Source organism: Papaver somniferum, chromosome 7 (assembly GCF_003573695.1).
Source record: "Papaver somniferum cultivar HN1 chromosome 7, ASM357369v1, whole genome shotgun sequence".
Taxonomy (NCBI): Eukaryota; Viridiplantae; Streptophyta; class Magnoliopsida; order Ranunculales; family Papaveraceae; genus Papaver; species Papaver somniferum.
Window position 1 is genome coordinate 210,905,314 of NC_039364.1, and position 72,089 is coordinate 210,977,402.

General features: G+C 36.9%; 2 protein-coding genes and 1 pseudogene across 11 annotated transcripts; 1 reads left to right on the forward strand and 2 right to left on the reverse strand.

Annotated features, from left to right (window-relative positions):
- Positions 1-28,378: 28,378 nt before the first annotated feature.
- Positions 28,379-30,153, reverse strand: LOC113293325 (annotated as a pseudogene).
- A 1,481-nt stretch (positions 30,154-31,634) lies between these two features.
- LOC113295887 lies at positions 31,635-38,785 on the reverse strand. Its single transcript, XM_026544221.1, has 4 exons — positions 38,743-38,785; positions 33,267-33,296; positions 32,651-32,979; positions 31,635-32,540 (listed from the first exon to the last, which is right to left on the reverse strand). Exons 1-4 carry the CDS (start codon positions 38,783-38,785, stop codon positions 31,635-31,637), a joined length of 1,308 nt encoding a protein of 435 aa, XP_026400006.1.
- Positions 38,786-44,891: 6,106 nt separating this feature from the next.
- On the forward strand, positions 44,892-47,368 carry LOC113299486. Of its 10 annotated transcripts, none has more exons than XR_003334982.1 (6): positions 44,900-45,410; positions 45,987-46,047; positions 46,390-46,494; positions 46,598-46,787; positions 46,911-47,027; positions 47,128-47,368. XR_003334982.1 is itself a non-coding variant. In XM_026548509.1 (4 exons), the coding sequence occupies exons 1-4, from the start codon at positions 45,395-45,397 to the stop codon at positions 47,214-47,216; spliced, it is 348 nt and encodes a 115-aa protein (XP_026404294.1). In that variant the 5' UTR covers positions 44,894-45,394; the 3' UTR covers positions 47,217-47,368. The 10 variants fall into 10 exon arrangements, 1 of the variants encoding a protein (XP_026404294.1); XR_003334983.1 differs by having other exon boundaries at positions 46,598-46,723; XR_003334979.1 differs by having other exon boundaries at positions 44,899-45,410; positions 45,960-46,047; positions 46,598-47,027.
- The last annotated feature ends 24,721 nt before the right edge of the window (positions 47,369-72,089 follow it).

Sequence of the window (72,089 nt, forward strand, 5' to 3'; positions counted from 1 at the left end):
TAGTGATTGCAATACAAGAGTTAACACACGAAATTAGTTCGTTTCTTGAAACCTGCAGTAACGAACAAAACTTTATTAACCTTCAAAATTGATTTTCTCATAAAATCATATACATAATTTTCATAACGTGAACACTCACACAACTGAACTATGAAATTTACAATAAGACATGACTTCATCATAAATAAGTTGTCTAGTTTGAAGGTTACCCATGTCTTGATTTTACAAATCAATAATTAGTGCAATTTGTTCATATAAATTTTCAGAATTTATCTAATAAGAACAAATCCATGTGAATAAAATATGTCACGGCTACATGTATAAAAAAAAATTCATTTTCCTTCGTATTAGCGTTTTATTAAAAAACGAAGGTTTATGCTAGTTTTGTGAAAGCTCACACCTATTGTGATTGAATACTAATTCTCATGAAAGCTCATAAATAAAGTTTTATCACTGGACATAAATTTACATACATAAAAATATATATGTCTATTTTCCTCGAATGAGCATTATCCTCTAAAACGGGGTTTATTTCGGTTTTGCGAAAGCTCACATCTATTAAGGTAAAATCTTGGTTCACATGAAAGCTCATACACTAAGTTTTATCAATGGACCTAAGTCCACATATATAAAGAAACCTCTCATAAATCAGGGATTTTATTAGTTTTCAAAACTAACGATCGAACGAACATACGTTTGATAAAACAAGGGTTTTTCTACAAAACTCACATCAACATATACACATGTATAGAATTTTGACATGGTGAAAGCATGAAAAACTCATGAAATCAGCAAACTCTGGAAAAAAAATCGACTCACCTGACGGCACCGACCGGAAACTGGCCGGACGGTGATCGGACGGCGGCGGCGGCAACTCCGGCAGAAAATCTTCTGTTGCTCTTGATGCTCGGACGTGAGGGAGATAAAGGAGGTGGTATACGTGAGAGAAAAAAAAAGGATTAATTCCCTTTTATACCTAATTTTATTTCCAAAACCTAATTCCATAAGGATTTCCTTTTGGGCCCGACCCGTGAATCATAAACCAACCAAGGTTCCACCATCGAATCAGCGGTTCTACATCAATTTATGTTCACTGGATGATGTTCTATTATGTCACAGAAGTTTCCGCTCAAACCATGGTTTGCTCATTCAGTCGAAATCCGGTAATATCTTATCTTATGACTAAGTTCAATTACTTATTCTTGTCTGTACCTGGAAAATCACCATTCAATGATGACTGAGGAACATGACTATTCCTCAATAAGCAGGGGACTTAATATAGATGGTAGATTTTCGACAAAGGGTAGAATTGTAAAACTATACTCCAGATTCGGCAACCGGATGAGTATTGAGGCTCATGTCTCTCATCAAAGCATGAAAGCTCATGCCGTAAAATCTCTGACTGAGAAGGATGTCTCTCAGAGTACATGTAGATGTGTAGTCTCTCAGCTGAGGCCACGACACATCTCATGAATACTGAGCAATTTCAGTAATTACTTCGGATCCGACAATCGGATGAGTATCGAGACTCATGTCTCTATGCATGAAAGCTCATGCCACCTCTGATGGAGAAAGTCTCTCAGAGAAGATGTAGATGTGTAGTCTCTCAGCTGAGGACACGACATATCTCATACTGTATAGAATCGAAAGATTGGACGGCTCCTAGACAGCATGTCTGCTAGTATAGAGCGACAACGTCTTCGGGATGTAACCAAGTTTTCCCCGACTATGCAAGAGGAATATGACACTCCAACAAGTTCATATTGCTCAACCCTCAGATAATTAATGCTCCTAGACAGGAAGCCCTTCTAGTATAGAGCCAACAATTAATTATCTTAAATCGTCTGAATATCCAGCAACATTCTACGAGCGATTGCCTGAATATCCAACAATATTCTACGAGTCGTCAATCAATCTCTTGAATATCCAGCAATATTTTACGCTTCCTCGTTATATTTTGTTACTTCAATCTTTGGTTCTTCCCAGCAGAATTCCACAGGTTAGTAATAAATATTCAACGAAACAGGCATCTGAGCATCGAATAAGCCCTGACAAAAACGGTGCAAGTGTAATTAGCGTATAATGCAAAGACCAGCATTTTGAATGCACGAGCGAGCATTTCAAAAATACGAACGAACGAGGAACCTATGCAAAATAGGAAGGGAAAATAATAATAATAAATTATTAAGCAAAAGCGCCAGGGGACTAGGCTCACCAGCCAGCCAGTCATGCCGTGACTAGTCCCGCGCCTAATATATATTTTATCATATTTTTAATATCTTCACGATCTCATGAAAATCCTCTTGTTCGAGCAAATTTCCTTTATTTCAAAGAAATTATCTAAATCACATGATTTTATCAAAAATAATAAAATTAGGGAAAGGTGTCGCGGGACCGCGCAAAAGCCGGCCATGTCTTGGTCGTGGCCGGTCCCACACCTCACGTCCCATTATTTTATTATTCCTTCTCAAATTATGAAAACTCCTTGATTTTATGAATTATCCCTAAAATCATGAAAATTACCTAATTTCATGTATTTTTATCTAAATCACATGAGTTTATCAAAAATAATAAAATTAGGGAAAGGTGTGGCGGGACCGCCGGCCGACCGGTCATACCTTGGTCGTGGCCGGTCCCACACCTCACCTCCCATTATTTTATTATTCCTTCTCAAATTATGAAAATTCCTTGATTTTATGAATTTTCCCTAAAATTACCTAATTTCATGTATTTTCTCTAAAATCATGGAAAATATTAAAAAATTAGGAAAACTTGTGGGACCGGGCTCTAGCCGGCCGTCCATGCCCTAGTCGGTCCCACACACCCATTATTTTATTATTATTTGGTGTTTTGTTTCTTGATTTCATGTAAACTCCCCGATTTCAACAAAATATCTTGGTTTTCAACAAATCCCTTTGATTTTATGAAAATTATCTAAAATCATCAAAATTACATAAAATTGGGAAGAGTGCCTTGGGACCCGCGCCCATTGGTCGGCCGGCCATGCCACGGCCATTGTCGGTCCCACACTCCCATTCCCTATTTTATATTTTAATTTATGTCTCTCATCTCATGGAAGTTCCCTAATTTCGCCAAACTCTCCAGTTTCATGGAATTTTTCTTAAATCAGAGAAAAATACATAAAATCACATAAAACTGGGAAAACCATGTGGGATCGCGTGTCAGCCGGCCGGCCATGCCCTAGCCGTGGCCGGTCCCACACCTTGTGATTCCTTGTTTATTTATTATTTTCATCATCTCATGTATTTTTCCCATTTTCAGCAAAACCATGGATTTTTCATATTTTCTCCAAATGTTGCTCAAACGTGCACCAGAAAATATCAAAATTCTCAAGACTGAAGCACGGACATCATGGTGACACGGGCACATCCCCTTGACCGACCAAGGGTGACCCTGAGGCTTGCAAACAGCTAGTCCCGCATGTTTTAATGATTTTAACCTAATTTGCTCAGTTGCTCATATTAGGTTCGAACTCTTTCCAAACAATTGGAAGTTCACTCAAACGACCATCTACTGGTCCCACGACCACCAAGATCCGGTCTCATGACCTCTTGGTCGGTCCCTCATATTTTCTACATCAGTTTTTATGATTTGTCGCTCACACGAGCATTATTTCAGTAAATGATTAAATCAACATTTAATCATTCTTTCACCAACTGGTCCTCAAGAGACTTTGGTATTTTTGCTCATTCGAGCATTTGGGCGTTATATGGTGAATCCTTCATTCCATGTAGCCGGTCCTATGTGATTTGCAGTAAATCATCATCTCGGTAAAATTAGGGTTTTGAATCCAGAACTCTGCAGAAACGTAATTCTGAGCAGATTTGAACACTCTTATAATTTTATGTTGATTCCATGATAACATTCGTATTTATTTTGCTCGACTCAGCAGTCAGTAACTTATATTAATATTTTATTTGGTCCAGCTACCAACAATTCATCAAAAGAACAATATTTGTTCTAACTAGCAATATTTACTCGAACTAGCAATATTCGCTCGAACCGGCAATATTTACTCAATTAGCAATATTCGCTCAGACTAGCAATATTTTCTCAAATCAAAGAATATTGGTTCAACTATCAATATTCAACAATTTAGCAACACAATTTTGCTCGTCTTAGGTTATGATGATACCTCGTCTTAGCATACACACTAAATTCATGAGTTTCGAAACATTTGCTAATCATGTTCAACTCAGCAATACATGGACTCATCGTCCCATAAAGTCAGCAACTGACTCCACAATCACGATATTTCAATCGTGTCACATGGGGGGATACTAACTAGGGTTTTGGTTTGGCGTTCTACGACACGTGTGTTCACCCATGATGAGAATGTGAGCAAGTCGTGCAATCAGTTGGAAAAGTCAGCAAAGTAGTGGGTGGAAAGTTAACAAGTCTACGCATGATGAGTAATTGGTTTTAACACGATTTCCCCATTTCCCACTCTCTGATTCCAGAAACTGTCACACTTCATGGGATCATGGTGTTTTCAACTACGGCATTATAAAATGTCTCTGAATCCTGATTGAAAAGACATAAGTTTTCGAACATTCGAACAACATTCGCCAAAACGAGCAATTTCTCATCAAAAGTTCATACAGACAATCTTTCGTCTACACGAACTCACAAAAATTACTCTTAATTGAGCAAAATTCAATCATTCAAAGCATTTTCACGCTGAATTCACAACACACCTACAATCTCAGATCACCATTGATCTCACGCATTTCTCAGCTTCCCTCCTACAGATCAACCCATCCTCTCTTGTGACCGAATTGACTCTGGAACGGCCATTGTTCTTGGTTTAGGCCGGGATCTTACAGATTGATCTCTTGAACTTAAAGCACTCCCTTCTTGCAGTGCATCTGTGTGAGGTTCAACATTTCGCTCGGTTCAAGGAGTCTCCACACGGTCGACTCTTCAATTCCGTAAAAACCAGCAAATCGTTTTTCCCCACTCACACTAAGGTAACTCTGATGTGAGTAATCCAATCGCAACTAAGGTATCTTCCCTAAGCATTAACTGTCTGTTTAAGGCACAACTAATCGAAAGGTCAATACACGTGATGAAGCATGAGCTGCAGTTCTACAACACAGGATTGTTCTAACTACAATGGATGCATGACATACACTGTTAAAGTAAAGTGTTGAAGCCCCTAAGATTGAATTCTATTCTAAATCACTTAAGCACAGCAAGATCATTATCAAGAGCATGAATAACAAACAGTAAGCTAGGGATTCATCTCAACCCTAGCAGATGAATTTAGAACATGATAAACAGGTTGAAAATAACGATATTAAACTAGACAATTGACCCAACTAACTTGGATGCCTTGTTACATAGAAACAAGCCCCTATTTATACACAAAAATTCTCAACTCATCTTCAATTTGGTAATTTAATGAAACCCACTCACCAAAACGCGTTTTCCTTCTTCATTTCGTCTATGAATTTCATTAATTTGATGTTTCCTCTAGTGTAGAGATAACCCTAACTCTATCTCTCTCAAACCTAGATTCTAGGTTTACTGTTCTTGATAAGGAGATAAGGTTGAGAGAGATAGGAATTAGAGGCTTAATTTATGGCGTTAATGAGGGTGGTATAGGTTGGACGATAGAGTTATTGAAGGAGATGAAGGTGGTACTACGACTGTTGAACAAGAGAGGAAAATTGAGATGGGTTTGGTTTGGTTTCTGCTCGATAGGGAAGAAAATAGGAGGAGGCTTGGGGGTTGAGCAGTTGCTTCATATATTGATGTCCTGAATGGATGAGTTGTTGGATACTAAGCAACTAAGTTAAATCTGACGGCTTAGGTTAGGAACGGGTTTGGATCTTGGGTTTAGGTTCTGGGTTCTCTACCAAGTCCATGACTCCGTTTAGGCTTTGCAAACTGATTGCGGAGCGAGTGCAAACATATTGCGGAAGGTGCGCAAGCGGATTGCAGAAGCTCTTTACGCGTTGTTCCTTCGCGCTACACGACCTTCTCGCGGGAGCTTTGCATTGTCTCTCTTTCGTAGTCTCTAGTCACCATTATTATGCTCTTTTAGCTTCTCAATTCATCCAAGCTTTATTTAGTACCTAAAAACACAAAATTAATTAGTACAATTATTTATTCTTGAAAACACATAATTTGGGATAAAAAAAAAAGATTGTTAGAGCACAAAAGATGAGATAAATGCCAATAATAAGATGTAGAAATATGCAATATTTGGCACTCATCAAAAACCAACAGGTCGTTTTTACCCACAAATTGGGAGTTTCCTAAAGTGAAATTTAGAATAATATTACCAATTCCAACTATATTAGAGGCAGATGCATTACCTATGTACAGATTTTTTCCATTCACAACAGGTGTGTAGGAATAAAATAAGTTTTTAGTGCCACAAATATATTTTGTAGCACCTGTGTCATCCACCAATCTGATATATTGCTCACGATATTCACTTCAGTCACAATGGTAGAAAAATTTTCATCTTCGCTGACATGTGCATGACCTCGGATTTCTTCTCGTTGTGTAAAGTGTTTCTCTGACGACAATTTTTCGCAAAATTTCCATGTTTACCACAAACATAACAATCAACATCAGGAGTGACACCTGATATTTTGAATTTAGGATTATAATGTTTATTCATTGAGTGGAGGTTCTTGTTGTGAGGCTTTGGGTTCGTTTTTTTCGCCTCGACAAGGTTTGCCTTGGTTTTCAGTTTTACAAAACTTTCCTTAGTTTTTTGAACTCCTATTAGCTTTTTCGATACGAAGATCACCTAATAATTCTTCAAGACTCATTTCTACTCTCTTATGTTTAAGATTGTTCTTATAATCCTCCAAGAGAGAGGAAGCTGGGTAGAAGTATGAAAACCTTCACAAATTCTGTAACCTTCAACAAGAATTTCACTAACAAGAATTTGAAGCATATCGGCTTGGGCTACGACAGATTTATTATCTTCCATTTTAAAATCTGGAAACTTTGCAATAAGAAAGTTCTTAGAACCAACATCTCTACAACATATTTTTTATCAAGTTGATTTTATGGGTTACTTCTGTGGTAGGTTCAATGGGTTGATCTGTGGGTTTTTCAGTGCATTTATCATTCAAGATAAAGTCAACAAGGTTTAGGATGGTTATATAAAATTTCATCTTTTGTTGTCATCGTTTGAAGTTCTTTCCATAAAACATTATGGGGTTTCCATGAGATGTAGACGAACATTCCATGATATGATGTAGCCATTGAATTTGTCACAGATTAATCACCTTTATATTGTTAGAGAAAATAATAATAAATTAAGCAAACAACTGCAACAATAACATTCAACTACCACAAAACAAAAATCAATCAAGAACAAGATTGCAATAGAGACTTGAATCAACAGTAAATAATAAGCAAGAGGAAACTTATTGAATTAGTCGAGGTTCGTGCTAAGAACGATGTCCTAAAGGTAATTATGCCGCTACAACTACCAGCCTACTTCATATTCACCTCACAGGATTCAACGACCAGCCACCAATGTTGGAAGCTTGAGAACTCTTAGCTTTAATTTTTGTGCTCCAAAGAAGAATAGGAACAGATGAAAATGGAAGAAGTAAATTCTTGTGATTTCTATAAGGAAGTAAATCCCTCTTTAAATAAAATAAGATAACGATAAGAAGCACCAATTCAACACACAAATTATTCCCAAATCTCGCATATACAGGAGGCATTATGTTATAAAGTAACCAATTAAATGGAGAATTGATTTCCATAATTATTAATTGATAGAAATGTGTGGGATTCCAACTCAAAACCAATTGGCAATGAGTGGAGTGGCTCCACACCTTATATTTAGGATCTAGACTAAAGGGTTAAGCAATGTGAGACTATTATCTCCACTACTGACGAATAAAAACGAGTGAAGACTCAAAAGGAAGCTAGGTTTTAGGAGAATTGAAAGAGACCCAATTCTCATTCAACTAGAAAAATTAAGGTGATGGATATAAACAATAAGGACACAAAGTTGTAGCTAATTACAAGAATACCAAAGAACTTTTTCCACACTTCATACACAAATTGTATATATATACGACTTCAAAACTATCAACATATGTGAAGCATCGACACGCCAACATTGGTGTCGTGTCCACGTCAGATGCGCGTCGGATACAGGACGTGCGTAGGACACCGACATGACACGTGTGTAGAAATCTATACTCCATTTTACTAATTGTGTAGTCTAGTATGTTATGAAAATTAGTATAATAATTCATTTTTCTACCGACTGGCTAATCTAACTGCATAACATTAAATTTTTAATTAACATGTATGTAGACGTCTCCGCGTCCTGATGATTTTGAATTTTTCCAATCCCTATGTCCGCATCGTGTGGTGTCTGTGTCCGTGCTTCCCAAATCAACATAAGTGCTAAAAGAAAACTAAATTGTTAAGAACCTTAAGAGCTTACTTACACAATTCCCCATCGCACCTTAAAATGCTACGGGTCACTTTTACAACCGTCATTAAAATAGGGAAAAATAAGGCCTGACTCGTGGGTTACCCATAATATCAATCCCTTAGTTAAAAGAAGTTTAAATCTAGACCCCCAAATATTAAAAGACGTTGATACCCTTATGCATATTGTCAAACCCATAATTAAATAAAATTTAAATTTATGCCCAAAATTATTAAAAAAAAATTGTGTGATGATGTTCCAACCACCTCCGACTACCACAACCACCGCCAACCACCTCCGACCACAACTGCCACCAACCACCTCCGACCACAACCGTCAAACCACCTTCGACCACCACCGCCACCAACCACCACCGTCAAACTACCTCCGACCACCATCGCCAGCCACCTTTGGCCACCACCACCGCCGCCGCCACCGCCAGCCACCTCCCACCACCACCGCCGACCACCACCAACATATGAATGTGTATACAGAAGTTACACATGCATATGGCATGTGTATACAGAAGTTACACATTCATATGACATGTGTAATGCAAAGTTACACTTGTATATAGATGTGTACTCGGTAGTTACACATGTGTACGCAGAAGTTACACTTGCGTATGGTATGTATAATAAAAAAGTTACACATGCATATGTATGTGTACTCATTAGTTATACATCAAAACTACATATATAGAAAATGTCATAGCATAGCTCGGTTGAACTCACCAAGCGTTGGTATGCCAAGTTTAGTTGTCATATTTTAGTATCAAAACTCATCTAGAGTCACTTGATTAAATACTAGAGTCAACTTCGTTTAGGTTAGACTAGAAAGTCTAGGAATGTTGAGACATACAAGTATTACTCCGAGGACCTGAAGAATGTGAAGAAGTAGCGAACTACAACGACGACATCATCCTACCACTTGAGGTTAGTAATACTGACTTGAAATTGTTTCATTCCTAATGTATCTTTCAAGTCGTGTTATATTGAGAACATAACTGTGAAGCTGTATATACTGTACATATTGTATATACTCTAGTGATGTGACATGATCATAATAGTATGATCATAGTATTAGGGAATTAGACTACGAAGTATAACGCTTATCTTTTGAACTTCGTAGATATGACATCGACATAATCTAGTATATATTTTATGATTATGCGAATGGATGGTGAAGATTTCATCATAGGAAACAATGTTTTACATTTTTTTAAAGGAAGTACATTCATGAACTTGTTTTATGAATCGAAAGGGAAATCATTGGGCTTATTGGTCCGGTTATTCATTGCAAATCTTTGGATGACCAATATGTATGACATAGTAGAACCGATATTAACTTATGTTATGTATCCTGGTATAACTAATCATAATGCCTGACTTATGATTTGGTATGACTGGTTTTTATTAATTGGTGTAAGCGATCCTAAGTAATCACTATATGATGGTATGACCGATCCTTGTAATTGGTGTGACCGATCCTAGTAATTGGTGTAACCGATCCTAGTATTTAGTTTGATCGATCATGAGTATGTGTAATCGATCCTTGTAACTGGTGTAACTGGTCCTAGTAACTGGTGTGACCGATCACAAGTAATACCATGTGTATATGGAACCGATCATTGTAACTGGTGTAATCGATCCTGGTGATTGGTGTGACCAATCACAAGTGTTTCCATGATAAGGTATATCCTATCCTAGTGATTGATATAACCGATTAAACTCATGTATGTGATTTGGTATTTGATCAATCACATAGTAGTCTTGGAATACAAGTGAACCAATTCTAAACTTGTTTGGAAGTGTGGTATAACCGATTCTAAGAATGCAAATCCATGTAAATATGAAATAAGGATTTGCAGTGAAAAGATGTCAACATACTTTGAACACAAGTAGTAACTCTTATCATTCCTTATTACACAAGGTGATTGATGCGCGTCGTTTACACAACAAATTAATTAACTTCTTTCCACACTATTAACTGGTAATATAATGGTAAGGAGTTTTTTCCCACGAAGAGCAGTGAGTTTTTAGTTGTTACAAGTAATCGAAAGGGAGGTTTTTAGATTTTAAATCAAAGTAATTGACAAAAGAAAATATAAAAGATTTTTTGTAAATAATAAGAAGAAAAATAACTAGGGAATCTTTCGCCATCACTAAACCGAAACTTAATTAGATACAAGTTTATCTATTGTTGAACTTATATTGTTACCAACCTTAGAATAGCAATAAGCTCTGATATCCCCCGGATTCCTGTTGTCATTGGATACGGAAGCGCTCGACTACCAGTTTCTATCCCACCAACCCACCAAGAATAAGATCTCAAGGTGTAAATTAATCGAACGCTTTACACTTTGTGAATCAGGTTGATCCTAGCATCATACGCATAGGCTCGGCCCGCTTACTAGTGTTATCTTTATACACAATTGCTTAACAAAATCCCTCTGTCAGCTCTTGTGATTTACTACTTGTGTAAAGAGTTGATATGATAATTAAACGTATCACACAACCCTAAACTAGCAGAAGAAATATTTATTGGTTAATTTAATTGATCATTTTAAATAACCCCTCAATATTCTTAAACATTAAAAATCATAAAGATAATCAACAAGAAAATTAAACTCAAAATAAACTTGGTTTAAGAAATTAAAGCTTCATTATTCAGGACTTTGAAATCATCCCTAATCAAAAATAAATTAGCTTGATATAACTAAAAATACTTACAAAAGAATAAAGAAAAAGAAAAAAAACTAAAGTAAAAGTATTTTATGTTTTGTCTTGTAGCTAGAGAAAATAATAGTAGAATAATTTATTTTTTTGCTTTTGGTTTTGGCTGCTATTTATAGCCTTCAAAAACCCTAGGAAATCCAAAATACCGAGAACAAAAGTCGGTGGAGTTTATCCCAAAATAGGTGCAAATAATTGGGTGCATCGCGGTGTATTCTAGTGGCGTCCTTATAGTTTCTGATCCGTTCGATTCTCTGAGAACCCTTTGTAGCTTTATCTGTACCGTCGATCTATCCAGCCTCGACGCTCCGCAGTACGCACAATCATCACCTTCCTCTCTACGCGTCAGAGCTCGGGGAAAAGTACTGCAAACACAACCCTACCACACGTCTTATCGCTCCTTCCTTCTGCTGCACGTGAAAGCAGAAACCAGACGCGTCCCACCAGTGACACCATCCTTTCCTATCAACCATCGTTTGTACTCCATGTTCGTTCAAACTCCAACAACCATGCTCCAATTTTTTTTTTCTAAGTCCAATGGTTTATTAAAGCAAAAAAAAAAACGTAATTACAAGAATTTACAATGAGGGCTCAAGCGCCCCACCCCCATAAACCAGAGGGGTCAAAAAATAATAGCACACAGTTGTAAAAGCTCATAAACACAAATAACTAACAAAAGAAGAAAAATAGGAACTTAAAAACGTTTACGTCATCATGGTGGTCTCCATTAAATTCAGTATACTCATCATCATAAATATCATCATAATCATCTTCATCAGAAGCATAATTACCACCAGGAACAAGCTTAATAGGAGTTTGAGGCTTTTTCTTTGAGACAACCATGCTCCATCACCGGTAGCAACATCATTTCAACCTCCTTCATATTCAAACGAGATGGGATCTCATCATTATCTGTTTTGATCTCCCAAGTTCATCATCACCACTAGTCCATGTTCTCTTCCAACAATGGCAGCAACCCAACTCCATTACCGATCATCTTATGGACCACAACTTCTTCCATCTGCTCGTCTACAACCATCAATCAAAGCCAGGCTCATTACAATCTCTGTCATTCTCGAGTTCTTAACTTCCCTTCCATCACCAGCCTCCATCTCTACCGGTATCAATTACGACCATCATCACGACATCCGTCTCGTATAACAGAAGCACCATCTCTCCATGTTTGTCAGTTGAGCTCATATCCTTCCCTGTGTACCTTGAACTCGAGAAGCACTTATCAAATCATCATCATTCAATCTTCTTCATCACTACCGTTAGCCACCTTTACTGGTTTGTCAAAATCAGATAACAACCCATCTTTTCTACCGCCTCCAATGACCCAATGATGTATTTGAATTCGAGATGCACTTAGATCAATAACGAACATGATCATTCATGATCATCAACGCATGTTCTTCATGTTAGATGACAAAGAGAATGAGGAAGTTCCCTGAGTAAATAGGATGGGTGTCTTCAACAGATTTTTAATTCCTGCCTTCTTCTTTGTAAAAGACCGAACTGCCTTTAGTAGTTTCCTTGAACTTGACTGCCCATTAACAGGAAGGTGCCCTTAACATTCGTTTGGGGTGCCAATAGTGCTTCCTTTAAAATGACTATTTTTCCCTTTTGTCTTCCAAGTTCTTGTTTTTCTCATAACTTCTTCATACGAACTCAAACTGACAACCATCTGGGGCTAGCCCAGTTGGCCAGGAGTCTGATTCTCAAGTAGGAGGTCAGCAGTTCGAGTCTCCGCTTAAAGATTGGAGATCTCGTGTAATTATTACTAACTAATACTAACTAATTGTAGGGAAGGGGGGCGAGTTTTATCAGGGGGAGTAAGCCGGTAGCTACGCTGCCAGGGGGCAGGACGGGCCTATGCCTAGTTTCAAAAAAAAAAAATCAGAATGACTCTGTTTTTTCGCCATTGACTTCGTATTTTAGTCCTCTTCAAGACGATGACAAGAAATCCTAGGTTTGAACGAGTTCCTCTTGGTATTTGACCCTTATCCACTTGTAGCTAACTTCTTTGCTTACACAATTAAGTGCAAATTCACTTCTTTTGGATGACTCACCTAATGAAAGACAAATACAAGAAAACAAGCGTAATATACAATAATTTGCAAAAAATATAAGCAATTACTAGTATGGAATTGACACCAAATATATGTGAAATATGCATTTATCAGTGATCTTGTGCCGAAATAAATTGAGAATCTTTTAATTAAGGTTTTTGGTTTTATATGCTTTAATTACCAGCAATTAAATGCATATCTCTAGAGAATAAAAATTAGTAATGTGCATTTACTAATTGGAGATTTTCTATTGATAGATTTCGGAAATATTGGACAAGCATTTTTTTGGAATTATGAAAACCTAATTTTGCAATTCATTGAAAATCTTGAGAATATTTTCGGTTTTGGAAATTCTTTGTGTCAAAACATCCTTGGTCTATAAATACCTAAGTTTGCATTTATAGAAAACTATCTTAAGAGCCAGGCGAACTTCATTTCTTGTTGTTTCTGGTGGAGCCGTATATTCAGAGAGGAAAGTATCCTAATTAGGTGAAATCTCTTACATATGCTCGTTTAAAAACTTCTATGGGATCAAGAAGCTCTACGAGTACCGTTGGTGGGAAACTAGATAATTGCAGTGTTATTAGTTTTCGATTGATTTGATTGACTAACGGTTGTTGAAATTTTGATTGCACCTAGTTTGTTTATTCTTGAGAATCTTCTCTTCAGATAAAAGATTCACTCAAACTAGATCAAAGTATCGACGGGATCTTTAGAACTGTTTGTATATCTAAAGACATCTTGTGATGATCCATTGTTAACAGACTCAATTCTGTGCGTGATTGATCACAAGAGATTCAAGTGGTGTTGTGCAGATTATTGAAGATTAAAGAAGATTTGAAGACGAAGAAGATTTCTTATTGGTTTTCGTATCTTGTGAAGTGTGTGCATAAACCTTGATCGGCTGGGATCCAACTAGAATCAGATTTATTCGATTGATTAGTTGCGTGAGATAGGCATTCTCGATATATTTCTTTGAGATCTATTTTGATCGAGTGCGAAACTATACTTGACTATTTCGGTAGTTAAAGTTAGACTGATCTAACCAGATAAAGGAGTTTATTAGATTAAACGTAAGATCCTTTGTCAACGACTCATCTATATCTTTAACAAAGATTGATTAGAGTTGTTAGAGCACTGCTCGGTCGAACTCGCAAGCACTGCTATCTCAAGCTTGTTTGTCAATGGTAGTGATCAAAAATATAAGTCTTGATTTCTAGTCTACTTATAGCGATGCCTCGGACTAGAATAGATTGTGTAGTTGAGCATTAGACTTCACGGCATTCATCATTTGAAGACGAAGAAGTACTACGGAGAGCTTGTGGAACTTCATCAACAAAAGGTATGTGGAGACTGAAACTCATCTATCACTTAGAAAGTCTATTTCTACTATATCTCCTATATTGAGACAAAATTCGTATTGCTATGTAGTATTCGATTATGCACATTTGAGATTTTGAGCTGAGTTTAACTCGCTTACATATTTCTCGAAATATGTGTTGGTAAGCTTTCACTTCGACCAAGTTCATCTTATATTCTTGACGAAAGTCAAAAGATGATCATGTGAAAATCGCCGAGTAACATCTTACATGATTTTTGTGATACAATCATTTGGTGTAGACTTGGAATGTTTCGTAATGATTATTTTAATAACTTGAAAATTGCTTTGATGCTAATAGTTCGTGAAAACATCTATTGTCATCCTCTAAGAATGTTTCAATGATTGAAATAGAGTTTAGAACACTTAACCATTATTGGATTATGAGCATAGTATGTGTTCTTGCATATATGTAATCCATGACTGGGAACCATAGTATGCATACCCGTTTGCGTAACTGTTGGTTTGTGAACTAATACATTTATATAATAAGGAATGCAATCTTTTGCAAACCGTGGCTATAATGTTCATGAATTGATTCGAGTGAATCAAACCGATTTTTCTTCAATTGTGTTCTTGTATACTTCTATGAGAGTATAACAATTGAACAACTCTATAACTAGTTTCATTTGAGTCATTTGAACTAGTTGTGGTTAAGATGAATAAGGTTAATATGGAAGTGTTCATATAGCTAACTTCGGTTAACTATTGTTGAGCCAACCTAGTGTCTACGTTTAGGTACGATTAATCAAACCTAAATGAAGGTACATTTCATTTGCGTGTAAAAATCTAAGTTCGGTCTAACAGTTGAAAGATATTAGCTTGAATCTAATCAGGTTTTCATCTAACAGTGAATATTGAATGCTTTGTTACCAAGGTAACTTAGATTACAAACCCTGATTTGAAAACTATATAAGGGAGAACTCTAGCAACTAGGAAACCTAATCCCCACACATTCTGTATGATACTAGTTGCGACTAGAGTCGATTCTCCTTTAACCTTAGGTTTTTCACAAAACCCTTTAGGTTAACGACTTGGAGACTTCATAGGGATTGTGAAGCTAGACCCAACTATTTTCTCTGTAGTTGTGTGTTCTGATCTTACCCTGTTCTATCGTATTGAGTACTATCTTCTCTAAGAATTGCTCGAGATTGATTCTCCGATAGGCAAGATAAAAAGTAGTCACAAACATCTTCGTCTCATCATTTGTGATTCCACAATATATTGTTTCGCTACCATAAGATTAAGATTATTGTGAGGTGCTTGATGTTTCTAGGCTTTTCTTCGGGAATATAAGTCCGGTATATCAATTGGTTCCTGTTCACCTAGATTTATCAAAAGACGGAACAAAACTCATAGGTTTATCTATGGGAGACAGATTTATCTATTCTATAGACTTTTCTGTGTGAGACAGATTTGTTTATCAAGTCTTCGACTTTGGGTCGTAGCAACTCTTAGTTGTGGGTGAGATCAGCTAAGGGAATCAAGTGCTTAGAATCCTGCTAGGGTTCAGAGACGTTAGGAGCACAACTGTACCTTGATCAGTGTGAGATTGATTAGGGATCAACTACATTCCAGTCCGAAGTTCATTGGTAGTAGGCTAGTGTCTGTAGCGGCTTAATACAGTGTGGTGTTCTAAGATGGACTAGATCCCGGGGTTTTTCTGCATTTGTGGTTTCCTCGTTAACAAAATTTTTGGTGTCTGTGTTATTTCTTTTCTGCATTATATTTTGTTATTATATAATAGAAATATCACAGGTTGTGCGTTAAGTTCAATCAGTTCTTGAATCCGGCCTTTGGGTTGTTGATTGAATTGATTGACACTTGGATATTGGTTTGTGATACCGTCCAAGTTATTTCTCTTATTCAATCGGGCTCGCAAATTTCTATTTGTTTGATTGCAGATTGAATTGAGAAATTGAGATATAACTCTTTGATATACTTTTCTATAGATTTAGTCTGACTGTCTAGTTGATTCTCTTGAAAGTATATTGGGGTTTGTCCATTCAGATTGCCGAACGAAATATTGGGTGTGGTTGTTTGACCCCCGCTTTTTCAATTGGTATCAGAGCAGGCAAACACGTTTAAGACCTTATAAGTCTGTGTTTGTAGCGATCTGAATATATATAGAAGTGTTTGTCATATACCTGCATATGACAAGCCTTGAGCTATGGGATGCCCTGATTAACTCAGTGGGTGTAGTTAGTATTAATAAGTGACTAATAGCTTAGTGACGTGTGTCACGCCAGGATTAGTCAGCTAAGCGACATGTGTCGCTCTTGGATTAGCCAAACCCGATTAGGGTTATCTTTCTCTTGTCTACCTTAATAATGTAACAAAATTACCATTTGGATGTTAAGAAGTTAATAAAGAACACCTGAGGCTGCTGTGGTAGATTTTATCGTTTTCCGTTCCATTTTTTCCGATTCAATTCATCATTCCGTTAACTAATCGTACTAGAATAGTACAACTGGTATTCAGAACTGTTCCTTCCTATCCTACGCAACAAATTCGAGCTCAAATATTTTTTTTTCTCTTCTCACCATGGTTGCTCAAACTTGTAAAGAGCTAATAGATACAACCAATAAACAACAGCTTCAGATCGATAAAATTCAACTTCAACTCGATTCAATGCTGACCAAAGATGAATTCGAAAGCAAGCTAAAAGCTAGTCTTGATTCATAGATGCTGAATTTACAGACTATGATACAATCTCAGATGGAGAATCTCTTTTCAATAAGAAATTTCCACCATGGTGACCATAGTGGAGGACCTAACGAAAATGGTGATAATCCATTCCAATCGCACTCCGGAGGCCGAGATTACAATCACCACCATCGTCTACCAAAGATGGATTTCCCACATTTCGATGGCGATAATCCGAAAGGCTGGCTTCATAAATGTGAGTATTACTTCCAGATGCATGATATTGCTGAGTTTAACAAAGACAGAATGGCTGCGATGCACTTTGATGGAAAGGAAGGTAAATGGTTTGAGAATTTTCGATTGAATAGGCCACATATCACATGCCAAGACTTAAGTGATAATGTTTGTCTTCGTTTTGAGAATCCTGCACATAAAAATATTGTGGGTTTGTTTAATAAATTGTCTCAAAATTACAACTGTGGATGCCTATTTTGAGGAATTTAAACATTTGAAAGCCTTACTGCTAAGCAAGCATAACATCTTTACTGAGGAATATTTCATTAGCAGTTTTATTAGTGGGTTAAAGGAAAAATTACGCGAACAGTGCTGATGTTTGGTCCAACCACACTGTTAACTGCTTTCTTTCTAGCTAGAATGCAAGAAAAAACTTTGGCTCTGCAACAAAAATCTGTCAAGCCTACTCCAAGACCCTATACAAATTCTTTTTCAACAACTAAACATTTTGCTCCCCCTACAACTTTTACATCTCCTCCTTCCAACCCCCACCTACTTACACTCCAAACCCACTAGCTAAACCACAACCATCTTTTCCAATTACAAGGCTCACCCCTGAGCAAGTACAAGCTAGAAAGGGCAAAGGACTGTGTTACAATTGTGATGAGGTGTACAGAAATGGCATGTATGTAAGAAGCAACATTTGTGTTTAATGATTGGAGCTGAGACTGATGACAGTTCCTTAGAAAATGAAGAAGCAACTCCTACTGAGGATGAAGACTCACCTGTGGAGAGTGACATGGAAATTTCACTTCATGCCTTGACGGGTAACAATTCTGGAGCAACAATTAGAATTCCTGGTTTTATTAAAAATAAAGCTATATCAGTGCTAATAGATACATGTAGTACACATAGTTTTATTGATAGTGAAGTGGCCAAGCATCTCAACTGCTCCATTGAGCCAACTGCTAGCATGTTAGTCACTGTGGAAAATGGTGATAGAACTGTCAGTATTGGCATCTGCTCCAACTTAACTTGGTTTATGCACAATCACAAATTTTCTGGGAGTTTGAGGCTATTACCACTTGGTGGCTGTGATTTGGTATTGGGAGCTGATTGGCTCAAGCAATTGCGTGATGTGATACTTAATTTCTCAAAATTGAGCATTTCTTTTAAACACAATGGGAGAAGCTTACTCTTACTGGAGCTCAGGACAAGGCTTCCATCAGCATGATGAGTGGTAATGCAGCTAAGAGGTTTTTCAAAAAGCACACTCATGGACTCATTGGCCAACTATTCACCATTTCCACTTCCACCTCACCTCCTAGTCCCCCACCTCCCATCTCAGAACTGCTCCAACAATATTCTGATGTTTTCTCTGAACCAACAACCCTTCCACCTCAGAGAAGCCTAGACCACTCAATTCCACTCAAACCAAATTCCGAACCAATTAATACGGGACCTTACAAATGTCCATACATCCAGAAGTCAGTAGTGGAAAAAATAGTTCAAGATATGCTTCATTCTGGTATTATTCAACACAGTCATAGTACTTTTGCAGCCCCTATACTTCTAGTCAAAAAGAAAGACAACACCTGGAGGTTTTGTGTGGATTACAGGAAGTTTAGCAGCATCACAGTGAAGAAAAAATTTCCCATTCCAATTATAGAAGAATTGCTTGATAAATTACAGGGTAAGAAATTTTTCTCCAAAATTGATTTAAGAGTTGGTTATCATCAAATCAGGGTCACTTCTACTGACATTGATGTGCATGGCCCAAAAAAGAAACCTTCTTCTATTCAAACTCCAAAAGTATTGTGTATATAAAAGGAGTCGCCCATCCTCTTTATTTTTGTATCATTGGCTTTGTTTCCGCGTCTTCGTGTTGGCAGCAAAGCAGAAAGGCATGCGAGCACATTCCAGGTATGTATTCCAACGTTTCTTCCCCCGTTTTTTTTTGTTTGCTCTCTTGTTGCTGTAAACCCTAGCCATAGGCATACCTTCCATAAACTCGTAGAAATACTTTAATATGAATGATTCCTCTTTACTAGTAGTATTGTAGTAATATTATCCACCACATCAATAGAAATGAAGCCAATTATTATGCAAAGTAGACATGCACGGGCGAGTGGCCTCCATTGATCCCTTTTCCATGAAAACCTAACTTTAGGGTTTCTTTTTCCTTTTGTGGCCGTGAGCAAAATTTCCGTGGAACACATTATTTCTTTTGGTCGAGAGCATACTTCCCGCGATGAGAAACAGCTTTGGCCATGGGCATGTTTCCCACGGCAAATATGGCTTGTTGAAGAGAGCATCAGTCCCCACTCCTTTGGCTATGTGTGCTCCCTTTGGCTATGCGTGCTATGACTTGTGGCCAAAATAAAATCTCCCGTAGAAAACTTGTCATTGATTCATGATCGTTGCACTTGATTTTGACAAAATCTTCACGCACGGTTTTTCTTCAAAGTAATAACTTTTCTCCGTTTTGCTCCGTTGTAGTTACTTCGAAAGTAAAAGCAGCATAAGAAAACTTTGTTAAGATGTCGCCTGAAAGCAGTTTTGCCGCCACGTCGAAAAACGTTAGCAACCCCAAACCAAACATGGATGATGAGTTCTTTACAAAGTCTTCCACAATTAAGAAAACCCATCCCAAATATGTGGCAATCCTTCTGACCGGTTCGGAGAATGAAGGAGATGTCCAATCGGTTCGGCCAGGGCGTGTGAACGAAATATTGGGTGTGGTAGTTAGACCCCTTCTTTTTCACAATCGCGTTCCTTACGCCTCTAGAACCACGCCGGATTCTGCGCACTTGATTCCCTTAGATGATCTCACCCACAACTAAGAGTTGCTACGACCCAAAGTCGAAGACTTGATAAACCAATCTTTCTCACACATAAAAGTCTATTGAATAGATAAACCTGTCTCCCACAGATATACCTATGAGTTTTGTTCCATCTTTTGATAAATCAAGGTGAACAGGAACCAATTGATATACCGGACTTATATTCCCGACGAACAACCTAGAAATATTAATCACCTCACAATAATCTTAATCTATGGTAGCGAAACAAGATATTGTGGAATCACAAACGATGAGACGAAGATGTTTGTGACTACTTTTTATCTTGCCTATCGGAGATTAAATCTTGAGCAAATCTTAGAGAAGATAGTACTCAATCACGATAGAAAACAGTAAGATCAGAACACGCAACTACAAAGAAAATAGTTGGGTCTGGCTTCACAATCCCAATGAAGTCTTCAAGTCGTTAACCTACAGGGTTTTGGAAAAAACTTAAGGTTAAAGGAGAATCGACTCTAGTCGAAACTAGTATCACACAAGAGGTGTGGGGATTAGGTTTCCCAGTTGCTAGAGTTCTCCTTTATATAGTCTTCAAATCAGGGTTTGCAATCAATGTTACCTTGGTAACAAAGCATTCAATATTCACCGTTAGATGAAAACCTGAATAGACTCAAGTTAATATCTTTCAACCGTTAGATCGAACTTAGCCTGTTACACACAAATGAAAAGTGACTTCATTTAGATAAGAGTAACCGTACCTAAACGTATACACCTTTGTTTGCTCAACAATAGTTAACCGAAGTTATCCATATGAACACTTTCATATCAACCTTATTCATCTTAATCATAACTAGTTCAAATGACTCAAATGAAACTAGTTCTAGAGTTTTTCAGTTGTTTATATTCTCATAGAAGTATACAAGACACAATTGAAGCAAAATCGATTTTGATTCACTCGAATCAGTTCATGAACATTATAACCACGGTTTGCAAAAGATTGCATTCCTTATTATATAAATGTATTAGTTCATGAACAAACCGATTTTAGAACATAACCCACTCAAGTATGCAAACGGGTACGCATACCTAAGTAGCCGGACTTGGACTGTGTTCGCCATTATGCAAACAGGTACGCCTACTGTCGTACACTTCCAAACTTCAGTTGAATCTAGTACGCGTACATGTACGCATACTTAGTACCCAGACTTCAACTGACATCACCAGTACGCGTACAGGTACGCATACTCTAGGTCCCGGACTTTACCTGACCTCTCCAATACGCATACGAGTATGCATACTACATTCCGGTCTTGGACCAACACATATGCAAGTACGCATATTGTGCTTCAATGCAATTATGGTTAAGTGTTCTAAACTCCCATTTCAATCATTGAAACATTCTTAGAAGACGACAATAGCCATCTCACACAAACTATTAGCTTCAGAGCAATTTTCAAGTGATTGAATGATCAATAAAAAATTTTATGAGTCTACATCAAATGACTGTCTCACACAAATCATTAAGATGTTACAAAGCGATTTTCACATGATCATCTTTTGACTTTCGTCAAGAATATAAGATGAACTTGGTTAAAGCGAAAGATTACCAACACATATTTCGAGAAATATGTAAGCGAGTTAAACTCAACTCGAAATATCAAATGTGTATAATTGAAATCTATATAGCTATACGACTTTTGTCTCAAATAGGAGATAAAGTAGATATACTTTTGAGTGATAGATGAGTTCAAGTATCCACATACCTTTTGTTGATGAAGTTACACAAGCTCCCTTTAGTAGTTCTTCGCTTTTGATCTATGAATGTCGTGAAGTCTAATGCTCAACTACACTTTCTATCCTAATCCGAGACTTAGCTATAAGTAGACTAGAAATCAAGACTTATAGTTTTGGCAACTAAACTTGACAACAAGCTTGAGATAGCAACGCTTGCGAGTTCGACCGAGCAGCGCTCTAACATTATCGAGAAGGATAGTTCCTTAAATATCAGTCTTCAGGACTGGGTCACTAAGTGGATTTCAGATGATAATTTGAAAGAGAAGGCATGGGCTATTTTTCAATTGCCTGGAACATATGGAAAGATAGATGCTCTTGCGTCTTCCAATGAAAAACTTTAAATCATCATGCCACAGCTAGACAAGCACTTAAGCTAGTCAATGACACAGAGTTGTATTTGAGTAATACAGATTCTCAGGAAACTATTAGTTCAATTCTTGTAGAAGAAAATAATCTCTCAACAGTCATAAGCTCATTACCAAATGATTGCTATATTATTTTTAGTGATGCTGCTTTTGATAAGAATTCTAACTTATCGGGAATTTGATTGGTTATGAATGATACTGCAAGTACTTTTCCTTGGATGCAAACTCAAAGCAGGGACTGTGAGGAGTGTAGAGAAAGCTGAAAGTCTCACCTTATTGGAAGCTGTAATGTGGGCTAAGGAAAAAGGAACGGAGAAAGTGTGCTTTGTCAGTGATGCTAAAACAGTCATTGACTCTTTTAATTATAATAATAACCAATTATTTTGGTAAAATAGCTCAGTCTTAGATGACTGTAAAACAATTATTTCTAGATTTTATTTTGGCAAGTTTGAATTCTTACGCAGGAACCATATTGTTCTTGTTGATCAAGCAGAAAAGTTTAGTAGAAGGTTTAGAATCTCAGGAAAATGGATGGGAAATCTCCCTGAATTTCTCAACTCTATAATGTAATCCGGTTTTTTCTCAACAAAAATTCTTTTCTAGAAAAATATATATATATATATATATATACAAAGAGAGAGTAACCTACTAGGCTTTTCATACCCTTTACTCTTCATTTTACTTCATCGCAAATCAAACTAACTGGACTCATTGTAACCATAATCGGTTCACAGTGAAACATAAAATCAACACCCCTGTGGACGTAGGCATAACCGAACCACGTAAATCATATGTGGCATTTAGGTTACGGTTGCACTTAGCACTTACATCTTACATTATCTTGGTTTATATTGCTTATGGATGCAGTGTAAAACTCACTACTTCGATCTTACTACTAATATTAACTTGAGTGATTGCTGGATTTTCAGTAGTCACAAGATTCTTATCGGAGAGCATGTTCGAAAAGAAACAGGTACACAAAAGTACAAATTGAGTAGCCAATACTAGTAGACGATTGGTAAAACAATTACACTGAGCAATTTCATAGGTGCGTCTATATGTTGCCGTGAACCTAGAAAGAAGATCAAGAATACTGAGGGGGAAATGTAGGAACATGCCGATTGGAAAACATTTGGGTAAACTAGGCGCAGGCCCAAAAAAAATAATATTCTTATTGTCAAGCCCACAATTAGTTTTAGGTACCGTGACACCCATAATTATTTCCGTGACACCCATAATTATATGAAATTATTAAAAATATTTGCATGACAGATTATGCATCCGCATGATGGGTTATGCATCAGGGGTATAATTGGCAACGCACCTTGGAGATAACATATCTAAAAATCCGCGTCTTGGAATTTTACAAATTTTATATCGTTGGAAATCCTTTTAAGAGAGTTACGCAACGAGTACAAACAAGAATATCAAATTTTTGTTTTTCACGAAAAAATCGGAGGTGATCATCATTTTAGGCAAAATTTTCGAAAGCTTGATACATAACTATTATGCAACCACCAAAAAAAATGCATAACACATTATGCAGACGCATACCGAATTATGCAACCATTTTCTCCACTGCATAACATATTATGCATTTGGATAACAAAGTTATGCATCTATAACAAGTTATGTAACCATTGTTTTGGTTGATTTTAGTGCGTACATAAAAAAATTGATGCATAATGCAGTATGCATCCATATTTACGGATGCATATCAGGTTATGCATCTATTTTCTCGATGCATAAAAGATTGTGCAACAATTTTCTCGATGCATTATGCAGTCATATTTTCGGATGCATAACAGGTTATGCATCCATTTTCACGACTTCATAACATGTTATGTAGATATTATTGTAGGTGCATGACAAGATATGCAATCTTATTTTTTGTTGGTTTCAATCCTAAGAAAAAAGTAGTTGCATAACGTGTTATGCAACCGTTTTCTGGACTGCATAACAAGTTATGCAAAAAAAAAAACTGCAGAACGTGTTATGCAACCAATTTCGAGAATACATAACAAGTTATGCAACAAATTTTGTAGATGCATAACCTGTTATGCATCACTATGCACACCTCCATTTTCTTTTAAATGCACGTCACACGCACACCAAACCCATTTGCACTTACGTCTCCTTTGCCTTGCCACTGCAGCATCCTTTTCGCTCCATTTTCTTTTAAATGCATAACCCATTGAAACCAACATCAACGCCACCATTGACTAATTTCAGAAGAAGTCATTTTATCGAACAACTGGTGTGTGTCTGGCAAACTGATGATGGTTAGATGTTGATTGTATGCGGTCTCCTGCCAATTATCTCCTTCCCTGCAATTCAAACATAATCCCTGAACCATGGAAGATACAGGTTCACAAACTCTGAGACATTCATCACAAAACCAACAAGCCATTGTCCAAATTATTTCACGGAATGAACCTGTACAACACCAACTTCTGATTCGATTGAGAGTTCAAATTTAGTAAAACCCATTCATGCTAACCCAGTAACAGACTCGAATATCTTCTAACTCTCGGTTTATCATCCATTTCATATCAAAGGAAGCATACCGGTTCTCTTCTGTGTATTCTCGGATTCTAACTAAACCCAAAAACCTTGTCCATCCTCGTAAATCTGGCAGAAACTTTAGAACTGGGCACACGAGCAAATACATTACCAGAAAAGAGTCCATGCGAAGTTGAGTGCTAAACATCGCCGCCTCATCTCTGTGCCATCATCGTTTTCTCGGAAACCTTCCAACTGATCGCACATTCTGATTCTAAGATTTCGAAGATTACAGTTGCTTCCACGTATCAAAGAAAGACCAAACATATTAATTTTACCAGTAGTTCAATCTAGCAGTTGTGCGACATTGTTCACAAGTCTCGTGTAAATATCTACAGCAAATACAAATCCAAGTAGACCCATATAAAAGTTTCTGAGCAAGCTATTTTTCCGGTGAGGTTGAAACAACAAATGCTAGTGGTCAAGCAAATAAAACTCTCGCTATGTTTGTTTGAGAACCAAACATTAGCCTAACTGTCTTACAAATTATGAGCAAAAATCTTCTCTTTAATCTTACCTTTGGAGTAAAAAGAATTTTGTCAGCGGGAATAGGTCCTTGTAATAGGTTCCATCTATGAATATGTATGATGAGGTTTCAGTAAAAGATACAAAAGCTCTGTGTCTCTCATTCACAAATTTTTGTACTGTAGAGATTGAGCTCCAAAGGAGAACAAAATTATTCCCGTCCCTAGAAAAACACCTATTCTCCCTAGATGTAAGAAAAACAAAAATATATACTCGTAACATTCACAGATCATAGTGATGAAATGGTGAGGACGGAGGGATTATATACAAGGAGAGATGGAAAAAAAGACCAAAAAATTGAGAGTGGTGCCGTAGCAATCTTATAGCAGCAAAAAGAGACCAAAACATTGTAATTCACAAGATCAACTGAAAAGTTATACCTGCACCCTTACATACATGACAGTCGATCAAGCTTGTTTCCTTGCATACTGGACAATTGATCAAGCTTGTTTCTTGTTTCAGCTTCCACCGTTACATAGAACCCTAGTTCCCAGAATCATAATCACAGTTTCAAACGAAAAACAAATTCTTACACAATCTATCTATTTTCCTATATCGTCTATTTGTATTGTTCATCGGGATTACTGTTGGGAGGAAGAAGAAAAGGAATCGAAGAAGAAGAAAGATAGTTTGTCGGGAATAGTAGAAGAAGAAAAAGACGGGAACATAATTTTATAAATTCTGGGTTTGTGAGAAATTTTCTCACGAAAAATGGGTGCGCGCCTGAGTTTTTTTGGGCGTGGATTTCACAGTGGAGAAAAACTGAAAAATGGGTCTCCCTGTAGTTTTCACAAAACATTTTCGCACTTAAAACACCACATATTGATCCTAATTTAAACAGGTTTTTCGCATTCTTCTGTCTGGGAAAATTAGCAAGCAACATAAGTTGAACAAAAATAACAGCTTCAGTGAATTGCAATGTTGTTTTAAATAGGAAATCCTCCTAAAAACATCATAACTATGCAATTTTTTGTTCAAGGGAAACAATTCTAAAAGAAAAGATGAAAGACAAAAACATTAAGGTATGCATATCTCACGTAATAAGCTATAATTACATAGTAGTATTATTGGCTCATTGGCACTTGAGAATAGAATTGCAGACCATCAAAGATATGAAAGGACATCAAATTTGTATAGTTCAATTTTGAACATCATTCTACCTCTGTAATAACTTTCAATGTCATCTACATGTAATTGTGGAGCTATTGATACCTATGCAAATTCAGTCTCTCTTTCTCCCGTTTTTCCAAGGATTCAAACTAGTTAAATGAAAATGATTATGCTAATATTTCTATTGTGGAGGTTTTCTTTACGAATTGAAAACCATGAACTATAATTTTGGGCATACCAAAATCTTCCAAGGCATACTGAATGAAGACAAAAAAGGTTGTGAAATAGCAAAATCAGATAACCCCTTAACCCAAAACATTTTTAATGGTAAATCTGCCCTTTACGTATTAGTGTTAATAATCTTGAATAGTGATTAAATATTTTGTTTAGTGATTAAAATAATTTTCAGAATTATAAGAGTTGTTTAGATGAAAAATTTGAGGAAAAAAAAAATCAAAGTTTTGGTTTGGTTAAGAAGGAGAGAAAGAGAAGGAGAAAGTGAGAAAATTCTAATTCTTGATTCAATGGAGGATGAGGAGGGTCATCATTCATCTAAAAACCTAGGAAAATATATATCAACTACAACAATGATCCAGAAATGGCTGATTTCTTAGATTATGAGAATGATTTTACACCCACTCAAACTCAAACACAAACTCAAGATGATGATTTTTATGAGCCAAATCCTGATGATGAAGACATTGATGAGGAACCCAATGCTTCTAATACACAGGTACACTTATATCCTATACTTAATCTCACTTCTATAGCTCTCAATTATCAAAAGTTAGGTTTTTTGAATCATGGTTCGGCGAAACAGGTTGAGGTTCGGCTCATAGAATCTACCAATTGATGAACGGTTCGGCTTACTGAATCTGTTTACTGCATGTGCCGAACTGTTTGCTAGACACTAGTTCGGCTTATATGAAAGTTTCATAGTAAGCCGAACAACATCCTGAATAGCTCGGAAAAAAAATAATTACCGGTTCGGCTTATATTTCGAAAATCGTATGAGCCGAACATCAATTTGTTATTTTTTGGGTTAAAATATTGTTATTGGTTCGACACGTATTGAGAATATCGTAATAGCCGAACCTCGTTAATGTGCTAGGTTCGGCACATATTATGATTATCGAATACGCCGAACCCCTATGCATCTCTATCTGTGACTAGGTTCGGCTTGAAATTTCATGAAATTTCATGCCGAACTGTTCATATACACTTACAGGAAGCTTTTGTGAAGAACAGTTCGGCTAAAAACGCAACTCAATTTTGAGCCGAACCCAACACTGTAACCGTCATTTAATCGATGAAAAACAGCAAATAGGAGATTGGGTTTGTAAAACTTGTTTTCTTATCCTCATTTCCGGAGTTGGAGATGCAGTTGGTTCAATTTCTGGTTCAATTGGTGGTTGATTTTCAGTTTCTACACCTTCATCTTCAATTGGTTCTTCTTCTTCAATTGATGGATTAGAAGACGATTTGGTTTGCCTAGTCCCTGCTTTTCTTTGTACGAGTCATTATGTGGTTGAGTTTAATCGACGATCAAATTTTTACGAATCGACAATTAATCACGATGATGAATTTTTTTTTTCGCAGGAGGGGGAAGAGTTCGGCTAGAGGAGGAGGGGGAAGAAAAGATGGTAAGGGAAACTGATTTTGATTTTTTAGAAAACTGATTTTAGATTTTTGTATTAAGGGTATATAGGTAATTAAATTACCCATAGGGTACCCCTTATAAGGTCACCCAAAATGGGACTATGGTTTTGTATGCCTAGAAAGATTTTGGTATGCCCAAAATCAGGGTTCAAAACCATTTCAGTACTACACATCAGATCCATACCCAGAAGACATAATCTGTCATCGTAGACATCCACGTACCCAAATGCATCTGAGCCTGGTGGACACTCTAGTGCAGCTTCAAGAACCCTATGGTGAATCCCATGTGAATCGATATAGTATCCACCTTTGTGATCGTGACCTGCTAAGCATACCTTCACACACTCATATTTGTGAATAATTTCCATCACTTAATCGTAATTCCAGCAAAGTGCTGTCTTGCTTGATGCACCAGGATCTAAGGGCATATGGCAACATACAACAACCTTCTGTCCATTCTTTGTAGCATCCTGAAGTATCTCGTCAAGCCACTTCAACTGTCCTTCGCTGATACCCCCATTAAACTTCACGAACCTTCTCTCAAGTCCCACTAATCCAGATGGACTGTTTTTATCTGTATTTGGATTCTTCTCTTGCAGAATCTTCAAGGCCTGCAGTGTCTTTGGGTGATCCTGCGGCCAACCAATGGCACTGATGTCATACCCATCTAGAACTACAAATCTGTACTCTGGGGTCGGAGAAAAGTCCTAGTATGCAGAACCATCCAAAGTTGCAATCTTCAATAGAGGAAGATTGTAAAGACAATGATTCCCAATCATGTGGTGGACAGACCCATTGAATTTCTCGAATTCAGAAACAACTTTCTCAACAGCCTTTAGAGAATCCTCTTTGGGGCAATAACCATCAACTATATCTCCTAGATTGACTGCAAATTTGAATTTACCTGGGTTGTTCCAGTTTCTAACTGCCCTTTGCAGAACTAACATGCTGTGCCTGTAATACCTAGGAACACCAAGGTAGGAGCGACCATCAGGAATATCAGCATACTGGACATCGGAGATGACTCCAAAAGAGAAAAGTGGTTGCTTCCCTTGCATTGGTCTATCACAATCGAAAAGGCTACGTGTGTGTGTATAGCTACCGAGTATTTATTCCTATTGAACAACAACACACAACAAACAGTCAAATAAACTAGTATCAAGATTCTTGGCTCCGATGTAAGATTCTGTTTTTTCTTTTAGCTTATGCTTTTCATTTCCTTGAGAAAATATCGTTTTTTTTCCAAAGATAACTCAGCAGAAACTAAAACAACTAAGCTAAACAGAAACCCTCCTATTAAAACCCAAAATAAAATCAAAATCCTACTAAATAAGAGTTTAAACATTACACGTCTAGCAATCCTAATAACTAAAGGTATTTGTTAAGACAGAAGGTCTATGATAATTGTTGAACTGTACAAGGACACCCTACATTCAATCCTCGCTACACATTATTCATACAAAATTCACATTGAAATCAATTTTAGACTAATAAATCTTCCTAATTGATTAGAGCATTATCACAGTTAAGAAAATTGCAAATTAATGGGGGGGAATCTGATAACTTACTTGTTTTGTAACCTTACGGAGATGAATTTGGGATAGAAACTGATTTTCAGATCGAGAAAGAGATTGGAGAAATAGGTTTAATAGAATTGACATTTTTATAGGTAATGAGAAATGGGTTTAGAGACGAGGGGGGGGTGAGAGATTTCAGTTTCAAGCAAATAAAGAATTCTAATTGTTCTAGGAAATAAAAATTCCTCAACACTCGATTTCATGCTCAAAAGCTCCAATTACGTTTCCTCACCCTTATCAGTTTTTTAATACTTTTGTTGTTTTAAATGTGAAAGGAAAAGATTTTTTTTTTTAAACCAGTATTTAACCGATTACTACTTGTTAGAGCAACCACAGTCACGCAACCACAGTCACGACCAAATTTAGGGACTATATCCAAATTTGATCCGGAAATGAAGCGCAGTGGAGAGGACTATAGCTATATTTGATCTGGATTTTTAGGGTTTGCGACCAAAAATAGTCGTCAACCCAGACCAAACCAAATTATAGCGGGTCGTAGGTATAATGACCGTTTAGTGTTAGGCGTGAGTATAATTACCGTATATGATTAGGCGCAGATATAAAGAACGTCCAATTGTTGAGCGATAATATAAAGAGCGTTCTAATGGAGCGCTAGTATAAAGTCCGTCCAAGGAGACGTTGATATAGTGTCCGCTTGGATGAGGCGTTATCATAATGAACGTCCAACACCAATACCAAACACTATGCGTTGTTATATTGAACGCCCAATACCAAACACCAAACCAAGCGTTGTTATAGTGAACGCCCAACACCAAACGGTATTGTAATGTGCGTCTCTAACCAGGCGAATATTTTATGCACGTTCAACTCGGACGTTCGTTATATGTGCGTCTAAGAGTTCGACGGAACTTGAATCAACGCTCGAACTAGGACGTGGTTTATATTCGCGCTTCACCAAATTTTGGTCTTCTCTCATTGCGCTTGAACACCCAGAATACCAATTTTTTTTATCTTTTAGTCTGGCTTTTGGTATTTGGTCCGTCTCATGATTGTGGTTGCTCTTACAAAGAGTTTGTTGGTAGCCTAACAACAAGCTGAGCACCAACACCTTTCTGAATAGTAATACCAATACGATGAAAAAGAGAACCTCCTACTTTGGAATTAGCATCTTGACTAGCAAGACGATTCTTCAACCTACTCAAAAATATACAAATATCTTCTCCCAATTCACCAAATGTTGAAAAAGCCAAAACACCAAACTCATATCCGTGTGTCAGGCATTTGTCTAGGTATTTATTACATTTGTGAGTAACAGCTGCAGAAATAGCATGTCCTGGGGTGAAGGAAGTAGTTCTAGCACTAGTGAACGGCGAGACACCCGTGACATCAAAGCACATATCCCGACCATTCTCCCAATTGTAGACGAGTAAATCTGTCGGACTTAAGGCATGAGTGTTGTCGGATAAGAAACCCATGGAAACCTCCATGCGAGCGGGCACATCGGCTTTGTAACAAATATCCGCCAAAACATCACGAAACATGTCGTGTCGAAATTTGATGCCGACTGCACTAGCACAATGTATAGCATGGTCACCATACTTATCCATAGCACGATTACAACATAAACATAAGCTATTTTCCTCAAACATTGGTATGCCCAATCTATAGTTAAGAACTGCTCGAAATTGACGAGGTCCAACTGCTTGATTAAGCCCAAGAATGGGAACAACTTTGAGAAAATCCATAGCATGCTTCGTTCTATTACATTGTCAAAGATCAATATCCCTCGCAGATAGTGAATACTTGGTGGGAAGTTCCTTCTTAATCACATCAAAGTATGTCGCTGCCATTGATTTCATGAAATGGGGGGCATCATCGTTGATGTTAAATTGCGAAGGAGATGAACCACAAGTTTGAGTATATACCTGGAGAGCTTGTTGATATCTCTGGCTCGAGTCAAAAGTGGTGTTACCCTGTAATAGAATGCTCTGTAAGTGTTGAGCCTGTGCGCAGGAAGCCAGGAAACAATACTGGGAAGTATCAGCCATAGTGTAAACACCTAAACCTCCATCCTTGATCGGCATAGTAGCAAGTCGCTGTTGAACAATACCAAAACCAGCACCATCCCTAACAATCAGTTGTCGGAGATACTGAAGTAATTGTTTATCAAATAGAGTTGTGGCTGCTTGCAATGCTAAAGGAGTAGTAGTACGCATGGTGAAAAAGAGTCTTGACACACCTGTACATCTACGTAAGAGAAGCAACTTACTCTGTGGGTCTTGCAGCTTCTTAATATTATGCATGAGCCGGTTTGTCTTCTCCACTCTGTCAACAACCATATTACTACAGAATTGTAGATCCATACTTACAGGTCCACCAAGAATTTTGACTCCTCTTGTTGGCTTGCTGATATTTGTCGGAAAAACACCTATCATGTCCCTTCTAGGATCAACAGATGGCCAAAAAATCTCAGTTTTACTGATGTTAAGATGTAAACCTCTCGCAGGTCCTTCATCTTGTATAATTCTAAGATCTTTAGAAACTTCCATGGTATCACCAATAAGGGTACCATTGTCCAAATACCACGCATGAAGATCAAGGGTACATTCAGTGGCAATTTTGTTGACAAGTGGGTGTAAAATCAGAGCAAAAAGAAGTGGACCTAATGGGTCACCCTGTTGAACACCACAAGAAGAAGATAAGACAGAATCATTATAATATAATCTCGCAGGTTTAGAGTAACATAACTCAACCCATTTAGATATGCTGGGCATCTTGCTCTGACTTCAGTGAGCAATGCAGTTCTATCTACCAAGTTAAAATCGTTTGAGAAATCAACTAGGAGCATTGTCACATTGTTCTGACTCCCCTGAAACTCAAGTAAATTGTTAGCTGAGTGTAAAGTACCTTCACTATCACAAGGAATACCAACTCCAAACTGGTGGTTTCCTAAATATCTGGTCATATCCTTACACACAGATGAAGCATCCAACTTTGAACACAATCTTCTCCATATAGTGCCCACAACAATGGGTCTTCGCCCACCACCAGGCTTGAGCAAAGGGATCAAAGGTGCGCTGGATATATACTCTCCAAGGATTGCAGGGCATGAGCCTGTCAACCATAAGTTACGAAAAGAAAAGTTACGAAAAACTATAGGGAGCCTGGAAAAATTTACATAGTTAAAGCTATTCTAGCGAAAAAAATTTTACCAACACTAAAATTTAGATTTTTATAAAGGGAGAGCAAAAAGTGATCCGAGGAGAGTGAAAATCGTAATGATGATTCTGTCGATTTGGTAATTTTATTTGACTAAGACTTAAAAACCCTTGGTTACACACGCCGTGTAGGCACGCTAACTACCCAAACGCATTTGTTAATTTATTTGACCATCTATATACCTCCATTACTTCGCCTACCACCACCACGTTCTGTAATTCAACCAACAAAATATAGTTCAAGTAACAATGGTGGGCCACGATATGTAGATCCTGCAAATAGAAAGGAAACGGTAATTTTGAATTTAATTCGCTGTTATAAAAAAACTAACTACTAAAATTTAACCTAATTTGCTTAACTTACACCATCAATCAAAGAACTTGAGTAAGACGAAATTGAAGATTATTTTTAAATATCCGCCACTGCAAATAATAGCATCCAAGAACCCAAATTAGAATGGAGTAATTAAAATCCTAATTAGGAGGGACATATTGGAAAAAAGAGATTTTCACCAGGACGGAGATTAGGAAGAGGTATGGCTAATTCAGGACGAGAGATTGTGAGAGAAATATATAGCAACAAGTTTGAATCTTAGTATCCATGAAAAATACCATTTCATTTATATAGGATTTTGCATTAAAGTTCAATTGAGTTCGTGAATTGTTTGTTGCATTGGCATTGTTTACCCCTTTCTAAAAAATTCACTGTACGATCTAAACAACTAATTACGGTAATATATGCATTTTGTTATAATTGATCACCTACTATACGATGGATGGAAAAGTGTTTGACGATCCTAAAGTGGAATAAAAATAAAAAATTACAGTGTTTTGCATGAGGTCGATGACATGAGGGTATTTCTAGTCCAAAAAAAGATTGAACCTGACTCGCCATATAAATCAACCGAGTTAGCGAGTCGATAACGATTTTCGCTCTCCTCCGATCACTTTTTGCTTTCCCTTTAACAAAAATCTTTTTTTTAGGTGTACTAACTGATGAAGGATTCTATCTTACACTTGGGATGTCATTTTCGTGAATAAAAACTAAACGATAATGGATTTGAAGTTAATATTTTGAGGGTATGTTCGTCTCATAAAACTCCATATCCCTACCAAAATGAGTGGGTTCTAAAATATAAAACCTCACACAATAGCGGTCTTAATTTTGACGGATAAAAATCTGTTGGTTTTCAAGGTCTCATATTCAAAGTAATAAATGGTGGTGTTATACGTCTCAGGATATGATCATTTTCGGTAGGAACGTAGAGCTTTGTAAGAAGATTATATCCTCAAAATATTAGCAGAGAATCCCTTACCGTTTGGTTTTTATTCACAAAACTGACGTCCACCGCGTGAGAATAAAAATGTGACGGAATCCTCCCTCTAACTAAAACGTTTCAAAAATATTAAAAAACTAGTTGCTAGGTATGATGTAAATTTTGATTTTTGTTAAAGGGAGCGCAAAAATTGATCTGAGGAGAGCGAAAATCGTTATCGACTCGCTAACTCGGTTGATTTATATGGCGAGTCAGGTTCAATCTTTTTTTGGACTAGAAATACCCTCATGTCGTCGACCTCATGCAAAACACTGTAATTTTTTTATTTTTAGTCCACTTTAGGATCGTCAGACACTTTTCCATCCATCGTATAGTAGGTGATCAATTATAACAAAATGCATATATTACCGCAATGAGTTGTTTAGATCGTACAGTGAATTTTTTAGAAAGGGGTAAACAATGCCAATGCAACAAACAATTCACCAACTCAATTGAATTTTAATGTCTTTTTCTCTGCAAAATCCTGTATAAATAAAATGGTATTTTTCATGGATACTAATATTCAGATTCGTTGCTATATATTTCTCTCACAATCTCTCGTCCTGAATTAGTCATACCTCTTCCTAATCTTCATCCTGGTGAAAATCTCTTTTTTCCAATATGTCCCTCCTAATTAGGATTTTAATTACTCCATTCTAATTTGGGTTATTGGATGCTATTATTTACAGTGGCGGATATTTAAAAACAATCTTCAATTTCGTCTTACTCAAGTTCTTTGATTGATGGTGTAAGTTAAGGAAATTAGGTTAAATTTCAGTAGTTAGTTTTTTATAGCACCGAATTAAATTCAAAATTACCTCTTCCTTTCTATTTGCAGGATCTACATATCGTGGCCCACCATTGTTACTTGAACTAAAAACAGGGAGAGTAAAAAAAGTCATCTTTCTGAACATCAAAAGGCCGACATCAAATCTTCATCTTCATAGTTAGTCCACTCTGAATCACGACGGGCTTCTTGAATTACCATGTTATGAGGAATTATGCAAGTGTGCGTATTCTTGTGCATTTCACGAGGACTCAACCCACGATATGGGCCACAAATGATAGCGAACTTCCTCTTCAAAATTCTAAAAGCGCGTTCCACATCCTTCCTCAATGCCATTTGGACATCGTTAAAATGCCGGTATGAACGGCCCAATGCACCGGCAGGAGGCTGACGGTAGCATTGAACCAAGGTGGACCATTTTGGGTAGATACCATCCTTAAGATAATAGCCATGAGCGTACTGATGTCCGTTGATCATGAAACATACTTGGGGACAGATTCCATGCTTCAGATCTACAAACAGAGGCGACTTGTGCAAAACATTAATATCAAGACCAAAAAAAGCGTGCCCTATACAAAAATCATAAGAAGCAGCGGCTTCAAGGATAACTGTTGGTTTTGGATAATGACCCTTATATTGACCGTTCAATAAACAGGGCATCCTTGCCATACCCAATGCATACAATCGAGACTATCTAGCATTCCTGGGAATCCTCTTTCCTCATTCTCCCTCAATATTTGTCTAACATCTTCCTCAGTTGGTTTCCGTAAATATGTCGGACCAAAATGATTAATCATTACTTCACAAAACAATGAAAGGTAAGTGAATGGAGTTGTTTTACCCATATGAAGGTACTCATCGTTCGCATCCGCTGGAGTGCCATAACCTACAATACTTAAAGTCGAAGTAACTTTTTGTTCAGGACTATGACCTCTAATATTAAGTGCATCAAACTAATAATTAAATGAGGTTCTACTCGACAAAGCTCTTCAATAATCTTTTCACCAGATGACGAGGCATGCAGAATCGATATTGAAATTTTTGATCAGAGTACACACAATTGAGAAGAAAATAATCGTGCATCAGCTTTTGGTGGTAAAATTCCCTCTCTCGATACTATATCTTCTTCAGAATATTTCTTGTGGCTTTGGAACTCTAGGTATTTGGCCCGTATGTACAAGCATCAAAGTGTCGATTAGTTTATTATCTTCAGCTTCCTCATCGTCAAGTTCTTGCAACTTCCTTCGATGCATTTCTTGCTGTAATCTAAACCGATTCATAATAACATTCCTCTATTCGTTGGATCTCGCCATTGATGATTATGAAATTTAAAATTGAGAATAGAGAAAAAGAAATCGGTGAAATATATGTAAAATTAGGTGTGAGTAACTTGGAGAAGTACAAGGGCGTATATATAGGAATCAGCAGGGGAAAATAGCCGTTGCAGAATACCTACTGATCGATAATCTTAATATTGCCAGCGGTAGCATTTATAATGCGCGATGGGGATTATGACGCCAGCAATATTCAGAAAGCTGGCGTTTTAGATAATATCGCTCGCTAGAATCTTTGTCGCTCCGTGGTTTTCCCATAGTAGCGCAATTCGTTTTCCATGCCACCTGGTATGCCAAACAGGTTTTTTTTGGCATGTGCATAGGAACAGGCCTTAGGAACTTTTTTTCTTCCATTTTTCTTTCTCTTTCCTATCCTTTCTTCTTGTCGCTAAGAAAAAACTTTAGCCTCCATTAATCTCTTGCTCAGATTTGGTCTTTTTTTGACCAGATCTGAGCAAGATTTCTTTTTCTTTTTAAGTTTTAATCGAATAAAAGTAGTTTTCTTTTATTTTTGATGTTATTTGACATATTTCTTTGCCATTTGGAGCGACTTTTCTTCGCCATTTGGGGCGAGTTTCTCTTCGCTTTGAGAGTAATTTATTCAAACCTTGATCGCTGGTTCATGATTTGCTATTCTCTATTCAAGAACATCGACAATCCAACACGGTATTGCTTAGAATCCATATTCAATCCAAGGGATTTAGGGCATCCGGATCCCTGTGGATCTACAAGATTTTGGGCAAATAACTCTTTTCTTATAGGAGTATCTCTATTTAAAGAAGAAGAAAATCAGATTAAATGGTCAGAATCGATTCCGGATTATACCATCATCCTTCCCTACTACATTTACAAAAATTGGGTATCTTTACGGTATATGGCTCTTTCTCTTCGCGATTTACTTGTAATTGATATCTTCATTTGTATTAGGTTTTTATTATCTTGTACTTTGATGTTTTTGTTATTCTTGTAAGAGATCATATAATCACATTTTGATTTGAATAAAGTGAAATTTGTTGATTGACCAAAAAAAAAAAGAACTGCTTGCCTATGTCTCTTTCTCAAGTCCAAATAATCCGCTTGTTCCTCTTTTCATGAGTGCTAATTTGGCATGTTCATCTACAGCTACAAAACGATAACCGAATGGAGTATGAAATAAGGAAGTATAAATCGGATAGAAGGTCATGTAGTAGTTTAGTTTATCAAAACGAGGGTCAGATGTCTCTGTTAACAGTTAGTTAATGAGAATACGTATCGAATTATAATCACAAATCAAACGACCATTTTGGAACAGGGAAAATTATGTCTATCCCAGTATCATTTTTTTTGTATATCAAAAACCCATCATTAAGATTCCATATATGAATAACCCATAATTAGAATTTGATTCCAAGAATAATTTTTTAACCTAAATTAATTTCATTAAAAAGAATAAAACAAAAAACGTGAAAAACAGTGATTACTCGTAATTCCCAAAAAAACTCCTTTACCTCCTAAAATAACTCCGACAATATTCATGGCTAATAATTCCTTTACCGCAGATAATGATAACACACGTAAAATTTGGTAATGTTTCATTAATAAATTTGGTAGTCAAATTAATGCACCGTAAATTTGATAAAGTGGAAATTTCTGTATAACCAAAAATAAAAATAAAAAAAATATTTTTGTATAACCCAAATATGGACTCTTTCTCTTTTCTCTCTTTTAGAAACTCATCATTAGGATGGTATATCTGTAAGACCCAAAATATAAGATTTTTAGTAGAACATAGTAAGTTTTTGGTTGACTCTGTTTTATCAATTCTTCGTCATGGAAAAAATACCCTTTAGCTTATTTTTTTACTAACAAAATAATTATGAAAATAAATAATAACTATGGTCAAATTAGGTGTTACCATAATTTAAGGTAAGTCTCCTCCATCTACGTTACCATCTTCCTCTTTTTACATGGCTTCAACAAGATTTTAAACATCTGAAACCAATACCAATAAAATCGTAAGACTCTTAACCCACCGTTGTCTCTAGAAATTAAAGTGGAAAATGAGTAAAAGCTTGTGAAGAGACAACTAAGTAGTGAAGAATACAGTTTTCACAAATTTAAGATGGTGATGTCCATCCAAAGTACAATCACGCTTTTTCATCACCAGCTTTCTTGTGGCGGACTAGTCTATAATTAGAACTCTATGGTCACTTTATTCAGCATTCCTTGTGGCATAGAAATACCTTGCCTTTGCCTTTCCAAGTCCATATGCAGTAAAATCTTCATTTCTTATGAAATGACTGGTTCGCAAAAACAATCGTGTATACGATCCCAAACAGCTACTAATTATATTAGTCCAAATACTAATACTTCAAGTATAATACTGTATAGTATACATAAAGCATACGGGTATAGAGAAAAGGAATGAAATTAATTACTGTACATTTCTTCTATTCATATATCCAATTACACAGGTGCTCAAGGCTATTTATAGCCCAAACTCACCGCCTATGCATGTACACAGTGGCTGTAGTATTTGCCACGAGTCCACAAACGTGGCTATTAATTAAAACACTAATGCATTTTATGTTAATCTAAAAGGGACTAATCTTATCCCTTAACAAAAGTAGGACCCACAAAATGTGGTCAGTCATACTCAGAAAGTCCGTAATGTAGAGGAGGTGAAAGTATTTCCAGAATTATCTGGAGCAATAAATGGTGGGCCATCCAATACACAACACTCCCCCTTGTACCACCATTTCTAAGAACGTTGCCTCATTAAAACCTTGCCGGTAAAACCCAGTGGGACAAAACCCGGACGAAGGAAAAAAATACAACAAAAATCTTAGAACGGTGTTGGAAACGCGTATGCTGCCTCGTTAAAACCTTGACAAGGAAAACCCAGTGGGACAAAACCTTGGCGAAGGAAAAAGAGTACAGCGCGTTATAGTCCAAAACTCCCCCTGAACAAAACCTCCGTTAATTTTTCTGCTTGTACATGTGGCGCATTCCGATTCCATATACCAACTTCCGAAAAACTTTAGTCGGCAGAGACTTGGTGAATAAATCAGCATAATTCTCACAAGATTGTATCTTCTGGATATCAATCTCCTTATTTTTCTGGAGGTGGTGAGAATAAAATAACTTCGGTGAAATGTGTTTTACTCTATCACCCTTGATGTAGCCTTCTTTCATTTGTGTTATGCACGCCGAGTTGTCTTCACAAATTGTCGTTGGCACAGTAGTTATGGAAGTCAGACCGCAAGAGCTTCTGATGTGTTCGATTAATGACCGCAACCATACACATTCTCTACTTGTTTCATGGAGAGCAATTATCTCGGAGTGATTCGAGGAAGTAGATGGAATGCTTTGCTTACAGGAACGCCATGAGATTGCAGTACCTCCAACGGTAAAAACGTACCCTGTCTGAGAGATTCCTTTGTGCGGATCTGATAGATATCCAGCATCCGTATATCCTGTTATCTGTGGATAGTCTAAAGAATCTTTCGAGTAGAACAAACCCATGTCAGTAGTACCACGAAGGTAACGGAAAATCTGTTTTACCCCTGTCCAATGTCTTTTTGTTGGCGCAGAACTATACCTGGCTAGTAAATTTACTGCAAAAGAAATATCGGGCCTGGTACATTGAGCTAAATATAATAAACCCCAATTGCACTTAAGTATGGTACTTCCGGACCAAGAAGTGCTTCATCCTCCTCTTTAGGACGAAATGGATCTCTTTTGGGATCAAGGGATCTTACAACCATTGGGGTGCTAAGCGGATATGTTTCGTTCATTTTAAAACGTTTCAAGATTTTCTATGTGTAAGTGGATTGATGGACAAGAATTCCGCTTTCATAATGCTCAAGTTGTAGGCCAAGACAAAATTTTGTTTTACCGAGATCTTTCATCTCGAACTCCTTCTTTAAGCATTCAATTGCTTTGGAGAGTTCACCAGGAGTTCAAATTAAATTGATGTCATCTACATATACATCTATTATTGCAATTCCAGATTCTGTCTTTTTAATAAATACACATGGGAAAATAGGATTGTTTACATATCCCTCTTTTATTAGGTATTCACTGAGGCGATTATACCACATTCGCCCGGATTGTTTCAATCCATATAGAGCTCTACTTAATTTTAGTGAATACATATGACGTGGTTTCCCTTCAGGTAATTTGAATCCTTCCGGAAGTTTCATATAAATATCTGTATCTAGCTTGCCATATAGATACGCAGTGACCACGTCCATTAGATGCATGTTAAACCTTCCAGAGACTGCCAGACTAATTAAATATCGAAAGGTAATTGCATCCATAACAGGGGAGTATTTCTCTTCATAGTCAATCCCAGGTTTCTGTAGGAAACCCTTTGCCACTAGTCGTGCTTTATAGCGAACGACTTTATTGCTCTCATTACGCTTTCTTACAAACACCCATTTGTAATCTACAGGATTCACATTTTCTGGTGTCTGTATTGGGCGCCCAAAAACGTTGCGTTTAGAGAGAGATTCCAATTCATCTTGGATTGCCACTTTCCATTTAGGCCAGTCGTCTCTTTGTCGACATTCCTTTATAGAGTGTGGTTCAATATCATCATTATCTGTGGCGATTTCAGTAGCTACTGAGAATGAAAATATATCATCGACAATTATTGTATTACGATCCCACACTTCTCTGTCGCATGCATAATTTATGGAAATTTCCTCATTCACAGGTACCTGTGTCTCAGCGGAGACTTTATTCTCTTCAGGAGGTTCATCAGAGAAAGTGGATCGTTCTTTGATTGTCTCTTCAGGAGCACTATCTGTAGCCTCTTCAGGAGCACTACCTTTGATTGATACAGATTGGCTCTTCCTCTTTCGAGGGACAGAATCTTTTGAACCAATTGGTCGTCCACGCTTCAGGCGTGGATTTGATGACTCGTTTGCCGCTGGGCTCCCAATTTGTCCCGTCGGTACATCAATCCGAGATGGAGCATTTCTAGCAGGCACATAGGATTTTGTAATTCGACCAGTATCAGCAAATGCATCAGGCATTTGGTTTGCAATATTTTGCAGATGTATAATCTTTTGCACCTCAATTTCAGATTGATTAGTGCAAGGGTCAAGATGAGACAGACTTGGTGTGTACCAAGATATTTCACGCCGCTCCTTTGACGGTTTATCTTCTCCCCCTAACGGCGGGAAAAGTGTCTCATCAAAATGACAATCTGCAAATCTATCTGTAAAGACATCACCTGTTAAAGGCTCTAAATACCTTATAATAGACGGTGAATCAAAACCAACATAGATACCAAGGCGACGTTGTTGACCGAATTTAGTGCGTTGTGGTGGTGCAATAGGCACATAAACAGCACAACCAAAGACACGTAAGTGCGAAATATCTGGTTGCTTCCCCAAGACAAGTTGTAGAGGGGAGTATTGATGGCTAGCAGTTGGTCGAAGTCGGAATAAAGCCGCTGCGTGCAAAATAGCATGTCCCCATGCAGAAACTGGTAATTTAGTCCTCATAAGCATGGGTCGAGCAACCAACTGAAGATGCTTTATAAAAGACTCAGCTAATCCATTCTGAGTGTGCACATGTGCTACAGAATGCTCGACATCAATACCAACTGAAAGGCAATAAGCATCAAAAGCCTTAGATGTAAATTCACTAGCGCCATCAAGCCGAATGGACTTAATAGGAAAGTCCGGAAAATGGGCTCGCAACCGAATAATTTGGCAAGCAGTCTGGAAATGCAACATTACGTGTTGATAATAAGCAGACATGAGACCATCTAGCAGATGCGTCTATCAATACCATAAAGTATTGAAATGGTCCACAGTGTGGGTGGATAGGCCCACAAATGTCACCATGTATCCTTGTAGGAATGTTGGTGACTCAATAATAACTTTGGTTAAGGATGGTTTTATAACCAGTTTTCCTAGGGAACAAGCAACACAATTCATATCCTTACTTAACAAAAGCTTCTGGTTTTGTAACGGATGTCCATGAGCATTTTGTATTATTCTACTCATCATGGTAGAGCCTGGGTGTCCAAGCCGGTCATGCCAAAGCTTGAATAATTCAGGGTCATTAAACTTCTGGTTAATGACAATATGAGATTCGACTATTCGAATTCTCTAATATATAACCCAGAAGAGATGGCCTTAAGCCTCTCCACAACGTGCTTCTGGCACGAGGCAGATGAAGTAATATACAGGTACTCCATATTATGCTCATCCGCTGTTTCAAGGTGGTAACCATTACGCCGAATATCTTTAAAACTCAACAGATTCCTTTGGGATCTGGTAGAATATAAGGCGTCTTCAATAATTAATTTTGTACCACCTGGTAGAATGATACACGCTCTTCCGGAGCCGTCTATCATGTTACTCGAACCCGAAATGGTATTCACATTACCCTTAAACCTCTTCAAGGTTATAAAATATTTATGGGTTCGAAAAATTGTGTTTGTTGTTCCACTGTCAACCAAACAAACATCCCCATCGTCCATTTTGGATAGATTACTTCTGGAATCCATATCCTTCAACACAAATAGACGAGAAAATTAAACATTACAAAATGTCCACTTATATTACACCAAAAAATGTGGTATACATCACCAAAAAGAACACACCCAAAATTACAACAAGAGAAAAGAAAAAAAAAAAACATACAGAAAACACAAGGAAATATACTACAGGGCATAAGGAAGAAACAGTTCTACAGCTCATCAAAAGAAAACTGACTAGGCTCGCCACTTTCAAGGTCGACGAGATAATCAGATACATCCAAGTGGGTATCACTGGTACTGGGGGCATGGCTTCAATTAAATTTGTTTCTATGTCTTCGGCAGGTCGCTTCAGGGACGCCTGATAGAGCCTAACAAAATGTTCTGGCGTACGACAGGTACGCTGCCAGTGATCAGTTAAGCCACACCGATAGCAAACACTTTTCTGAGAGGTTGATAGAAGAACCCTTCCCTTTTCTTGCTTCGGTTCCTTTGGTTCCGCAATTTTTAGCGGCCGTTGGTACGGCTGGTAACGGACACCCTTTCCTCGTTCATTTTTGTGGCCCCCACGTTGGTTTCCTTTACCATTTCCATGTTTGCCTTTGTTACCATGATTATTTCCTCGTCTAAAATGCGTAGCAGCGTGTGCTTCAGGCACCGCTGCGGAACCAACAGACGAGCTTCATGGTTTCTTAACAAAAGCTCATTATTCTGCTCTGCAATCAACAAACAGGAAATTAGCTCGGAATATTCTGTAAATTTACGCTCTCGATATTGCTGCTGCAGGAGCACATTCGAGGCATGAAAAGTTGTAAATGTTTTCTCTAACATTTGTTCGTCAGTGACATTTTCCCCGCACAATTTTAATGTCGAGGTAATTTTAAATAGAGCAGAATTATAAGCTGCCACTGATCGAAAATCTTGCAGCCGCAAGTTCAACCAATCATTCCGAGCTTTTGGAAGTATGACCAACTTCAGGTGGTCAAACCGTTTTTTTAGACAGTTCCATAAAGTAAATGGATCTTTAACTGTCAAATATTCCCTTTTTAAATCATCATGGAGATGATGGCGAAGGAAAATTAGAGCCGTAGCGCGGTCCTGATTGGACGCGTTGTTTCCTTCCGTAATAGTTTTCCCGAGGCCTTTAGCTTCCAAATGAAGCTCGGTATCAAGTGCCCAAGAAATATAATTATTTCTTGAGATGTCAAGACCTGCGAATTCGAGTTTCGATAGATTTGCCATTTAAGAAAAGTATTCAAAGGAACAACAACTACCTATACTCCCTGTATTTTAGTTGTTGAACAGCAGTAGCTTGGCCGTCGAGCGTCGGGAGCGATTCGTGCTGATAACGTCTTATGAAATGACTGGTTCGCAGAGACAATCGTGTATACGATCCCAAACAGCTACTAATTATATTAGTCCAAATACTAATACTTCAAGTATAATACTGTATAGTATACATAAAGCATACGGGTATAGAGAAAAGGAATGGAATTAATTACTGTACATTTCTTCTATTCATATATCCAATTACACAGGTGCTCAAGGCTATTTATAGCCCAAACTCACCGCCTATGCATGTACACAGTGGCTGTAGTATTTGCCACGAGTCCACAAACGTGGCTCTTAATTAAAACACTAATGCATTTTATGTTAATCTAAAAGGGACTAATCTTATCCCTTAACAAAAATAGGACCCACAAAATATGGTCAGTCATACTCAGAAAGTCCGTAATGTAGAGGAGGTGAAAGTATTTCCAGAATTATCTGGAGCAATAAATTGTGGGCCATCCAATACACAACATCATTGATTTTTTTGGGGAATTTTTTTTATATGGTTTTCACACCGCTTACCAACGCGCTAACCTTCCTTCCAGAACTTTCTTTCATCCCCGCCCATCTTTAATGAGCGCAAGGGAATCCACTAAATCTCAAAAGCTAAGTGATATGAACCGTTAGATCACACATTTTAGATCTGAGCCGTCAGATATTGGAATATTCCAAAAGTAGATTCCCATCACGGAAACAAATTCCGTGTGATTCTTTGGTTACTCGACCAAAATGCCCCTCCGTCTTTTATAATTTACAGAAAAAACACAGTTATTTCTTTTCGCTATTCTCTCTTCAGTTTCGCCATCACCACCCCATCGTTACCATCGCCACCAGCAATACCATCACCCCCACCACTATTATCATCACCACCCCCGCCATTACCAGCAACAATATCATCCCCGCCACTGCCAGCAACACCATCACCAACAGAGCTTAAATACGGGAAGCTAATTAATTAATGGGAGAATAAGCTGAAAATTAAAGATTTATAAAAACAAATTGGGAGAATAAACTGTTTCCTCCACCGATTCTTTGTTCATTAAGAATCGTTCCTTTTTTGCTCCATGTCTTTGCAATGCAGTAAGTAAACTTATCAATTTTGATTGATTTTTTTTGTGGTATTTAAACTTTTGTCGGCAATTTAATTTCGTGCATACAAAATTGAAACTATCGATTCTGGGATGATCACATTTTTTAATGATTTTCTTATTGATTCCTGTTAGACAGTATTAATTGGTTAAAATATCGACGTTTTGTGTAAATTTTATTCGGGAATTTGGTTTAGGTTGAGTTAATTTTTGTTAGCGTTGTTGAATTGATTTGGGAATTAGCTAATGTTAGTCTTTTGTTTCTGTAAGGATTAGAAGTTCCGTGGTAGCATTGGAGAATCTGCGATGAACTAACAATATTCTCGATTTTGTTTTTCCGTGATGTTCGTTTTAATATGTTCATGTTGTTTTTGTTTCTCACCGGTGATAATATGACTGTAAATGTTGGTTCTAGAAAGAAGATATTTCTCTTGGTGCTAGGAAGTGCTAAGTGAGTTGGTGTGTAGGTTGTTTTGAACATAATGTTTTTCATTACTTCCTCTTGATTTGGTAGTCAGTTGTCTTTAAATGATTTCACCAGGTTGATGTTTTGGCAGTTCGTTTACAGATTATGAGTCCAATTAAAGAAGATAAGGGCTCCATCTTTATTTTTATTACCTGACTGTAAGGTGGGCAACTCAACTGCATTTGTGTATACTTTGTCAAATGGAGATTATGCTACATTATTATGGATTTTAAATTACCATTTCCACAATTGGAACTTTGCATATAATTCATGCTGAGTAAATTTTGTTAAAGAATTCGAGATATCGTGCCGCTGAAATATTCTTAATAAGAGTCTATGCTAAAATTTGCAATGTAATTTTATTTGCACTGTCAGGGTCGGTCTAAAGACTTTCAACAGTCACGAGTTTATGGTTAAGGCATAATTTGATTGATATGCTAAATCTTGAATGGACTCATAAAGTAGCCTATTGTAGCATGAATGACATTGGCTTTCATATATGCAGTGCTGCTTTAGCGTTATATCTCTCCTTAGTCATAGCCCATAGAATCGGTACTCAAGACCAAATTGTGAGCTCCTTATCAGTAATGAAATTACAACGGTGAAATAGGTGAGACATTAGCAACCTTATGCGTCCCATAAATTGCGTATGACTTTGTTTAGAGAGTTGAATCCGTTTTTCTAACTAAAATTACTTGCTTAATTTGTTATAGGCATGAAAGATTGCGATCATATCAATTTATCATGGAAGTGCAACCCCGTAGAAGTAAGACAATTGAACTCTTTGCGTGTTTGTTACCTGGCTATGCAGTTCCGCCGTGTTTGTGGCGTTTGGGAAGGTGACCAGATTTTAAAGGAGTCGCAAGAAGAAGTTCTTAGTTGCAGACCTTATGAATGATCTTAGTATACAGATTTCTCCATTTTTACGTTGATTTGTGTTCTGGAGTTACGTTGTCTCTTTTTTTATAAGAAAAACAGATTGGAAACTGCAGAAGCTCTTATCTGTCTTATTTTTCCATGTCGTAGGTGGCGTTATTGATTACCAGTCATTTGGTATTTACCTTTGTTGCGGGCATGTGCATATACTGACCCATAATTTCCAGCCATTAGTAAATCATGTTCTGTTTCTTACGTTTGTTGTTGGTGGGTTGTTCTCTGACTTCTCTACCAAATTTTGATTAGAATTCTGCTAATATAATAAATACTTGATTAATATTTATTGCCATTGTGTTGCAATTGGCAGATATCATGCTAAGAAAATGGTCTAACCGGGACGAAGGCGTATTTGAAACTCAGCGGTGGACGTGCAACGCACCTGCACTCTACTTTTGATTTTAACTCTTCTTAGAAACTCAAGTTGGCTAAATTATTGTCATCAGTGTCCTGTTTAACATAATATTAAAAGAAACCATAAGACAATTAAACAAAGGCAACCAAATGCAAGAAATATCGTCCATGATGGAAGCAAACAAATTTCTTGGAGACTTACTGTGTGATTCATAACTAATTAATTGTATACCCCATGGAAGAAAGAATTGTATACCATCCATTTGATAATTTAAACAAAAATCAAAATTATCACTTGGAAAAAATGTGAAAAATCAAATATTCAATAGCAACAGAATAAAAAAAAAAAAGAAATGATTGTATGTCATCCATATGAGAATTTAAACGATGCAATAAAAATTATGAATTTTACCATCTGAGTATGCTGTTGCGGTGCTTCTTCATCTTGTGGTACTTTTTCCCCTCCGTCAGTTCCTCATGCTCCCGAACTAGTGAAAATTTTATATTTCCACTTTATATATACCTGTAACTTTGTACTGGGTAATTTTTCAGGCCAAACAATAGCTTTAGAGATATTATACGTATCCCATCTTGCAAATCCTTGGGTTAGTGCTTCAACACATGCGCGCTCTCCAACTAGGAATGCCCGGCAAACAAATACTGCAAAAACACAAACAACAAGGTGAGGTTACAATCGTTATTTATCTACATAAAAGCTGAATGAAAAATTGTTCGTGCATCCCCGAAATTGGCTCTAAATTACTTTGTAGTTTCTAAAAGAAGGCTATTATTTGGACGTCACACTCTAATAGAGGGGCTTCACTTGGATTCTTAATGTCTAAAAGAATGGCTATGGGCTATCCTAACACATATACAAAATGTCTAGATTACCCTTTAAGTACAAGTGATTTTACATCCAGGTTTGAATTAATTCCAATCGTAAAATTTTATTTGCATGTAATTTTACGTCCAGGTTTGGATTAGTCCCAACCGTAAAAGCTCATTTTACGTCCAGGTTTCTTTTAATTCCAACCGTAGAATCCGATTTTACGTCCAGTTTTCTTTTAATTCCAACCGTAGAAGTGATTTTACGTCCAGGTTTGGATTATTTCCAACCGTAGAAGTGATTTTACGTTCAGGTTTGGATTAATTACAACCGTAGAATTTTATTTGCATGTAGTTTTACGTCCAGGTTTGAATTAGTTCCAACCGTAGAAGCTCATTTTAAGTCCAGGTTCTTTTTAATTCCAACCGTAGTATCTGATTTTATGTCCAGTTTTCTTTTAATTCCAACCGTAGAAGTGATTTTACGTCCAGGTTTGGGATATTTCCAACCGTAGAAGTGATTTTACGTCTAGATTTGGATTATTTTCAACCGTAGAAGTTTAATTTACGGCCAGTTTTTCTTCCCACAAAAACTTTGTCCCAGAATTCACCAAGTATACAACAAAATTCATTAATTTAATTTTTATCTAATTAAATTAAATTAAAATTAATTAAATAAGGGTTGTTTAGTCATTACAAAATTATTTGAGATAAGGGGTTTTTAATATTACTTATGAGTGATCCGTTTTTGTCCTATTAGATGACGCCCCTCTAATGGAATGTGACGCCCCAATAATAGCCTTCTTCTAAAAAAGGTAGGCAAGCGTATTAGTTGGTCGCAATGAAAAAAATTCAGGTGTGATAATGGTCATTTTCACGACCATATTTAGTGAAAACTAAAACTTTCACGACCATATTCGGTGAAACCTAAAACTTTCCCAAATAAAAAAGATGAAAAGGCAGTCTAATACCTCTTTTCTTCAATCTTTTGTTGTCCCTTTGGAGGTTTGCAGAATTCAACGTGACTTGACTGATTAAAAAAAGGGATACCCGGGAATATGCCCCGAAATCGACTGTCCTTGGGGATATGTCTCAGGATTTCAGTTTTCGGCAATATGTCTCGGCCGTCCAAAATTCCATCCAAAACTGTTAAGCAGCCAATATTCACACACACTAGAGATTACATATACGAATTGAAAGACATATATACTATATACTAACACCTTTACAAGGTTTAGGAACATATTCAGACAGAAAAAATCTCGAAGAAACTAGAGAGAAAGTTCAGACGCATTTATGATAAATTATCTATTTAACATTCCTTGACGGAAACCGTTATTTTGGGACATGTTCCCAGAAATTGGAATCCTGGGACATATCCCAAAATAACAGTCGATTTTGGGACATATTCTCTTAACAAAAAGAATTCAACGTGACTTTCTTTTTCTGTTTCTTAACCACCTATACGAAATCATCTCTGACCGATAATTCACGAGCTATTGCCATTTTATGAATAATAATCTCTACATTAAAAAAAGTAAAAATCTCTGCATTAAAAAAGATAAAAAAAGCTTTTGAATCAAACATACTGCGAGGAAGAAATCTGCATGCGTAAAATAAAATTCTAACTGCTAAAAACATGATTTTCACCGATAAACATACTTCCAGTAGCACTAATTGGGGATATCTTGAATTTTCACTATTCAATTCACCGATAATAGACATGATTAGGATAGAACAAAGATGAACAAGTGATCAAAAACATTAAACAAGCAACTGGGATTTTAAGCTGTTTGGAAAGTTGTGTTTTACTCTCTCTTTGAAACGGTTTCTTTCACTTGATTAAAAAGTGAAAATCAAGTTTAACAAAGTGAAAGAAAAGATTACAACTGCGGGAAACCAAGTCCGGATGATTCTAAAAGTTCTCTAGAAGAATGGTGATGATGATGGTGATAAATCAAGTTTGGTCTTTTTTTTTTTTGGGAGAACAAATAACCAATAAGCTTTTGTTTAATGTTTTCTATTTTTGATGGGCAGTGAAAATTAGAGGGAGCGGAAAACAGTTTATTGTTAAGCACATGTGAAGCACCGACACACCGGTATTGGTGCCGTGTTCGTCTCTGATACGCATCGGCCACAAGACGCGCGTGGGACACCGACACGACGCACATATAAAAATATATATTCTATTTTACTAGTTGGGTAAGCTAGTGTGTCATGGAAATTAGTAAAATAGTTAAGTTTTCTACATGTGGAGTAATTTAACAACATAAAATTGAGTTTTTTTTCATATAATTGTGTGATTAATGAATTTGATATACCATAACACTATGATTTTGGTATATAAAAATTATTTAATCAGTATATATATAAACGTGTCTGTGTTCTGATGATTTTGAGTTTTGGAGATCCTTGTGTCCGTGTCGTGTCGTGTCTGTGTCAGTGCTTCCCGGTTAAGCACGAGATTTTTAGGCAGTAAATTTAGGGATTCGAAATATTTTCACTTATTATGGTTGTTATTTACTGTTGCCTAAAATTATTCAATTTTCTTTAAAACTAAATATCCGAAATAATTTACAGATTAACATAAAAGGTTAGTTCAATAAAACAGAAATCCTAAAACTAATTTTGGGTTTCACATATAGAGCATCTAAATGATGGGTTGATGATATAAAAAAATGGGCTAGAATTATTTTCCCTTATTTGGTAAATGTATTTTCTGATAAATCTTTAATTGAAAAATAATTATGCTAATAATAGTAATTAACTAAGGTTAATTTAGTCCATCTGAAAATGTGAAAATATGCATCTCATCTATTCTTAACCGTAGATCTTACACATACGTATATATATATACTTTTTTAATGATGGGTTTATGGAAGAGAGAGGAATCAAACTTGGGTTCCTCATAAATTTCCACATTTTGGAATCATCCTTCAAACATAAACATTGATAAACTATTGTTAAACTAGTAATTTCTACAATATCTAGGTGACCAACAACATTTTCCCATTTATGTACGTGAAGCATATTCTTTTGGGTGTTGTGACTGGACCTAACTGGTGCTTGTGCTCTCTCCCCCCAAAAGATTATTATCTTATTTATTTCCCGAATGATTACGAACTCTGTAGCCTACTTCCTACCAACAAATCCGACTTAAATCGATTATCATAGTGTTATGACAATTCTCTCAGACATGACACCAAATAGATAGAGACGAAAAATCGGGCGAATGACTCAGACATAAAATCGCCTTTGACTCAGCTAATTCTCTCTCTTGATTTCTGATTTTGATTTCAAAAATCTCGTCTTGCATGTTATAATCTAATTCTTCTTTCACTACTAAACTAGTTTAATGTTGATCCCGACACTCTTTTTCTCTTCTTCTTTCTAGGTCCTGGTTGCGGTGATGATCCAATTCCAACCTTGGATTTTAGAAGAGTTGCTTTGGATGTTGGAGTGGTTTTGCCTGATGTCCTTCAATCCCTTCTTTTTTTTATTGTTTTGGCACTACTTTTGATGTCTGAATTGCACGAGATGATCCAATTCCAACCTTTTGGGAAAAATCTTCCATACAGATATTTTAATGTACTATTTCCATTCATATTCTTTCTCGTTTTCCCTGTTAGCCGACAAAGCAGCCGTCTAAACTTTAACCCTAGACCTATACTTCTCTACTGTCACAAGATTTTGGCCAAGTGTAAAACATTCATTCATCAAACTAGAGGTGGTAATTTCTTTATATTTAATCTCTACCTCGTTCTTTCCTCCCATCTTTTCTCTTCTGCTTTAAGCTTAAACTCAATGGAATCATAGGTAAGAGATGTTCAGGAAATAATGGAATTCACGTCCATCACTAACAGGCTTAAAGCTTTCAAGGAACCACAGTTGTATTCTGAAGTTCTTTTACAAGGAGCAGCTCAATTTAAATTCATGTTTTTGGGTAAGGCTTACTCTTCTAAAATATATACAGTGGGTGAACTTGATAAAGAACTCAAGAAATTATGGATGAAAAGCAAAGATATCTTTATTAAAAAGGAAGATAATGACTGCTGGCTAATTAAGTTTCATATCCAAGAAGAATATGGAGTGGTTATTAAGTTTCGACCTTGGTTTCTAGATAGTGATCTACTTGTTTTAGATCTATGGAACCCAAAAATACCAAAAAGCGAAGTGGATTTAACTAAACAATTACTATGGCTTCGGCTTTATAACATGCATCCAGGATTCACAAATCCTGACATTGTCAAAGGAATAGCTAGAGCTATGGGAGAAGTAAGAGAATTAGATATGCCTGACTGTGTGGTACCAAAAGGCAAAGTTCAAAAATCTTTGGTTCTGATAGATGTTAGAGATCCTTTACGTAGAGGTTTTTGGATGAAGAATGCAGTGGGTGAAGAAGTTTGGATTTGCTTATTTTATGAAAAGCAGTCGTTTAATTTATGTGGGTTTTGTTACACTATAGATCATAAGGAGGTTGAATGTGAGACTATAGCAAACTTTCTTCTTCAGCAGCAAAGAGGTTATCTTTCGTCTACTTCAATTCTGGATCCACCTTCATGGACTAATCCAGATATGAGAGGTGTGAAAATTGTCACGTTAATCTTCCCCGAGCACAATAGGAGCAGGAGAATCAACAAGCAATGATTGTTTCCTCAGTTCGGGGTCCAAATAATAGAGATCAACTTCAAATGAGTAATATTAATGAAGCTGATATGGTTTTAAATGAGAATGCCAGCATGCATGCTACTGCAGTTAATGAGAATTCAACACAATACATGGTAACAGTTTCAAAAAATACAGTTGTGATGAGCCAACAAAATACAAACAACAACTTGATTAATATTTCTTTGGAGTCTTCTCAACCAGCTACTACGGTTGGTTGTGACAACCAAGGTATGTTACAGGTTAATATTAATAACACAACTGTGAGGAGGGATGTGTTCCATAGACATGGGAAGAGAATTAGGATGGAGGAAGGTGGGCCTAGTAATACCAAAACCATGGATCAACATATCAAACATAATCTAGATGGTTGTAATCTTTTAGACATCAATTCAGATGTAAATGTGGAGCAGCAGGCTTTAAATCCTATTATGAGTCAGGAAACTGGATTCGGGTCTAATATGGATCTTCTTAAATCCTATATTTCCTTAGGAGAATTTGATGTCACCTTCGATGACTTCAATGTGGATAATATAGACCCAGATTCAATTCATCAAACTAGATCCTATAAAAAACCTCTTCAAGAACTTATTCATCAGTTTGAAGATAACATTTCAAGTCATACTTCTGCTACTTCTGATGATGAATCTTCTGCAAATGCACATGTCAATCTATAAGGGTCTTCTCCATCTCCTAACTCTTATCCTTCCTTTCATGGGACTGTTTCAAATCAAAACCATTCAAAAAGATTCAAAGCAACTACTTCAAGCACTGATGGCCAGGTATCAAATTCACACTCCACTTCTTTTAATTATCTTAATAATTATTATTTTTACATTGTAAATATTTCTTGTTCTGTTATTAGCCATAGTCAACATATTAGATTCACTTCTTACTTGCATTTCAGTCAAGATAAAATGAAAATTTTATCTTGGAATGTTCAAGATTTGTCCTCTAAAGATACTAGAGATTATATAGGAGATATTTTCCAACGTCATAACCCAGATATCATCTTTCTAATGGAAACAAAAATTGGTGAAAATAAGGCTAAATCTCTGACCCAAAAATATAGCTACCCAAATTCATTGTTTGTTAGTTCAATTGTTTTGTCCGGAGGATTAGTTCTATTGTGAAAAGATGGATTTCCATGTGATATTGCTTGTAGTAAAGATAATATGATTCATTTAATCATTTCATCTGATGCTTCTAAAAAGAGTGGCTTCTTTCATGTGTTTATGGCTCAACTCATTATGAGATGAAAAAACAGCCATGGGTTGTCATAGGGGATCTTAATGTTCATTTGTCTAGATTGGATGCCTCTACAAGTAGAAATTCTCCAGATAATTGGGTTTGTAACATTATTAATAGTGCTGGGTTAATGGATATGGGTTATTCAAGTACTCATCATACATGGTCTAATAGAAATAATGGCAAAGGTTACAAACGATCTAGAATAGATATGGCTCTCCAGAATTCTAATTGGATTAGAGATTATCCTGTTTTAAAGTTCTTCATCTTCCTTTCTTGGGTTCAGATTATTGTCCCCTGCTGCTGACTACAGAGTCAAATTTTAACAAGCCTAGACATGTGTGTAAATTCTATAGATGTTGGCTTAGAGATCCAAATTGCTCAGAAATCATTTCTGATACTTGGGAATCTACTTTAGGGAATGAAAATATCACACAAAAGCTTTCCAAGGATAGAAGGAACCTTTCTAAATAGAACAAAGAACATTTTGGTAGAATAAATTTTCACTTAAAACAACTTCAACAAAATTTATCTGATCTTCCATCACAACCTTATAGTGAGAATACTTCCCATAATACTTACCTCATTATTAAAAAGTTAAATTATTGGAAAAAAGTTGAAGCTCCCTTTTGACAACAAAGATCTGGAGACCACTGGATTAGAGAGGCGGATAATAGCACAACTTACTTCCATTCTAGAGCAAATAGGAGAAGATCCATAAATCATATTTCTGCTCTTAGAGATGTTCATGGACAATAGCATCACACTCCAAGAGATATTGAAAATGTTCTTACTAATCATTTTTCTACTATTGCTACCTCTACCAAGCATGTATTTCATGAAGATTCCTTCAATATTATTCATCCAATCATTTCTTCAGAGGAAAATGAAGTTTTGGTATCTATTCCAACTGATGATGAAATTTATAATGTGCTTAAAAGTATTCCAAGTTGGAATGTACCAGGCCCGGATGGATTTCTGGCAGGTTTTTTCCAAACACAGTGGCCTACTGTTGGAGCTGATATTATTAAAATGGTGAATTTTTTTTCATTTACAAAGAAATGCCTCCACAAATAAACCAAACCACTACATGTCTGATCTCAAAAACTCATCATCCTTCAACACCAAATGATTACAGACCCATTGGGCTTTGACATAACTTATAAAATAATATCAAAGCTTTTAGTTACCAGAATCAAACCTCTGATGGAGAAAATAATTTCCCCCACACAAGATACTTATGTACCAAAATGATATATTAATGATAATATAGTCATCGCACATGAGATGATACATTACATGAAGAGATCTAAGAAAATATAAGGCCTTGTTGCTCTGAAATTGGATATGTAGAAAGCCTTCGATAGAGTAAAATGGTCATTCACTGATAGAATGCTTCTTTCCCTGGGATTTTGTGAAGAGTGGCTTATTATCATTCAACAATGTATTTCGACAACGACAGTTTAGATTCGTCTGAATGGTAGCATATATCATCCTTATAGTCCTACTCGTGGACTTAGACAAGGAGATCCATTATCACCTTATATATTTATTATTTTAAATGAAATACCTTACAAGATCTCTAATGCATGCAGAAGCTCTTGGCTTGCTACAAGGAGTGCAGGTTGCTAAGAACTCAATTACTATCAATCATCTGTTATTTGCAGATGATTGTATGTTATTTTTCCAAGCTGACACTAGGAGTATAAATCAAGTTAAAACTAGCCTACATGAATTTACCCAACTATCTGGTGAGATGATTATTTTTTCGAAGTCTTTGGCATTCATTACTGGAGATCTTTCACCAGATTAGAAAATTTCAATTCGAAATATGTTGGGTGTTAAACAGCTCCGCTCTTCATATAACTATCTGGGCCTTCATATTCTCCTCGGTAAATCCAAAGCTAACTCTTGCAGTGCAATTCAAGACTCTTATGAAAACAGACTCCAAGGTTGGTGTTCTAAAACACTGAATCTTGTTGCTAGAACAACATTAGTTAAAGCAGTCCTGAATTTAATTCCAGCTCATTATATGAGTAATTTTAAGCTTCCTAAAAACATTATCGCCAAGCTTGACTCGATTCAGAGAAGATTTTGATGGGGTCGTAAAAATAATAGTGGTAATTGTATAAATCCTTTGTTTTGATGGGCTTCACAAATTCCTTTATCACACAGTAAATATACCCTTCTCCATCTAAAGGCCATTTGGGTCCACTAAAGTTTTTTGTTTTCTTGTCATATTTACCCTTCCTCTTTTTAACCGTCGGTTCCTATGCTTCTTATTTCCACTCCTCCATTTCTAATAACCATCTTCATCGCCTCGAAAAAAAATCAATCGAACACACCGCCACCATCTCCATCACTCCCACCTCTTTCACCGTCTATATCGTTCCCACCACCACCACCACTTCATAAGCTATTGATGTAGATCGATTTTCAACTATTAAACTTAAATATAGTGATGAATCAACAAGAAACTAAATCCTAAAACTCAATCCCGAGCATCTATTGGGAAGAGACGATGAGATCCACCACCTGCACCACCACCACCAACTCCTCCTAAATCAATTATAGATCGATTTCTACTTGCTTTGGATACAAAAATTTAATATGGTGATGAATCAGTGAGAACCTAATCTCCAAATCTCAATCTTAATCATCATAAAAATTGGACTCATTTCGATTTCAGTTAAATTTTAAGTTTCAAGAACCTAAAATCGATGATAACGGTGTTTTTTCATGAAGAGTTGGATGTATCAATTCGGAAGAAACGATGAGAATTGTCATCAATTAGTGGATCTGAAGATTCAATCATCACAAATGAATTAAAAGAAAGTCGATCTTTTGCTGTCATTATAAGTAGTAACTTAAATTGGAACTTGGTTTTGATTTTTGGTGTTGATTCAACATGACTTCTTTGTTTATTTTGATTTTAATTGAGCTCTTTATTGTTAATACATCTATGAAATAGGCATATTATTCCATGTTCTTGTCATTCCAAGCGAAGATGTTGTTGGTGGTGGATGTTGTGGCACTGGTGTTGGTGCATGTTGTTATTGTGGTGGTGGTGGATGCTTGTTACAATGGAGTCGATGGTGGTAGGTTTTCAGCAGTAGTGAGGTTCATGGTGGTGTAGTGTAGCAAAGATTATGGTAACAGGGATAGGTTTAAGTTTCGTCAGAAACTTAATAGAAAACTGATTCTAGGATCAAGATTCTAAAGGTAAAGATTGATAATAAATTTTGATAATAAAAATAATAATAAGATGTGTTCTTGTAAACAAGAGACCTAGCCTTTATATACGCTTACATGAGATGATAAAAGGAAAGAGTTTAACGAAAACTAGAAAAGGAAATACTTGCAAAGCAAACAAACTTAAACTGACGTAAGGGATCAACTGTCATAGTTGATCCATAAGCATGGGATCGACTGTTAAAGTTGATACCGAAGAAAAGGATCAACAACCATTGTTGATACAGAGAAAGATGTACTACATCAGTCCCCCCTTCTTGAAAAAACTCGCCCTCGAGTTAATGAATAGAAAGAACGTCATTCTCTCCATGAAAAGTAAAAATTTCATGCACACTAAATATATTAGAGATGTTCCAACTTGATGAAGATCAATAACATATGCATTATCACTGATTTTCTCCAAAATCTTGAACGGTCCATATTTCTTCATCTTGGTCTTGTTGTAAGTACCACTAGGAAACCTTTCCTTTCTCAGATGAATCAAAACCAATTCTCCTTCATCAAAAGTCTTAAGTCTTCTATGTTGATTTGCATCTTCCTTGTATTTGTTATTAGATTCTGCAAGCTTGGACTTAACTTCTTGATGTATGAGTGAAGCTTTCTCAACAAAGTTATCTGCCTTATCGTTTGATTTACGCAGATTGGGAAGCACCACCAAATCTAAAATATGATTAGGAACCTTAGAATAAACAATTTCAAAAGGTGTCTTACTTGTGGATCTATTGACTGAAGTATTATAAGCAAATTCCATGTTTGGGAGAAAATTATCCCATTGCTTCTCTTTTCCTCCAATAACTTTGGCTTTAATCAAATTTCCCAAAGATCGATTGACCACTTCAGCTTGTCCATCTGTTTTAGGGTGAGCAGTGGTACTATACTGAAGTTTAGTTCCCAAACGCATCCATAAAGACTTCCAAAAGTAGCTCAAAAATTTAGTGTCTCGATCATAAGTAATTGTTTTGCGAATTCCATGCAAACATACTACTTCTTTGAAAAATAAATAAGCAACATTGGATGCATCAGTTTTTTTCTTGCATGCTATGAAGTGAGCCATCTTTGAGTAACGATCAACAACTACCATAATAGAATCATTTCCCCTCACAGTACGTGGTAGACCAAGAATGAAATCCATGCTAATATCCACCCAAGGAGCTTCAGGAATCGGTAGAAGAGTATACAAGCCATTGTTTTGAATATTACCTTTAGACTATTGACAAACCATGCATTTTTGTACGTAATTTTGAATGTCTCTTTTAATAGAAGGCCAAAAATAATGTTCTTCAACCAAAGCTATAGTTTTATCACGTCCAAAATGTCCACCAAGGCCACTGCCATGTAATTCTTGGATGAGATGAATACGTAGAGAACATTGTGGAATACATAAACGATTTCCTTTAAAGAGAAACCATTCTTGAATGAGAAAATGATCAACACTTCCTGTTGAAGAACCACACTTGTCCCAGAGTTGCTTAAATTCTTTGTCTTCACTATATAAATCCTTTAAGAAATTAAAGGCTAAACTCTCATGTTTAAGAGTAACCAGAAGATGAGCTCTTCTACTCAAAGCATCAACAACTTGATCAAGTTTTCCACTTTGATGTTTAATGGAAAAAGTATATTGGTTGATAGTAGATAACCATCTATCATGTATCCTATTGACCTTTGCTGAAGTTTTCAAAAACTTGAGAGCTTGATTATCAGTGTTGACAACAAACCCACTGTGAATAAGATAAGGATGCCAATTCTTAAGAGCTTGAACAAGAGAAATTAATTCCAACTCATAAGTAGACCACTTTTTCCTTGTGTCTGAATTTTTTTCACTATAATATGCAACTGGATGTCCTTCTTGAGATAACACATCACTAATGCCAACAATAGAAGCATCACAATGAATCTCAAAAGGTTTATCAAAGTTTGGCATGGAAAGAACAGGTGCACTGCATAATTTTTCCTTAAGAAGATTAAAGCTTTTATCTGCTTCTTCAGTCCATTCAAAAGCATCACACTTCAAACAATCTGTCAAACCAGCTGCAATTGTACTAAAGTTTCTCACAAATCTTATATAGAATGAAGCTAACCCGTGAAAACTTCTTAATTCACGTATAGATGTTGGAGTAGGCCATTCCATAATTGCCTTAACCTTAGAATCATCCACGGAGATACCACTATCTGACACAACATATCCCAAAAAAGTAACTTTGTTTGTAAAGAATGTGCACTTCTTTAAGTTCACAAACAAAACATTGTCTTGTAGTGTTTTAAAAACTTGAGATAAATGTGTAAGATGTTCCTCCTCATTGTTGCTAAAAATCAGTATGTCATCAAAACATACAATGACAAACTTTCCAAGAAAAGGTTGGAGAACCTGATTCATGAGGCGCATAAAAGTACTTGGAGCATTAGATAAACCAAATGGCATTACTAACCATTCATATAAACCTTCCTTGGTTTTGAATGCAGTTTTCCACTCATCACCTTCACGGATACGTATTTGATGATATCCACTACGTAAATCAAGCTTGATAAATACTTTAGCACCACAAAGCATATCAATCATGCCATCAATTCTTGGTATAGGAAACCTATATGGTATTGTAACTCTATTTAAAGCTCTACAGTCAATACACATACGATATCCACCATCTTTCTTGTCTACTAAAAAGGCTGGACTAGCACAAGGACTTTTGCTAAGTCTTATCAAACCTTTTTGTAACAAATCATCAACCTTACCTTGTAATATATCATGCTCTTTAGGACTTAACCTATAATGAGGTTGATTAGGAATAGAAGTTCCAGGTATAAAGACTATATGATGTTGTAGATCTCTTAATGGAGGTAAAACATTGGGTAACTCAGTTGGAAATAAGTTACTAAAAGAAGACAATAAAGGTTGTACCTTGTATGGAATCTCCACAATTGGTTTAGTAACTTCATGAGAGCTCAGGGAATGTGTATTCAAAGAATGAACAGTTGTAGCCACCAACGCAGTAGTCTTCTTGTCTGCTGGATCTTTGAGTGAAGAAGAAGATTGTAAAGGCCACAAAACTTTGGTGAAACCGTCATGAACAAAGGTATAAGTATTCTCATAACAATTATGAACAACACGAATATCATATGTTGTTGTATTTCGATTGCGGTAAATAAGGATTTGTTGCTCGGACTTGTAAAGACTTAAAAATAAAAATATATACACAATATTTGTCACAGGATCAAGAGACATTAGGACACATGATTCCACCATTAATCATTCACACAATTCATATATTTATTCGAAACAATTATAGCTCAAATCATAAGGACTCTCATTCTTGCCAAGGTAGATTTTTAGAATATTTATTGTATATCACTAGCATGACGCATCAAAAGAACTAAGACCAAGCATACATCATCATACGATATCACAACCAATTAATAAAAATCATAAATCGATTAATAAAAAGTGCAAGTAGTCAAAAAAAAAAAATTAATATAATTATCATATGCGTAAAGAACGGCTTCCTCCATCATCCCAGTGTTGGGGTTTAGCTAATCATAATAATCATGTTCTCAAAATATATATTTGATGCTCAAAGTATGATTAAAAGAGTCAAAAGTTATAAAACAGTGGTTCTGAGACTCACAAAACACGTCCAGAAAGAAACGATACCAGAAAAATGCATCTAAACTGCGACACTTCTCCACTGCTGCTGGAACTGTTGAAGAACGACGGTCTTTGGCCGTCCGTTCTTCGTGTTCTTGAGCTCCTCCTTCTTCTTCAGCAGCAACAGGTGAACAATCATGCAAGTCCCGATTTCTCGCTCCTCTCGGCTCTGGCTCGACCCCCAAACTCTTGATCCTCTTATATGAGACTCGAACAACTCCTTTTATACCATCTAGCTCCACCAAATCCTCACCAAGAATCTCTTTTATCTCCCAATATTTTTTTTATTCTTCACGTAAAGTCTGGTATTTCTTTCCCTGTTAAAATCTCTTTACGCGTCAATGCTTCATCCAAAAATCTCTCCCTGTTTACTGCGTACTATTCTAAAGATAGAAAAGAATCATGAGAAGATATTCTCCTCCAATATCACGCATGTAATATTCCAACATGACCCGATATTCTCGCAAAGATATTCTTCCTCTCTGTTTAGCTAAGTCCGGCTATTCTAGCCCAAATTCATCGATCAAAACAGACGTACAAGGCCTGTTAACTCCATTCAAGACCAGCCCAATGGTTTCCAGCGATTGAATCTCGCTCAAAGCTGCTCAAATTCGAAGTCCAAAATCTGTAACCGTCTGCATGCATTTTCCCGCCAATTTTTGAGTTTGAAAATTTGAATAAGAAAAGGAGTTCCCTTAATCCAAAAGTTGGACGCCTTTAGCAGCTGGGGTGTCCAGGGGTGCCCTTATCCAAATGATGGGTGCCTTTAACGATTTTTCTGGGGTGTCTTCCGCACTTTTTCGGGGTCCCTCCGGGGTATTTCTGGGGTGCTTCCGGTGCATTTCTGCGGTGCCTTTAGTACTTTGTCCTGGGGTGTAAAACAATACTTTTCGAGCCCATTTCGCCGCAAGGACTTATTTCTCTAAAATTTCCTACAAAGACATAAAATAACACAATAAATACAAAATCGAGCACTAACAATACATACAAATGAGACATATTAGACACATAAATGCGTCTATCAACACCCCCAAACTTATTATTTGCTAGTCCTCGAGCAAAATTTATTTTTGAAAAGATAAAAAGACTACACTTAGCACGTGCAACAGGCCGTTAAACCGCTAGGTGGCCCTAGCGGCGGAGTGTTGTCTCCGGAGGGTTTACCAGAGGTGTACCCGCAAAACCTTTTCTCCTAATTGGTCACAAGTATCCAAAGAGCTATGAGGACATACATATTCTCAACCTATCTCCAAGTAAGTAGAATGCCAGATAAATTAAAGGTGCCAGCTCAAAAGCTGACTGAAAAAAAGGGGAGACACATCCACACGACTACTAGATAAAGAGATATCCGCTACACAGCTAGATAAACATTGTAAGATGCGTCCGCTGCTTTACAGCTGGATAAGATTAGGAGTGAGATAAAAATGAGAGGGACATCTGCTACACAGCTGGACTAATTACGTGTGACGAGTTAAACCAGTGCTAGAAAGATCTTGTGCCAGATTGAAAGCAGACTAACAAAGCAACCAAAATGCATCTTTCTTCGACTCTCTCACAGTGCTCAGTAGAAACAACGCCTTCTTCGGTCTTCAACTGTTGATGATAAACTCTCGAACCTCATAGAACCTTGACAATTAACTCTTCTCTTGGATTTCTTACTTGACTTATAAATTTCTTCTTCCCTATGGCCTTATTGAACAAAAACAACGTATTGATTTTTTTTTATTTTTTTTTTTCATTTTTCATTTTTTTTATTTTGAAAACAAAAAATTACAAGACAAAAATTTACATGGCCATGAGAGAAGGACTTTCAAAACTTGGATCTTCGCAACTTGTAATGTATTGGTATCATGGATTCTAACAACTTATATCATTTGCTCTTATAACTTCAACTTTGATTTTTGAATTATTCTCTTCTATTGTTGCTTCTAAACCTAAAACGTCTTCAACTTTCTTCATAGATTTTGATGTCCCTCCGCTTGTTGATGATGCTAAGTTTCTACTGAGAGAGAGTCGCAATCCAGTAACTAAGACTACATTGTGAGGTTGCTTTGTCTTTCTGGCATTTCCCTGACCTACTTGCCTTTCCATCGTGTATGGTTAGGTCCATCACGGTTACCCTCTAAAAGGAACAAGTTCTCTCCTGAATTTCAAGGATCTCAATGTCTTTTTCTCTAATGTCTCAATAAGTTGTTATCTCTAACATTCCAATTTCTATCTTTTCGGTGAGAAACAGTATGTAAACTTAGCTAACCGGATACCATGTGACGCTAAAAGTTTCAAAAGTGCAACTAAAAAGTTTCTCCCATACCCCCAAACTTAAATGTAACATTGTCCTCGATGTTCTAAAGCTAAAATTAAAAGCATGAACAAGGAGAAACTGTTACCAATGGAGAAAAAGAGATAAGGAAAGATATTACCATGTCGCATGAATATTGGGTTACCTCCCAAGAAGTGCTAAGTTTAAAGTCTTCATCCAGACTAAGCAAGGATTAGTCACCACGTAGAATCATATAGTAGTAGCCGGAATAACTGTGGGTCATCTGGATCAAAAAGTGTTACCCACAAGAAGAGGAAACTGCAATAGACCAAGAAGATACCGAACATACCCTTGCTTAAGACAACTACATCTAGTTGTGGTTCAGGTTCAGGCTCTATAAAAGGGTCTAAATAAAAGGTTTTTATCGGTTGGATTTCCTCAAAGCTAAGATCCGGTTCAGGTATTAGAGTCTGGAAAAACTCAACTAAGAACTTAGAAGCACATAACAACAACCTGAATAACTGGGGATCCTCTAAGTCAATCAGATTTGACTCACACAGCTGACCACAATGAAAGAGGTGGTCTTCCTTAAGAAAATGTGTCGACCCTAATATCCTAAAGTGATTAGGTTTAGTCTCAAAACTTAATAACCGACACATCTTAAAATCAAAAGTTCCCACAATTGGTTGAAAAGTTTTTGGTGGGAAAACAAAGTCAATCTTGGTATCATAGCCTGGGTTAACCACATCAACCAGAGGATGGGTTTCTAATAACTGAGCTTCTCTATGGATATCATTAGGTTCGGGAAAACATGTATGAAGATAATCTTGTAATATGGTTGAGGCATAAATGTCAAGTCCTACACGAGGGAACTTTCTAAGAGTTAAAGCACATGGAGAATGATAATCACCCCCAAACTTAGAGTTTTCTGTATCTCTAGAAAGACTAGTCACAACTTCCCTAATTTCTAGGTCATCAGATTCCTGGAAATGGTCAATTGATTCTTCTAAGTCAGGTTCATCCTCACTCATCTATACGAGTTCATCTTCTTCGTCTAAGACTATTGTTTCTAAATCGCTAGATTCTAAAACATTATTCTCAGAATAAACTCGTTCCTCTAAATCATTATCGGCTTTGTAAACAGGAAATACTACATCGTCTAAAACGAGGGTATCTCTAGTCAAATCCTCGTCCTTTTGAATAGGTGAGTAATTATTAAAATTATTTGGATTTGAACTAGAAATAATATTATCATTGTAAAGCTCAATTGGAGTAACCATTTCCTGATTACTATTCCTACATAAGTATGATTCTCCATCAACACTATCCTCATCATAATAACATGAAAAAGATCGAACCTCATCAAAACAAGTAGTGTTACCAATTCTAACCTCGTCATCTTGATTATGCAAATAACTATCCTCATTTTTAAGGGTATTATTGGAAACACTATATTGGAAAGTAAGATTATTTCGAGCAAGTCTTTCGTTCGTCTCAGCCATCAGCTTGAGGGATTCCTCTATAGAAAGTTCACTCATTATTATAGTTCTTTCGTCTATAATTACACTATTCATCTCAGCTAACTTATGTGTCGACTCAGCTAACTCCCTGAGGGACTCTTCTAAAGGAGGAATAGGAACAGAGGGATCATAAAAAGGACTAATTTTCAATAGTTTGATTGTATCCTCTAGAGACGAATAACTAGTACTATAATCTTCTTGTTCGTAAAACTGATGCATGTGTGGATAGTAATTGGGCTCACTAGGGTATGACCCATATCCTTCCAAAGGATGGCGTTCCCAACCACTATTCCCAACATGGTCATAAAAAGGATGATGTCCATATTCAAATTCAGGTCGATAATCATTGTATTGGCTTCTATCATACCAGTTCGACATTCTTAATTGCAAGGGAATTCTACACAATCACAAACAAGGCTGACTCGACCAAATCAAACCTATAAAATCTAGCAAACAACAAGCATGATGGCTCCACTTAGATTGTTTATAGACCAGCTTCTAATCCTTCGAAAGGGAATTCGTTACAATTTAAGCAAACCCCTCTGGAATCAATCCGAGTCAAAGTAATTTGAATTGAGGCGAGGGAAGCTCAGTGGAGCTTTGATACCCAAGGCCTCACCGCTATCACAAGGCGGCGCAGTCACGCATTCAACTTACAGAAACCATCAAGAACTTTGAAGTATGCTTAAAAGAGTACACAATATTTTTCGAAAGATTTTCCTACCAAGCTCGTTACCCTATCGGTCTCGTTCTAATCAAATTTTAAGCTTGGGTTCGCGTTAGGTTTCGTTTACCTAAGGCGGGCAAGAAGGGAACAATGATGAAATCCGAACCCTTATCTTATATGGCCAGTTCTTTCCCTTTACTAGGAAATTAAAGCAGCCGGTTCAGTCCTCAACATATAATCACCTTAAGGCAGACAGTAAACCCGCTGATATGAGATTCGCGGGTGTTTAGAAGTTTACCTCCCGTACCAGACGGGCGAAGAACCGTTGTAGTCGACTCGGTCCACTGACTCCGGTGTCAGTGTGCGAACCCGAGGGGCCGAGACGATATTGTAATCGTCGTCCTTCCCTGCACACAGTTTATATTTAAGGGTACCCTTCCGTAGGGTATAAAAAAATAATGTCCCAAAATTTAAAGTCCAAAGTCCATAAAAAAATAAAGTGCAAAAGAAAAATAAAGTATAAAAAAAAATACAAATATCTCTCTTTTTTCTCTCTTTTTTTTATCAAAATAAAAAATAAAAAAAATCTTCTTCTTTCGCCCCTTTCGCTTTGCCTTTTACTCCAGTCTTTAAGTATTCACCAAAAACTTTGGCAAATTTTTCTTTCGCTCCAACTTCCAAAATCTGAAAGAAAAAGACAAAAAAAACCCAGAAACGTAAAGAAGAACAAAAATAATTAAAAAAATAAAAATAAATCTATACACAAGTCCGCGTCGGCGGCGCCATTTTGTTGTTGTATTTCGATTGCGGTAAATAAGGATTCGTTGCTCGGACTTGTAAAGATTTAAAAATAAAAATATACACACAATATTTGTCACAGGATCAACAGACACTACGACACAGGATTCCACCATTAATCATTCACACAATTCATATATTTATTCGAAATAATTATAGCTCAAATCATAAGGACTCTCATTCTTGCCAAGGTAGATTTTTAGAATATTTATTGTATATCACTAGCATGACGCATCAAAAGCACTACGACCACGCATACATCATCATACGATATCACAACCAATTAAGAAAAATCATAAATCGATTAATAAAAAGTGCAAGTAGTCAAAAAAAAAATTAATATAATTATCATATGCGTAAAGAACGTCTTCCTCCATCATCCCAGTGTTGGGGTTTAGCTAATCATAATAATCATGTTCTCAAAATATATATTTGATGCTCAAAGTATGATTAAAAGAGTCAAAAGTTATAAAACAGTGGTTCTGAGACTCACAAAACACGTCCAGAAAGAAACGATACCAGAAAACTGCAGCTAAACTGCGACACTTCTCCACTGCTGCTGGAACTGTTGAAGAACGACGGTCTTGGGCCGTTCGTTCTTCGTGTTCTTGAGCTCCTCCTTCTTCTTCAGCAGCAGCAGGTGAACAATCCTGCAAGTCCCGATTTCTCGCTCCTCTCGGCTTTGGCTCGACCCCCAAACTCTTGATCCTCTTATATGAGACTCGAACAACTCCTTTTATACCATCTAGCTCCACCAAATCCTCACCAAGAATCTCTTTTATCTCCCAATATTTTTTTTTATTCTTCACGTAAAGTCTGGTATTTCTTTCCCTGTTAAACTCTCTTTACGCGTCAATGCTTCATCCAAAAATATCTCCCTGTTTACTGCGTACTATTCTAAAGATAGAAAAGAATCATGAGAAGATATTCTCCTCCAATATCACGCATGTAATATTCCAACATGACCCGATATTCTCGCAAAGATATTCTTCCTCTCTGTTTAGCTAAGTCCGGCTATTCTAGCCCAAATTCATCGATCAAAACAGACGTACAAGGCCTGTTAACTCCATTCAAGACCAGCCCAATGGTTTCCAGCGATTGAATCTCGCTCAAAGCTGCTCAAATTCGAAGTCCAAAATCTGTAACCGTCTGCATGCATTTTCCCGCCAATTTTTGAGTTTGAAAATTTGAATAAGAAAAGGAGTTCCCTTAATCCAAAAGTTGGACGCCTTTAGCAGCTGGGGTGTCCAGGGGTGCCCTTATCCAAATGATGGGTGCCTTTAGCGATTTTTCTGGGGTGTCTTCCGCACTTTTTCGGGGTCCCTCCGGGGTATTTCTGGGGTGCTTCCGGTGCATTTCTGCGGTGCCTTTAGTACTTTGTCCTGGGGTGTAAAACAATACTTTTCGAGCCCATTTCGCCGCAAGGACTTATTTCTCTAAAATTTCCTACAAAGACATAAAATAACACAATAAATACAAAATCGAGCACTAACAATACATACAAATGAGACATATTAGACACATAAATGCGTCTATCATCATACTGCCGTGGTCTTCCCAATAATAAACTTGTTGCTGTCATGTTAATTACATCGCATAAAACATAATCTGAATAGTCAGGGAAAGAAAACTTCACAAAACATTGATGAGTGATCTGCTGAGTGGAAGAACTGTTTATCCAACCAACTGAATATGGTTTTGGATGAAGAGTAACAGGTAAACCAAGTTTCTCAACTAGTTTGGCAGAAACATAGTTTTCTGTACTTCCACTATCAATAATCATATTGCAAAGTTTCTTTTCAATGGGACAATGAGATCTGAAAATACTATGTCTTTGAGTAGGACATGGTTCAGTGATTAAAACTGATCGAATTACTTCAAGGAAATCAGCATCATAAGTCTCATGTTCTTGAATATAAAGTAACTCATCATCTCCACGAGCTTCTTCTTCTTGTGTTTCTTCTGGAGTTTCATTAATGTAAGCATGAAATTTGCGACAATCACTAGAAGTATGGACAGTTTGGTTACACTTGCTACATCTATCTCCTCGAAATTTTGAGTAAGGATTTGAGGGTTTAGATAACGGTGGAAATTGTTGTTGATTAGGATTACTTCTAGTATTTCGAACAAAATCCCGTTTTGGAGTAGCCTGAGGTAGCTTAGCAGATGATATATTCATTGTTGGAGCAGTTTCTAGAGGACATATGTAGATTGATGTTGCTGATACGTTCGGCTTGCACTTATGTAATGTGGATCAACAAAGGCAGTTGATCCATGTGAATATGGATCAACAACGACTTTTGATCCCTTTTCACCCTGGTAACCATAAGAGTTATATGGTCTGGCAGCTTTGTAAAAATGTTGATAACGAGCATGTCTTGGATTTGCTTGGCGAGAAGTACTGAGCATGTAGTTGCAGGAAATCCTACACTACACCCCTCACAAGATTTCATTAACATTCAGCTCATTTTTGGATTAACAATCTTAATTTTATTGATGAATCTTTGAACAATATTACAAGAAAAGATAAAGGAATCAAAAATAACCACTGCTCTCGATTTTCTCTCTCCTATTTACTTGCTTCTTACTCAAAAAAGATCTCTCTTCTTTTCTTTACAACTGAATGACTATTTATAGGGAAATACATAGTGGATGACAACTAATATGTCCTTTATTTTCGGATATGGTTTGCAACATTCTCGCAACCTTACAAATACCAATCTCGCAAACTTCCTTATTTTCGCAGGATCTTCACACTTTTCTCATGATTTGGCTGATGTCGTTTATTATGTCGTTTCCGAAGTTGTTCTGCGACATTGTCATGTTGTGTTGTTAATAATTTCGCTGAGACATTATCGCTGCGAGATTCTGATCCTACATCTTTCCTCTTCTCATATCTTCTATGCGAAGCAGAGAACGATGTGAGAAATGCCGCAGCTGTCCATCACTTCATATTCTGTATTTATCACATGTATCCTTTCTCCCATCTGTTTCTTGACACGTCTTCTGTAACCGCTGCTTTTCAACCGATCACGTCTTTTCGCATTAATTGTGTTTATCTTCTCGAAAATCTCCTCTATATATACTCTTCTTACTCTCCCTTTTCTTTCTTTTTACTCTCTTTTTCATCTTCTCTGCAACTTCATCATTTTCTCCGTAAATTCCCCTGCTGTAATTTTTCTTCTATATTCCTTCTTCAATCTTCTTAATTATTTGTCCATTCCCATATTGTTCCCTCTGTAGATCTTCACTGTTTGTAATTTCCTTCTTTTTTAATTTTTACGAATTAATCTTCCTGCTGGTGTATTCCATGGATTCATCGAGGTTAGTTTTTCTTTCTTTCTTATGGGTTTTGCTGAAATTGATCTTGCTTACCGCCTTATTTGATGTTGTTTATGTGATTCCCATACTGTTGTTATTTCAGCAAAAACGCCTCTAATACCAAATTTACGGTTCAGAACCCTAATATTCCCAAATCGTAGCATAAGGTTGTTGTAAACAAAAGAAAGTCTGCGGATCATAAGGTAGTAAGAAACATTATTACTTTCTAATAACAATATTGTTTCCTCTGTTTCTTATCTGGATTGTGATTCGCAGGTTGATAAGGATGCCAACAAACTTCTCAAGAAATCTCGTCACCTCAAAACCGTTGAAACCTCTGTTCCCTTTCACTTACTTATCCCTTCAAAATCTCCTGCGACATCTTCGCAAGTTAAACCATTATCTCCAATTCGCGAAAAGGTTGCCTCAGATTTCATCCCTTCAACTGACCTTTCAATGATAGAAACCCTCCTTATTAATCTTTCTGTGAATGAAACTTCTTCTCCTCTTATTGATAATGTTTCCCAATCTTCTATCATTGCCAATTCTCTACCCGAGCCTCTTCCTTTAAATATTGCTTTCAAAGTTTTGTCTGAGGTTCTGGATGATGTTAAGAAGTCTCCCATCGATCCTGTCAAGTCTGGTGTTTGCGAAATTCTGAGTAAGTATTTTGGCTCTGACAGCTTTGGAAAAAGAGGTTTAAACCTTGAATAAGAATCCCCAAATGATGACTTTAGAGTGTAATTCTCTTCGTCTCGAAAATCAAAAGCTCCAGAATGTTCCGATGGATCGCGACAATCTTCATAAGAAGAATGATGAACTGAGAGGTATGATTTTCTTATCTGTGTCTTCAACTTGCCTTTCTAATGATTTTATCCTTTCCATATTTAATTGTCCTTGAAATCCCTTTTTCGCATGTTAAGCCTTAAACCAGAAACGAATAATGGAGAGATATCAATTTGAATCTGTTGTTGAAGAAGCCCGTGTTGATAAAGAGATTTTGACGGATCAATATAACCAACTAGATAACCTCTATTCATATTCTGTTGATCACATAAATAATCTTACCAATGAAAATACCCAAGTCTATGACCAACTAGACAATCTGTTCCATGGTCTGTCAAGTCTATGACCAAAATCTCTACCTTCTGGATCCATTAATTTATAAGCTCCTGTCCCAACTATCTCCTTAATGATGTAAGGTCCATCCCATTTTTTAGCTAACTTTCCACCATTTTCTCGCTGATATATTGGTGTCTCTCGCAGAACTAAATCTCCTGGTTGAAATTCGCGTACTTTGACACGTTTATTATATTCTCGGGCTAATCTTCGCTGATAATTCTCCATATGCTGTAAAGCTCTTCTCTTTTTTCTTCTAACTCATCAAGTTTGCTTAAGATCAAACCCGCACTAAGATTTTTCTCCCAAGCTTCTCTCTTTGTCGTCGGAATAACAACTTCTCTTGGTAACACCGCTTCGACTCCGTGATAAACACGTCAGTGCTATATTTTATGCCCATATTTATATCAGTTAGGACTCGATATTTTGACTAATAACATTATTTTAATGCTTTTGTAGAAAGTACAAATAAATTCAATCATCCGGAGATAAACGGCCGAAATTACAAGCTAGAGGCGTTTGCGACGAATATGACCGAGGCCTATCACTACTGCACCAGAGAGACTGTGGGTTGTCAAGGCATTGTTGCCTCACCGAGTCAACATACGGCCAGAGCTAGTGGTTAAATGATACAAAGAATTGTTTCTTTGTTAGTGGATGACGTGTCAAGTATGCACACCTCTTTTCTCATATCAATCAAGCAGTTGGTGTTCAGTTTGGCTCTTTTTCACATATGTTAGAGAGAAGCAAGAAACGAAGGAGAGGAGGAAGATGGCGGCAGCAAAGCTAGCTGTTTGGGTAAACTTGCAGACGTGAACGGAGATGGTTGCAGTCGATTTGAGAAGGAAGATGGATGAACTGTTGGTGGCACTGGTGATTTGTACAAGCTGCTGACACCGGTGAAGGACGATGCTGTGGACTGAACGCGGCAGCAACAAGCCATGATAACTGGTGGCTGAACTTGAACTGAAATCTGGTCGAAATGGACGTTGACTGTGATGAGAATATTGGGTACAGATTGAATTGCGAGTGAAGGAACAATTGTTGCTTCCGTTTAGGTTATGGGATGAGCGGAAGTTGTTTGTTCATACGATGGAGTTCTTTCGGCTGGAGTAAGTCGGAGTTCTCGGAAGAGAAATTGCATGGAGGGTCTTTGCCTCTTTGGTGCTGCTTGGAGTTGCCAGGAGAAAGTATGCTGTGACCGGCTGGTGATAACGATAGCTGCATGGGCGAGATGGAGTTAGATTTCTGCCGGAACGGACGTGAAAGAAGATATGGCAGTCACTGGAGTTGTTGTTGGCTGGACTGGGTAGATGGTTAGAGTTGTTACTACCAGGAAGAAATGAATGTGTAGACCTGCAGACGAAAATGGAGACGGTATCCAACTTCCACTCAAACTGAAGGCAGCAGAAATGAGGTCTGCAAACATAATGAAGATGAAGTGAAGCTTCGAATCAGTTGAGTAATGATGGGTTTGTGCTGGAACATTTGCTGGTGGAGGATGCTGTGGTTCACTGGAATTTCATTTGTTGAAGGCAAGAATGAAGTGGAGGTGCGCGTAATGATTGACGGAACTGTTGCCATGGCAACTACAATGGGTTTG

What these genes read in the sequence shown, in the direction of transcription:
- LOC113295887 (XM_026544221.1), bottom strand. Translation starts at nt 38,785, where the DNA reads ATGAAGATTTTACTGCATATGGACTTGGAAAGGCAAAGGCAAG. An exon ending in CTTGGAAAGGCAAAGGCAAG is followed by an intron (nt 33,297 to 38,742) that starts GTATTTCTATGC and finishes GTTGAATTACAG; the next exon opens with AACGTGGTGGTGGTAGGCGA. An exon ending in GAACTGCATTGCTCACTGAA is followed by an intron (nt 32,541 to 32,650) that starts GTCAGAGCAAGA and finishes GGTGTTCAACAG; the next exon opens with GGTGACCCATTAGGTCCACT.
- LOC113299486 (XM_026548509.1), top strand. An exon ending in TGTTTGTGGCGTTTGGGAAG is followed by an intron (nt 46,724 to 46,910) that starts GTGACCAGATTT and finishes TCCATGTCGTAG; the next exon opens with GTGGCGTTATTGATTACCAG. An exon ending in GTTTCTTACGTTTGTTGTTG is followed by an intron (nt 47,028 to 47,127) that starts GTGGGTTGTTCT and finishes TGCAATTGGCAG; the next exon opens with ATATCATGCTAAGAAAATGG.